The 69,584-nt window shown below is 50.0% G+C and overlaps 3 protein-coding genes across 15 annotated transcripts in view; all 3 read right to left on the reverse strand.

The window, feature by feature from the left end:
* Positions 1–1,693: 1,693 nt before the first annotated feature.
* Positions 1,694–26,416, reverse strand: PYROXD2 (pyridine nucleotide-disulphide oxidoreductase domain 2). 5 transcript variants are annotated; one of them, XM_019636549.1, is made up of 16 exons: positions 25,653–26,402; positions 21,417–21,436; positions 18,706–18,799; positions 18,547–18,620; positions 16,465–16,620; positions 14,386–14,539; positions 12,510–12,571; positions 12,316–12,413; positions 10,117–10,258; positions 9,582–9,716; positions 8,204–8,276; positions 7,798–7,954; positions 5,459–5,613; positions 4,620–4,726; positions 2,775–2,895; positions 1,694–1,988 (listed from the first exon to the last, which is right to left on the reverse strand). In XM_019636549.1, the coding sequence occupies exons 1-16, from the start codon at positions 25,774–25,776 to the stop codon at positions 1,918–1,920; spliced, it is 1,743 nt and encodes a 580-aa protein (XP_019492094.1). In that variant the 5' UTR covers positions 25,777–26,402; the 3' UTR covers positions 1,694–1,917. The 5 variants fall into 5 exon arrangements, with proteins under 5 accessions (XP_019492094.1, XP_019492095.1, XP_019492096.1 ...); XM_019636550.1 differs by having other exon boundaries at positions 1,735–2,376; positions 25,653–26,405; XM_019636551.1 differs by lacking the exon at positions 1,694–1,988 and having other exon boundaries at positions 2,801–3,152.
* A 1,272-nt stretch (positions 26,417–27,688) lies between these two features.
* HPS1 (HPS1 biogenesis of lysosomal organelles complex 3 subunit 1) lies at positions 27,689–54,265 on the reverse strand. Of its 8 annotated transcripts, none has more exons than XM_019636457.1 (20): positions 53,010–54,261; positions 51,333–51,449; positions 49,478–49,594; positions 44,374–44,511; positions 44,014–44,156; positions 43,542–43,650; positions 41,266–41,426; positions 40,695–40,797; positions 39,943–40,038; positions 39,745–39,820; positions 37,747–37,802; positions 36,464–36,631; positions 36,169–36,348; positions 35,026–35,087; positions 34,325–34,459; positions 34,187–34,252; positions 32,957–33,101; positions 30,723–30,836; positions 28,881–28,963; positions 27,689–28,443 (listed from the first exon to the last, which is right to left on the reverse strand). In XM_019636457.1, the coding sequence occupies exons 3-20, from the start codon at positions 49,592–49,594 to the stop codon at positions 28,281–28,283; spliced, it is 2,115 nt and encodes a 704-aa protein (XP_019492002.1). In that variant the 5' UTR covers positions 51,333–51,449; positions 53,010–54,261; the 3' UTR covers positions 27,689–28,280. The 8 variants fall into 8 exon arrangements, with proteins under 8 accessions (XP_019492002.1, XP_019492003.1, XP_019492001.1 ...); XM_019636458.1 differs by having other exon boundaries at positions 39,943–39,993; positions 52,875–54,261; XM_019636456.1 differs by having other exon boundaries at positions 52,875–54,261.
* A 4,932-nt stretch (positions 54,266–59,197) lies between these two features.
* Positions 59,198–69,584, reverse strand: part of HPSE2 (heparanase 2 (inactive)) — a 575,409-nt gene continuing 565,022 nt past the window's right edge. For both annotated transcript variants that reach the window (XM_019636465.1, XM_019636464.1), the window contains one exon: positions 59,198–62,032. In XM_019636465.1, the coding sequence (XP_019492010.1) occupies positions 61,867–62,032 (166 nt within the window). In that variant the 3' untranslated portion in view covers positions 59,198–61,866. The remainder of the gene's footprint in view (positions 62,033–69,584) is intronic.

Consider the following 69,584-nt stretch of genomic DNA (forward strand, 5'->3'; position numbering starts at 1 on the left):
TTTGAGGGCCGGAGTGGTGTGTTGGTTAAGAGCTGGCCTCGGACACCAGAGGGCCCCGGTTCGGATCCCACATATGAGGGCCAGTGACACTGCCCTCCACAGCTAAGATGCTGAACAACAGCTCAACCTGGAGCTGGGCTGCTGTGAGTTGCCAGCGACAGCATAGGCTGCAGCCTCTGCTGCAGTGGGTTGTCATGGGCTACCGTGTGTAGCCAGCAGCCAGTGTGAGCGGCCGTCCAGAGCCGGCGACTGATCTGCCTCACCCGGGGAAGAGCATATTGATGGTGCCAACTTGGGCCAGTGAAGCAACGTCCTCCAGAACTAGACTGAAGAACAAAAGGACAGCAACTTGTCTGTTCCCCTTCCCCCAATTCCCCAGTGCTGTTCCTATCCCCCAATTCCCCAATAAAAATCTTAAAAAAAAAAAAGATTATGTTTGAGTTTTATGTTCTTTCTTATTATTGTATTTTAAAAATTTCCTAAATTAAGCATCTGTGGCTTTTATTTAAAAGAAAAACCTGATCATTAATATTTTGAAAGACCAAGTCTGATGTGATCTGCCTCAGGCCTCTGGAGAGTTCACGAGTTCTTCTTGGTTTTTCAATTCTGCTCTCTTTATGTGAGAGTTAGGAAGGGGTGAGCTGTGAGCATGATGTGAACAAGGAACTGCCTTAACAGAGAGTGAAGACACATCTTTCTACAGATATTAGCCAGCACTTGCCCTCACTCACATGCTTCTTTTTCCGTTCCTCCCTCCCTCTCTCCTTCCCTCCCTCCCTCTCTTTCTCCCTCCTTTCCTCTTTTCTGCAGAATACAGAAATGACAATGACATCTCCACCAACAGAATTAGACCACCACTGTGCACTGAGTGGACTGAATACTTATCATGTGCCAGACACTGGACTAAAACATGACCTACTGTCTTATTTGACCTTTAAAACAACTTCTTTACTGATGAGAGATCTGAGTTTAGTGAGGTTAAGCAATAAGGTGTTTATATCTTAGTCTCCATAAATTTCCCCGGGGAAAGGAGAGAGGAGATGCCTCAGGGAACCTCCTGCCTCCTCTGCTGAGGGGGCCGTCTGGACCGTGTGGCCTGAGCTGCTGGGATTGAAGAAGCTGGCAAGGAAGGTTGTTGCATTAATTACCATGTGCCTGAATCTTTCTGACCAAGAGTGACAGCCTACTCACTGTAGAATAACATAGTTTTATGTGGAGAGATTTTAGTGATGCGACATATGCCTCATTCATGGGAAGTAAGAGGCCGAGTGCTGTAGAATCAGGAATGTGGGCTCTCAGGTGGCCACCGCTGTGTCCACCTTGCATTCACCCTGGACTGCTGCTTGCCTGACTGGTGGTGTCGAAGGCTTGAGATTCGAAGCATTGTTCAGGCCCGGGGTCCCTGTGGATGACTTGGTGGGTCCCTGGGGAAATGGGTCCTTTCCTACAGCTTGCCTGGAACGTGACAGTAGCAGATTGGGCCTCACAAGGGCGGTCCTCCCACCCGCTGGTGGTGGGGGCCCAGCAGTGAGATGGGGATGCTGGTTGGTCCAAAGGACTGTTTGGAGCTGACGTTGTGAGAACACTGAGCAACCCAGACAAGGATATCCCACCTATTATCACATAGACATGTCATTACATAATCACTGCATAGTAGCCATTCTACTAATATACAGAAAAAATAAATACAAACTATCTGTATAAAACATTACTTTTAATAAAATAAAACCAGGCCACTCATGAACTCATGGGTATGAGGTTAACCAGTTTCAAATGTAACTTATACGATTTTTTCTAAATTAGTAGCTTGAGCCTTGAGAGCTGGCCTGCCTCAAGCCACAACCTGGGACGTTGACCCAATGGGGACTTAAAAGCTCAAGGGTGGATTCTTCGTCTTGGGTCAGAGTTGGTTCAGGGTCACATGCTCTTGAGGTCCCCGAAGACCACGTGGGCGGCATTGCGTCCAGCTGCTCCCATGACACCTCCTCCTGGAAGGGAATCTCCTGTGATCCAAAGCTGCGACAACAGCCCCCAGGGAGCCGGCGACCAGGCAGAGCGGGATGCTTGAGGGAGGTGCTCGGGCTGCGGGCATCAGGACCACCTGGGACAACTATGGAGACAGACTCTGGGCTCCCCTCCAGGTTTCCTGCCTCACGCTCTGGGGAGGGAGCCAGGCACACAGCCCAAGCAGTGGCCCCTCTCAGTCTGAGAGCTGATGCGCTGGATGGTGAGACTCCCAGCACGCGAAGCTAAGACGCGGGGCCGAGGGCTTGAGGGGGAAGATGCGGAAGTTCAGGGCCTTTCTGGGAGGCCGAGGCCCACACGGCTCCGAGAAAGTGTCCAAATGAAACGGCACCCTTGGCGAGGTCGCTTAGGCTTGGGATAGATGCAGGGAAGAACTTTAAAATTGAGAAACTTGACTGGTTCTTACTGGTCTAAAATATGGAGGAGGAACTCAGGGACATGGCTCTCTCAGAACCCCAAATTGGAATCTGGAGAGCTGTCTCGGGGACATACCCTTAAACCTCATGAGGAGGTGGTAGGAGCTAACCTGTGGACTGTGGCCGGCCTGGCTGAGGCCACCGCTGTTTGTTGACCCAAGCGCTGAGACTTCTGACTATGGGATGTGGCATGTTCTCGTGGGAGTTCCATGCTCCCCTCCTGCTCTCCCTGCCTCCCTCATTGTTGATCCTGTTCCGCTGTCCGCAAGCCTCTGATGGCCAGCCAGCCCTCGCTGGCCACACAGGGTGGTAGTGGAACCGAGGGTCACTCACCAGGATGGGCCCCACTTCCGCAGAGATACAGGCCCCGGAGAGGGCAGCGGTAGCTGGAGTGCAGGGGCACGGGGCGGGAGAAGTAGAGTTGGTCTAGGCCCATGGCACAGTGGAAGATGTTCTATGAGAGGCAGGGCCACAGCCGTCAATGTAGGAGTGTTATGGTCTTAACCGCCTTTGTGGGCGTCTTCCCCTCCCCTGTTCTCTGAGGAAGGTTCTTCTCCTTCCAGGATGTTTTCTTGATTCTTGTGATGCAGAAAGCGGAGGGGAAGAGAGAGGCGATAGGCACATGGCCTGCAGTTTTCCAGGCCATGTGAAAGGGGGTGAAGTTTTCCAGAGGTATTTTTTTTTTCAGGGAGAAAGAAGGGTGTCAGGAAACTGAATGGGAAAGAAGACGAAGATTTGAAAGGTTTTGCTGTGGACTAGGAATCCCCCTCGCTCTATTTGAACAATAGAGGCATTTGACATATTTTGACGGCTGGCACATGTTTCTTTGGCCAAGGCATCCATCTGAGCCTGGACCACGGGGGTCCAAGTCCCAGCAGAACCACAGTAAATGTCAGACGAAGGGCACTGGGACCCGAGCTCGGTTCTGCTCCACTGGCCTGGGTCAGACCAGCCAGGCAGGGAGGCAGTGTGGATACGGGAAGGTCAGGCTTGTGGGGCAGGTTTGGGCAAGAAGACAGCATCTGCTGGACGTCACCACGGGGATGTTCTTCCATCTAACCCTCTCAGCATGTCCCAAGCTGAGCTTGTTCTCATCCCTCAAGTCTGCTGTCTCTCATCTTCCCTGCCTCAGTGGCGGCACCGCCCTCTCCTCGGCCGCCAGGCTGCACCCTTCCTGTGACTTCCTCCCCGGCCTCTACAGGCACACCCCACCAAGACGTCTCACTTCTGCCTGCCCCAAGCCTTCCTTCCACATCCCTCATCCTGTTTCCTCTATATCTGGGCTAGCACCGTCCAATAAAAACATAACGTGAGTCACATATAATTTTTATTTTCTAGCAGCCCCATTAAAATTTAAAGAGAGGCTGTTGAAATGCATGTCAATATATTTCCTTTAACCCAGCAGATCCAAAACAGTATCATTTCAACATATTAATATAAAAATTACTAATGAGAAGTTTTACTTTTTTTTTTTTTTACTTTGTTTGTTTTTGTACTAAGTCTTTGCAATCTGGTGACACATCTCATTTTGGCCTAGACACATTGACGCGATTGATAGCTACCTAAGGCTAGTAGTGGCTGCTGTGTTGGAATTGGCCTCCTAGCTGGTCTCCTTGCCTCCAGTCTCAATGAGGTTTCTTTTTCTTTCTTTCTTTTTTTTTTTTCAAGTTGCAGAAAAGGACAGTTTATTAGAAGAAAAAAAATACATTTCAAAGAAGCAGAAGTGGGCCTGAACAGCAGACCCGAACAGTAGAGAATGGCTCAAGGGCCATTATTAGAAGAGAAAGTATACTCCAAAGAGTTCGGAGCAGGATGAGCAAAAGGAAGAAGCTCAAAAGGCCTCAGCGAGTTTTTGACACATCAGATAGAAGTCTGAGGTCATGCTCCCTTGCAAGGGGAGCTCCCTCTGTAGAAAGTCAGATGGCACAGCCTGACATGGACATCCAGGCAGAAGGGCCACCATCCTGGTGACCTTCTCAGCAGGCACTGTCTCTCCTCTCTGTGTCTCCCAACTCCTCCCCACTCCCTAGATCTGATCACTCCTCCGTCCCCTCTCTGGCCATGGTCTCTGCCACTGTCCCCCTTTCCGATAAAGGCTGAGTGTGGAGGGCTTGCCAGGAAGTGAGGGTGTAGATAGAGCGAGAAGAGTGTGATAAGGGACCCCAGGCTTCTACTCACCCCTCCAGGAAGCCCAAAGATTCTCTCCAAATCAGGTGGGGTGAGGATGTCTCTGCCCACCACGGAGCCCTTGAAGCCAGGGGCGTAGGCCTCGATGCAATCAAACACTGGGCACCAGACAGCAAGGAAGCCGGATGGTGTTAGGGGGAGGAAGTGGAGGGGTTATCATTGCACAACTTGGCAAATTTACTAAAATTCATTAAACCATACACCTAAAATGGGTTTACTTTTGCATATGCAAGTTATATCTTAATAAGCAAAAAACGAAAACAGTCCACAGACAACCAAATAATTCAGTACAAGGCCTATGGATTTCAGGCTGGTTCAGCCCCCCACTCTTTTCCATCTCCTTACCCCAACCCTAAACACAAAGTTATTTGTCTCCCCTTGACTATGCAAAGCTTTCTTCCCCTCATTGCTGTGCTCAAGCTGTTTCTTGTGCTTGGAATGCCCTTTGCTGCCTGGCCAACTCCTATTCACCCTTTAAAACCCAGCTCAAATGTCCCTTCCTTGGAAAGCTCTCCTTGTCTGTCTGGCTCACAGCTCCCTCCTTTGGTTCACATAGTACCTTGTACTGTAACACTGGTTTCTTTGTTACTCGACCCACTAGACTGTGAGCAACTTGAGGGCAGGAACTAGGTCTCTTTCACTTTCTTAGCCCAGTGCCTGAACCCAGGAGGCATTCACTACCTTGATTTCAGTTCCCTCAGGTACTTCTCTCCCCTTGGGACAGAACTTGAAGGTGTTAATCCTGAATGGGGCAGCCAGGAAGAGAGAGGCCCATTCAGCCCGCATGGCCAGCTGTCACTCTGGGGACAGGACAGTCTCGCCCTCCTTACCTTTATCTGCATAGGCATTTCTCTCCTGCTCATCCCAGACCTTGCCTCCAGCCAGTGTGTAGGGAGTGTACTGAGTGAAGAGGGAGATGACATGGCAGCCAGGAGGAGCCAGGGTGGGGTCCAGCGAGGAAGGGATGCAGAGCTCAATCATAGGCCTGTGAGAAGGGGGATGGGAGGGGAGAGGGTCAGATCTGAAGAACACCAGCTGTCCCAAGGGGAGGAGCTAGGGGTACTGTGAGATGACTGGGAACAAAATGAAGGCCTGAGAGGAGCTGCTGGCAAGGCAGGGCTGATCATCTCTGTGAGGACACGGTGGTTGTTCACCTGCACGGGCTCTGTGACCACTAGGACAATCCAGACCGCTGAGGGGCTCCCCCAGCCCCAGGCGCCAGGGTCTCCGGTCCCACACAGCCCACCTCTGAGTGTGTGGCCTGTCCCTGCCTTCCTCCATCACACAGCCTGTACTCTAACTAGGCTCTCAAATGTCTCCAGGGTCCAGACAGACAACATGAGTAAGTGCAGGGGCCAGGCTAAGACAGACAGCAGGTGCTCAGACAGCCAGATTTCAACCAAGCTTCTCCCTGCCTGATTACCTGTCCTGAGCAGGCCAAGGAAAACAGAGCTGCTGGGGCTGCCTGACACCCAACAGAACTAGCACCCGCTTCCTGCCCCTCCTTGCTTACAACACCTGTTCTACTTGGAGCACATTCTTCTTCTGATCCCCAAATATGACCATCCTTCAAGGCCACATGAAATGCCCCTTCTCCCTGCATCCCTTGCTTGCAATGTTTCTGCTGAACTTGGATGTTCACTAGGCACCTTCAACGTTACTTGTCCAAACCTGAATGCCTGCTCTCCCCTAAAACCTGCTCTTTCCAGCATATACCATCTTCCCCTTTTCAATAAAGGGAAATACCATCATCCGGTGGCTCCTTTTTCTCACTCATACCCCACTTCCTGTCCAACAACAAATCCTGTCAGCTTTACCTTCAAATACCCAGTATCTGGCCACTTCTCATCACTTCCGCTGCCCCAACCCTGGTCCAAGCACCGTCCTGTCTCCCTTGGATTCTGCAATAGTAACAAATTGCAACAGATTGCCCTTTTTCTCCATGCAGTGGCCAGAGTGGTCCTTCTAAAATATAAATCAGGCTCTGCACAAAGTTCCCTGGCCAGGAGTGGTGGACAATGCCCAGCAGGCTGTAGCCGCTGCAGCTAGAACCCCATCCCTACCCTTCACTCCCCGGTTCTGTTTCTCCAGCCACTCTGGCCTCATCCCTGTGCCTCCAACACAGCAGCACACGCCTGCCCCAGGGCCTTTGCACCTGACTTTCCCTCTGTCTGAATGTTCTTCCTCAGATATCCACAAGATCTGTATTCTCACTTCCTTTAGGTCTCTGCTCAAACATCATGTTATTAGAGAAGCCTTTCCTGACCTCCTTATAAAGACTAGCAAACCCTCCCCTTCCCCGGCCTATTTTTCTCCATATCATCAGTGCATGTTTGTTGACTATCTTGTCTTCTACTGTAGGTCAGAGACCTGAGGACAGAGGCCATGTTGACCCTGCTTGCTGCTTTGTGCCCAGATCCCTGAACTAAGCCTGACAGAGTAGGGGCCCCCAAATGTTTATGAATAGATAAGTGGCCTTTGCTCTCTACCCTTCTCTCAGGACACACTTCTTCTTTACCTCATGCTATAAATATTTATGTGCCCATCGTATGATAAGCATTTTGTTTGTTTCATACCCCTGCCCAATCCCCAGTTCTCCCAACTTGTACCTATACAGAGCCTGGCATAGAGTCGGTTTTCAACAAGTTTGGGTGGACAATTGACAGTATGGAAAGATGCTTGCTCCTGCAGTGTCCCTGCCTGTTCTCAGAAGGATGGGGATATAGCTGCGGAGGGAGGTGGGAAATGCTTTTAGAAGTTTTGCATGAAGGCAGCTTATCAGAGATAAGAGAGAATGTAGACTCGGGTGCGTGTGTGCCTTCTGACAGGTTGCTGAATCAGAGAATCTCCGTTTCTCTGCCAGAAAGCCTTTTCTCCAGTTCTTCCCAGACGCCAGCACTGTTCTCTTTGCAGCCCTTTGCCCTTTCTGCTAACCCGTGACACCTGGCGGAACGTGTCCGACGCTTCACCCCTTGCCTGCACCGCCCACAGATTTCTTGCCTGGGATGCATTTCCTGGCCTAAGTGTGGATTTAGGCAGATTTTACCTCACTGTGAATGTTGAGCCAGGTGGAAGAGGCGATCCCCGCTGTGTCTGGACAGTCACCCCTGTCTCCCCAGGACCATGTATAAGAATATCCCAGCAGACACCAAGCCCAGGGTCCACCCACCTGTGGGAAGGCCAGCCATCCATGGCATCTTCAAAGGCCTGATGGAGGAGGGTGGTGTCTTCACAGTTCAGGTGGATGGAGCACTGGTGATGCGGCAGCGGCTGGCCGCTGGCAGCATTGGGGGCCGCCAGGAAGTCAGGCAGCCTGTTGACAGCCACTGAAGGACCAACGGGGAGCGTCAGGGTCCAAAGGCCCCAGGGTTGTCCTTCTCTACCCATCACCCTGCTCACCCAAGTGGTGGACTGGGAAGACAAAGGTATGAAAAAGTGTTTCACCTTCCTATTGGGGGCCAGGCTGGAGGTCAGGGGATAGAAATGATGACGTAGGTCAGTTTTCCCCAGACCTGGAGATTTTTCACTCAGAGGATGTCAGAAGAGACGGCTCTGCAAGGCGGTGTGCCTCTTACCATTGATCTTGGTGACGGGTGACTGGGTGTCCAGCTGAGAGATTCTCTCCATGAACTCTTCAGGAAGCCACTCCTGGAAGGAGATGTTTCCATGAAAGGCCTGGGGATGGCCGAGGGCCCCAAGGGGCTGCTTTCCTTCTTTTCTCAGGCTGGTCCCTTGACCTCTACTTCGGGAAGCCCTCTCCATCCTTCAGAGCTCAGCCGAACCGCCTCCTCTGTGAAGCCCTCCTGGACCCCCCTCCTGCTCAGTGCTAAGCTCATCTTCCTCTGCACTCTGCCAGCAGTTCTGGCCGTAAGTGGCCCACATCAGCTCCTGCTTTGGATATGGCCAGTGGTCTGCAGTCCTCTTTTGTCCTCTGATCTGTAAGCTTTTGGAAGTCTTGATGATCTCAGAATAGCCTTAATAAGATGCTTTTGAACTTATCTTTGTTGAGTTTTATTAGGAGAACCACCCAGAAAAAGTGGTGCTTGTCTCCAACAATAGTTCCAAGAATGGTTGGGAGCTCCATGCTCATACATATAGTATATCTTTTGGGGACAGGGAAGGTGTGGTCAATGGCAAAAGTTGCCCCAAATCCTTGCCCCTCCCTGTATGCCCTGCCACTGTAACTCTGGGCTTGGCCGTGAGACAAGGCCAATGTTACTAAATAGGATGTAAACAGAAGCTTGAAAAACATTTGCATGATTGAGTTTGCTTGCTTTTGCCCTCTGCCAGATGCTGAGACTATGCTGGAATAATGAAAGACACATTAGGGTAGAGCTGAGTCACCCCGGTCATTCCAGCAGAAACAGTCCTGGACTAGCCACAGCCTGCTGACCCCGGCATGTGAGCGAGCCCAGCCAAGATCAGTAGGGCCCACTAGTTGACTCACAGCTGATGGCTGATGCTTGAGCGAGCCCAGATTGGCTGAACTCAGCCAGACCAGCTGAACTCTCCATCTCTGTGTGCTAAATCAGTATTTCTTGTTAAATGCCCGTAAGTCATGTGGCTGTTTATTATGCGGCATTCATACAGAAATAGATAATTGACACACACAGTGGAATTAGAGTTAGTTAGAAGGGAGAAACTAAGATAGTAGGAAAGTTGTATAAATAATTGGATTGAAAGTCAGACCTGGGTTCCAGCTCTGGCTCTGCCAATTGCCAGCTGCATGGCCTACGGCACCTCATCTCTCTGGACCTTTCTCCTCACCTGTGAGGCTTCTTCCCTGTTTGCTACCTGCCTGTTAGGTAAGAAAGAGAAGGACTGGCTTCCCCCAAGGCAGAGAGGCTTGGCACTTGCATCTCCCACCCTTAGGCAGTCCTGGCTCCCTCGATCACCACCATTTTCTAGCCCCTGTCTTGGCAGACATCTTAACGTCCACCCCGCAGGCCTTACCTGTGGCGTGAGCTTCAGGAAGGTGATCTGTGGTGATGCGTTGGACAGCACTACTTTGCTCCTCACCTCTGAGCCATCCTGCAGCACAACTCCGAGAACACGTCCTCCACTGCTCACCTGCACCTTAGCCACTGCCTAGAGCCCAGAGGAACAAGGCCCAGAAACCCCCAGGAATGGAAATGCAGGTTGGCTCTTGGGGGATCTCCACTGTGTGTGCTGTTCCTAGGCGCTCACAGTTTCCTCATCCCGAATCCGCCCTGCCGAGCTCTACAGCTCCTTGGGGGAAGCCTTAACTCCCTTTTTCCCGCAATGGGAAGCCTTAGCCTAAATGTGGGTTAGTGGTGGTGAATTCAAAGGGGACCTGAGTTCACAGAAGAACTGGAACCTGACCGATAGCTGTGCAGCCACTAGCAGGCTGCATAACCTGAGCCCTGCCTTGTCCATTAGAAAAACGAGGGACCTTCCTGATCTGAGGTTGTGTTCTATCCTGGGATCCTAGCCAATCATTGGGGTAGAGGGTAGAAGGGTGGTTCACCTTTTCGGTGAAGATACTCGCTCCATGCGCGGTGGCTGAGCTTGCGATGGCATCAGAGAGGGCACCCATGCCACCCTCGACGTAGCCCCAGGCCCCCTGTACTCCCTCCAGGCCCCCCATCACGTGATGTAGCAGCACATACCTGAGGACAGACCATTAGAATCAGTGGCTGGAGGTGGAATTAACCTCCCCAGAGTTCTAGGTACAAACCATCCATCCCATTTGTGCCTTCAGCCTCCTCCTCCGCCCTCCAGCCCTGTCCCACTGGGCTTTAAATGAGCTGTAGGCCTTTGTAAGAGTCCTTTGCCTCCCCAGCCTACATTCCCTCCCCATGCAAACATATCTTCCTGCAGCGCTTTGGTTCCAACAAGGTAGCTGTTATGCCCAAACCCGCAGCTCCACCTCTCTCCTGAGCTCCAGCCCGTATGTTCAGCTACCCACAGATATCTCCATTTGAATGTTTTTTTGGCAGACATCTTAAATCCATTCCTTTTCCCCATCCCAGTGAACGGCACTTTCAGTTTCCAACAGAAACCTGAGTGTCAATCTTGCCTCCTGCTAGTCCCCCATCACCTACATCCAATCAAGCACTGTCAACTGTGCCTCGTAGAGAGCTTCCCAACGCCCCTGCTCCCTGCCGCCTCTTCCCTGGTCTGGGCCACTCTTTTTTTTCTTCCTTAAACTGCTGCATCACTGTCTTCCAAATTGGAACACCTTCTCCTACTCTTCCTTGCCTGCAGAGCTTTCTCCACGCAGAGCCTGGCGCCCAGTCCCCAAACCCAGCTATGCACCCATTGCTTCCATCCTTTCAAGCCTTCACTGGCTCACTGTTGCTCTTAGGGCAATGGCCAGTCCCCCAAAACGACCTCCAGGGGTCCCGCCTGCTCATCAGCCTCCGCCCTCATCATACTCCCCGAACACCCCATATTCCTACCAAACCGAACCTCTTTCAGTTCTTTGAATGGACCACAGGGTTTCTCAGCCCCCTGCATTTGCACGTGTTGTTCCGGAGCCTAGAACCATCTTCCTCCCTCACCTCTTGCTTGGCTAATTCCTCCCGCCCTGAGGGTCTCAGATTAAACACGGAGGGCTTCTCTGACCCCAGACCACGTGGTTCCCCTGCTTGATTTCCCTGATCGTCACGCTCGTGGCACGCCACTGTCATTACTTGCTCTGTGTCTACTCCCTCTCCATAGGATCTTAGATCCGTTCACTACTGTAGCGCCAGCACCCAGCACAGGCAAGGGCTTTATCCATATTTATTGAAAGAATTAATGAAGAAAGAAATTACTTAAAGGCACATTTTACAACCACGGGCAGCAGCTAAGCCTCCCAGAGACCCACAGAGACAAGGAGAGGAGGCCCAGCTGGAAGAAACAAATTGGCCATTTGATCATGGAGCTTGGCCAAGGTGTGGCAACCGCTGCCAACCCCCCTTTCCCATGGCCGTGGGGAGTTTGGGGCTGGCTTAATGTGTGTTGAAAACCACACTTCCAAGGGGTGTTCTCATCCCTGGATAGAAAAGCCACATTGACAGCTTCTAGCTGCATCTTCTGGTGCGTTGGACATGGCCCAACACTTGGCAGTGTCCCCTCTCCCAACACACACACACACACACACACACCCCTCCATTCCTGCTCCCACACTACAGACTTCACTGTGTCTGACTGCCCCCTCTTGGATCAGGCTGCCAGTACACCCCCCCAGTCACAAAGGGAAAGGCAGCTTCCTGCTTCCCACCCTGACCAAAGTGTGTGTGTGAAAGCGGTTTCTGGAGCTGAGGAAAAGTATCAGTGGGAGAGCGAGGGGCAACGGGGCTTCCTGGGAGGGGAAGTGAGGAAGAGAGAGGAGAAAGAATGGGATGAAGATATTCATGCTGAGATAACGCAGTGGGAGGTGGGAGGGAGGCTCTGTTTAGGAAGCACTAGAGAGGAGTGGCTAAGAGGGAAGATTTGGGTGGGTGGACAACTTGGGCTGCAAATAACCTCTGCCACTTACTAGCTGTGTGACTTTGGGCAAGATACTTCCCTTCTCTGAACCACGGCTCTCAGATGTTGCCTTGAAAGACAAATGAATAGTCTATGAAGTGCTTGACTTCATGCCTGCCTCTCTGGGTGAGCTCAGTGAATGACAGTTGTTATTGCTTTTGTCGAGCAGTTCACTGCACTCCTGCTGCCCCACCTCGCCTTCCCTACTCACCCACTCCCCGGAGTGTGGGGGCTTAGCATGGCTCCAATCACAGCATCTGTTGCTAGAGTGGCTTTTAGAGGCTCAGACTCAAACCACTGGTTCAGCACCTGGGACAGCAAAATGGCAGGGAGAAGGGCTTCCTGGCCTTGGGAGGAGGGAACCCCTCACTGCGAGGCCCAGTCTGAGGCTGGGGAGCCCCTCACCTTGGTAATTGGAGCTGTGAGGACCTGGTGATACTGGGGCAGCTGGGCTCCTAGGATGCGGCCTGAAAGAGAAGATCCATAAAACAGAAACTGAGACAGGCAAGAAGGAAACGCTCGAACCTGTAATATTGCTGTACCTGTTTTTTTAATCTGTAAAACAGGAGTAATATTTCATACCCCCAAGAGCTACTGTGAGGATTAAATGAGGTATGTAAAGTGTTTGCAAGTTCATAGGCACTTAATACATTTTAGTTCTTAGCAATTATTTTTGGAAAAATTTTAATTTGTACCCTATTCCCTTACCTTGAACTCTGAGGGCTGTGCCCTGGGAGGTAGCTGGCGTGGCTAGTCCACGCCTCTGTTACTGATTTGGACGGGTAACGGGGCAGTAAAGCCCAAGAGCAGGGATCATGATCTCTAGCCATGGTAGCCCCAGGGCCTAGCTTAGCATCTGGCACACAGCAGTTGTTCCATAAATGTTCATTGCATGAATGTTTGTTGCATGTTTATTGCACGAAGCTCTTTGGGCTGGGAATCTGAGAAGCAATGTCTATTTTTGGAGTGTGTGATAGATTCTACTGGCTCTGATCCTTCACCCCTCCCCGTACCCACACACTTTGCCATATAACTCTACAGTGCCCCCCACCCTAGCTGCGTTGACCTTTCCTGCTTCTTGATTCTGAGCTCATGCACGTGATTTGCTTGGCCAATGGAATGTTTGCAAATATGATGCAAACAGGGGCTTGAAACTGGCCTGTACATCGGGGCTTGCCCTCTGTGCTTCTGCCATTGATGTAAGAAGGCCATGCCTGGACTAGCCTGCAGCTTCCAAGAGGAAGATGAGAGGCACCTGGAGCATAGCTGACCTCGCTGATCTGCCCCAGAGACAGACATATGTGTGAGACCAGACCAAATCAGCTGAGCCCATGTGGGATCAGCTGAACCATGCAGATTGATGAGAAATAAATTTTTATATGCCACTGGAGTTTTATAGTTGTTTGTTATGCAGCAATTTTGTGACTATAGCTAACTGGTTCAGTATTTTTTTTTTAATATAGAAGCTAAACTGGCCTTTATACCCTCAAAGAGTGGTAGAAAAGAATAGCATGCTTGGCAAAACTTCCCTTCTCATATCCATGGCAGACATCACTAATCGATCACCAAATTTTTCCTTGCTGAGTCCAAATCTAGCATCCTTCTTATATGGGGGCACCTCTTCAAACTCTCTTGGCTCCTGTCTCTGACTCTAGCCATGGCTATGGTGATGAGCTCCATGCAAGCTTCGACCAGCTTCACACAGTGCAACCGACAGCACCTCACCTCACACCTGTAAGATGCACCGCTTCATTTCTGCCCTGGGGCTTCTCTGGCACTATGACAGGACACTCACAAAAACCATTGGGCACCCATGGATGCACAGCCCTATGTGAGAGTCAATACACCATGGGACAGTCTCTTACCAATGGGGGACAGAACCCAATGGATAAATGTTTCCCCTTTCTTCTCTTGGAAATGGTTCTAATGTGCATTTCATAAGGCTTCTCCATGGTCCTCACAGGCCTGGCACCTTGTTACCCGTGTGGTGGCCAGCACAGTAGCACACCCTGGTAACAAGTCTCCCTTTTTCCAGTTTCTCTCCTCCTGTCCCTAGGTCACCCTTCAGAACGAACTTGCACATAAGCCTTTGTGTCAGGCTCTAGTTTTAGGGCATGCCAAGCTACGGCCTTCTCACTAATGTGCTCCAGGCAGCTCCTATTAATGGATGGCAGTTGGAAGGCTGCCTTGGATGGTCAGGCTTGTGTCCAATCATCGAGAAAATGGGCTCAACTCCGTGAAGGTCATTCATTGTGCCCTGATGCCTGCACTCTGGACTTACCTGCCTGCAGCAGGGGTGTGAGGGTAGAGAGCGACTTGAGCCTCTGTAGCAGGGAGCCCTGCCAGAAGGCCTCCATGTCCACGGGGGCTGCGTCCAGCAGAGGGTCGATGGCTAATGCCAAGCGATTCATGAAGGCCTCGTATTTGGGAAAGGCCTGGAACAGAGTTCCACGTCAAGGCCCCAGTGCCTAGAACCCTAGAAGGACATTGTCCCCATGCTCTGCCCTCCATGCCGCCCCCATGTGGCCTGCTGCTCCTTAGCCGAGCCTCCGTGGTTCCTCAGGGTGCATGCCCAGCACGGCTCAGTGTGGCTGTGCCGAGCTACTCCCAGTTCTAGGTCTGTGTGTTGGTGTCAACACGAGGGGAAGTCAGAGAAAGCCTGCGCAGTAGGAGAGCCACCGGGTGGCAGCAGGGACAAGGGGTTAACACTGGCCAAGACCAATAGTCAGCCCCAGAAAACTGGCAAGTATCCCTAGGATGTGGTCCCTGTGATAAACCAGAAACCGCTTAAAAGTTTCTTTCTTATCTCCCGTCTGTCCATATATTACCGATATAAGTAAGATTTCTTTCCCTGTATTCCAGCATGCTGACTGTTCGTGCCTGGTCTGCAAATCTCCCATGTCCTCTCATCATAAGCAAGGGCAGCAGCCAGCATCCCTTCACCCCACAAGTTTCCACAACAGAATCCATTTGGACAGCCTGGTGAGGACACCCACTCCTCCGTCACAGAACGGCTGCAGGAGCAGAGATGGATGCCCGTGCTGCTAGAGGCCTTATCTTAATTTTCAGCCCAGAGGTTTTAATTTTTGGTTCATCTAGACTCACGGATATACCCATGGAATTTTAATAACTGTTACATAAAGAAAAGTCCTGTGCTGAAGGACATTTGAGAAGTCTTGATAAAAAAAGTTAAACAGCTTTCTCTGCAGCGGGCCTTTAACACGACAACGTGCAAAGACAAAGCCAGAATTCAGGCTCTTGACTTTCCACAATGGGCTGTCACCCCTGCCTCCTGCTAGTGGTCAGGAGCACTCAAGGTCACAGCCACTGTCTCATAGGCCGAAGGACCCGACCTTGTCCTGAATCCTTTCTAGTGCACCTGAGATGAGCAGGATTTGGAGAAGAGGATGTAAGCAGTGGCTCCCAACCCACTGCACAAAGGAAACACTTTTTAAAAAAAGCAAAGCTCCCCAGGTGATTCTGATTGTCAGCCAGGTTTAGAGATTGCTGGTTGAAGACATATATTGTGTGTCTGTGGTTCTCTTGGTCTTACCCAACAGGAGATCAACACAATGAAAAGCAACACATTGATTGTATTAACCTAGATTCTTCTTATAAAAATGTCTCCACCAAGATGTGAGTTAACGCTATGCCTTCAGCTTATATTTCGGCATAGTATACAAAAAAATAGCCATTCAAAGAATCTTTTTATATCTGCAAAACCAGTCATGCCAGGCCCATTACACTCAATAACTACCCAACAAATTCCTTATAATGCAACCCAGAGGAAAAAAAATGTGCACTTTCCATCATATGTGGGCACTTCCTTGCACCAGACCCATACGCCATTGTGGACAGTTTCTTTCCTTGGGCTGTCAGGGGATTCATGCCAAATCGAATGAACATTTATCACAATCTCTAGTCCTAAATCCCTGATCCAGTTCATTCTGTCCTTATGTGTCTCTGATCTGCCCTCTATCCTTCTTTTTGGCCGTCGTGTGCTTTCATAGTGATAACCACTTAGAGTTCCGTGTGAAAACAGGAGCAATAGAAAGCACAGTGTACGTACACACACCAGTGGATTCCCTTTTGATGTTTGGCAGGCAGAGGCCACCTGAACAGTGGCTTCATATTGAACACGCATGGGTTTGAGGGGTTCCGGTGCCCACTGGTCTCAATCACTGACTTCCATCCCCTTTTCTGCACAGTGCCCAGGATCAGAGGCTAGCGCAGGCTGGAGCCCTCTTAGGCCTTTGGCCATGTGCTCTTGGACAAGGCCAGCCAGGCCCATTTCCTTTCCAGAGCTGCCCCCAGAGGGAGGTGAGGGAGAAGGAGATCAGTTACTAGTCAGTTTCCCTACCTGGGCATCTTTCTGTGAGAACTGGGCGATCTGCTTCTGGTTTTCTACCATGTCTGTGCCCAAAAGAAGGGACCTGGGCACCTTACTCGTTGTGCCTTCTTCCAGCATGGGGGTGAAGGAGTAGGGGTTTCGGAGATGAAGCCTCAGCCCGTGTTTCTGCAGAACACAAGCACAAGCAACATGCGAAGGGATCTGTGGCCTCTGCCCTTGACCCCTCTCTGATTATGCTTTAGACCATTTAGGTACCTGCATACAGGTTCCCAAGGTCCTGATTCCGATTTTTTTAATGTAAGTATCTAAAACGCCCTCTTGCCCAGGCACTCTATGGCAGACCATACCATACCACATTATGCCATGCCATACCACACAATACTACACCACACCACATCACGCCATACCACACCATACTACACCACACCATGCCATGCCGTACCACACCATGTTACATCACAGCACACTATGCTACACCACGCTACCCTGTGCCAGGAACTATGCTGGGGTTTACAATGGTTACCTCACGACAACTCTATAAATATACCACCCTCATTGTGCAAATACAATACCCGACACTCAGTGAAGATAAATAACTTGTCCAAGGTGACATTGGGCGGTGGATCTGGGTTTCAAAACCACATCTCTGTGACTCCAAGCCCAGGCTCTCAGCACTAGTCTATCACTGCCTCCGCTCCAGAGATAAATAATTAAAATTTGGAAAAACACAATAAAGCAACGATTATGTGAAAATCCATTCTTACAAGGTAGATAAATTATTCACATCAAAAGATGTTATTTACTTTGCAGACTCATGTACTCCAGGGTCACCTTAAATGGAAGTTCCCTTGATGCATTTAAAATGTGATTTGATTTACAAATACTCGAGTAGCACATGAAACTTTTCAAGAGCACATCATATATATATATATATATATATATGGGGGGGAGAAGAATCATGTAGAAATTTTCTGTTCTATGATTCTTAGTTTTCAGAAGCTAGATTTTTCAAAAGAAGGGTCTACCCACACACCCAGCACCACAGTGGACGCTGTACATACTTGGTGTGTTGGCAAACTGCCTTTAGCTACAGTCTGGTGTGGACTGAAGAGACCCATTCTCAGGCCTGGTTGGTGATAGGTTCTTCCTCTCTCCCCTCTGTCTCTCTGTCCCCCTTTCTCTTAGGGGCTCAAAGAATAATTTCTTTAGTGGTTTTCTATAGTTGTCTAGTTCAGAGAACTCATTTACATGAACGCGTTCCAGCAGCCAAAGAGCTGTGAACAGAAGCTCAAGGTCTTATTAGTTTCACACTTTCAATTTAAAGTTGGTGCTGAAGTGCATGGCACCTTCTTGTACAGGTGGCACCGAGGACCTTTTTCTCTGAGTGGAGGGTGACAGAGGCAACAAGCGGGTAGTAGCTAAGCTGGCTCCAGGAATGTGGTGACTGAATTTCTAAAAGAGGCAGCGAAGGATGAAAGGAATATGAAAGGGTAAGGGCAGAGTCGGGCAAGCCTTGGGACCAAGGTTAAGTTGACTAAGAGAAGTCAGCAGGGACAGACCGGGAATTCTCAGGATCCCCTCAACACAGCCCAGAGCCAGAAAAGGTGAAAGTCCCTCCGACTTCCTGCTCAGGCTGCCAAGAATGGTAACAGGATTTAAAGTTTAACGGGGCTTGTGTCCTAAAGGCAGCTCTGCAAACTCAGAGGCTCAAGGGTTCAGGCCGGTTCCCTGTGAGGGCCAGACAGGACACCAGGCGGTGATGGGGCAGGGCTGGGGACTGTCCCATGCAGGTTATCAGACAGTGCTGCATGGGGGAACATGGGCCTGATGTTGACAAAGTTCATGCATCAAAAGTAGCCCGATTTTTATGTGAAATTTCTCGATTTTTAAGACACAAAGGTGTGCTAGACAAAACCTATCTGTGTGGCTATGTACCAAGGTGGTGACCGTGTGAGACAGACAAACTCTCAGGTAGAAGAGACACATCAGATGCAGGAAATCACCACGGGTATATAGTAGGGAGCCTTCACCCCAGGGTGGGAACATGGAACTGCCCCCCAACGCCATCAGGCTACAAGGTGGGGGCTCTACCTTCAGCTCCAGGTCAGTGTAAATCCGCGGCCTCAGCAGGCTGAGAAGGTAGGATGCTCGGGAGAACTTAAACCCTGAAACCGAATCAGTGAAGAGGGTCACCAGTGGTCACCAGTGGTCACCCCCCTGCTGTCCCCCACACCACCTCTTGGGGCTCACCTGGGATGATCTCCTCGGTGACAGCAGCACCCCCGATTACGTGGCGTCTCTCAAAGATGGCTGTGTTCACCCCCAGTCTCTGCAGGTAGGCAGCCTGGAGGGGCACACAGGGCCCTCCTTTAGTCCTGGGGGCTGACCTGCAGTCTGAGAGTCGTCACTACAGGGCCAGCATGTCACCCCTCGACTCATGCTGTTCCCCACTCTGGGAATGCCATTCTCCTCACTTCTCCCCGTAAATTCTCACTTTCTCAATTGTCTTCTGAGAAGCAACATGACTGTTCCCGCCCCTCCACTTCCCAGCTGAAGGTGACCTTCCCTCCAGCCAGGCCCAGGTGACTCTGAACTCAGGCGCATCTCCTCCAGGCGGGGTGAATCTCATCCCTCTTCACACAGTGAGCTTGCCTGAGAGTGCCGAGCCAGACCACCAGCTTCTACCCCTTTCTCTCCTTCTGCTGGGGCAGCCTCAGCACCTACTCCACCTGGCTTCCGTGACCTCACGTGTGAAAATGGGGCTGATGATAATAGCACCCACTTTGCCTGCTTCGTAGGTCTGCTGTGAGGATTCACTGAGCCAGTTCCTGGCACATAGAACGTGCTCAATAAATGAAGTTATGATTACAGAACAGTGTTATTTGGGAGAACAAATGATGCAGGGTTGTTTTTTTTTTTTTGTGTGTGTGTGTGTGTGTGTGTGTGTTTTAGCTGAGCCATCCTGCCACCTGTTGGCAGCTCAGCGGTTGCTCAGCTCGGGCAGGGACTCGAACCGCTGTTGCTCAGAGCTCAAACTCTTGAGCGAGCTCTTAACCAACTGAGCCACTTGGCCGGCCCATGATGCAGGAGTTTTATTAATTTTTCTCTAGCACTTAGTGGGAAATCAATCAACATTTCTTGAATTGAACTAGTCCTGAGTCTACAGACCTATATGCTGGTTCTCCTCCCCGCTCCAAGGTGACAACAGGGATGGTGTAGCTCAGAGTTCAGACTTTTAAAAATGTTCACTTGGGAACCAGTATGTGCCAGCCACTGGCGTGCATCATCTCATTGAATCCAGCACCATAGAGTAGGCACCAAGGTTCTCCCCATTTCACAGATGAGGAAACGGAGGCTCAATGAAGTGAATAGCTCTCCTCAGGCTATTGGACCCAGAATCTATACTCTTGACACATCTTAATGAGAAACGGAAAAGGGCAGCCTTGACATTGGGAAGCTGGCCTGGGCCTCAGAGGTTAGAATGAGCACCTCAGACCAGGGTAGTCTGAGAACATATAGACCGACACAGAGCAAGCCCCCTTCACTATTTTGGCAGAGCACACAAAAAAATACCGGGTCTCAGGGTCGCCCGCAAAATACCAAAGACTCCCTCTTGGGGCAAGTGACTGCTGGCACCAGGTACCACTCTCCTCACACTAGTCCCCCCTCCCTACAGACAAGATTTATCAGGATGCCTGGTCACAGTGTTGTCCCACTTTCTGACAGGGTCCAATCTAGAGCAACCCCCCACTTTTTTAGACTTTCCCTGAGCTCATCCCACCAAGAATGGGTTCCTCCTAACACCCCTCACTGAGCCGCCACATGGTTCCCCATGGTGTGAATTCTCCTTGCTGCAGGGAGTCACCACCCAACTCGATGAACGGCAGAGGGTACCCAGGTGGGCCTCGGGCTGGAAACCTCCAGCCGTGAGTCACCGTTTGTGTGAGGCTGTGTGTGTGCCAGACCCTTGATGCACATTACCTATTCCACTCACAACAGCTGAGGCTGGGCGTCTTCACTCAGATTTTACCGTGGCTCAGAGAGCCTGAGTTATTTGCATTACCCCCCAGAGCTGGGAGACAAACCCAGGTTTATGTGAATATCAAACTGAGGTTTTAAATTACTGATTGGTTGATTTATAGAATGTCCCCTGTAAAGTGTTCAAGTGAAATGAAAGGGTAAGTCAGGGAAATGACTCAGATTCAATGCATGTCTCACAGGCCCTGTATTGATGTCCTAAGTCCCCTGTATTGATACTCTTGAGCAACCACGGCTTCAGGAAGATGTTCTGTGCTGGTCTCGTGGCCTGAACACCCGCTAGCACACACCATGGCCTCCTAGTGGTACACGGGCCTCAGGTTTGAGAAACACGGCCTGAGGGTGACCCTGGCCGATCTCATCCTGGGATCCCCTCTGCTGGACTGTCTTCCTTGCTGTCTCCAGGGTACATGTGGGACCGTGTAGCTGCTGTGTACTCCAGGCTGGTACATGGCGTAGGCCCAGCTGGGAGCACAGGGCTCTGCACACAAAAACTGCCCATAATCTGGAATCATAGGGACCCAGCCTCAGCGACCTGATTCCCAGGCTCCAACACGTCTCCCAGGCTATGCCAGTTACACACTTCTGCACCTTTTCATCATCCTGCCTCTGAAAGTTCCCTGACTCTCCCAAGGCCATGGGAGAAATCCACCTGCATTAAGGAGAAGAGAGGAGAGGAGAGGAGAGGAGAGGAGAGGAGAGGAGAGGAGAGGAGAGGAGAGGAGAGGAGAGGAGAGGGGAGGAGAGGAGAGGAGAGGAGAGGGAGCCCCTGGCAGCCTCCCTAACTACTGCATGTGTCCATGTGGCCCAGCCACTGGTCAGCACGAGAGACAGGAGACGAGCCTGCCTTTCTTCTCGCCTGTGGCTGCTGAGAGCCACATCCCCGGGGGCCAGAGAAGCAAGGCAGAGGGGGAGGTACTCACAGCCACCAGCCCGTTGTGACCTGCAACGAGACAAGGGAGAAGGGAGGAAAGCAACACTGGTCAATGGGCAGACGGACACATTCCTCGAGGAGTGCGGCTACCCATCCCTGACCCCAAACCTGCGACGATGTTGGAGAGGTGGCCTTGGAGGACCCCGCCAAACCTGTACCTGGATGTTGGAACAGCATCTAGCTCGATGCCATAAAACACCTGGTCTGTGGGGAAGCAGAAAACCTTGGTTCTTGCCCTGGCTTGAAAAACATCCTGTTATTTGTCTTGGTCAGCAGCTCCATGCTGGAGTGAGGGTCAAGGAGAAATCCACGGTATTCAGACAAAAGCTGTCCCATGAAGCCTCGTATCACGGGGCTTCTGTCGCGTGGGGATGACAGGTGACTGTCGGTGGGAGTGTCCCAGTTTACTTGGCAGAGAAGAGAAGGGAAGCATGGCTGATACGCTGATGTACCAGGAAATGTACCAGGAAATGTACCAGGAGAGCGGGTGCGCTGATGCCAGACATCCCTGTCTGCCATGGAATCACTGGCCGCCGGGGGAGTGCTGGTCACGTGGACAGCTGCTGTCAAGCCTGGCTTATTTTGCCAAGTGTGGTTCACAGTAGTGCCCCAGAAGGCTGTAGGCACATGGGTTTGTCTTTATCAATCCCCAGTACTCCCAAAATAAAATAGCAGTTCAAAATGAAGTAACTAAGCACATACAGTTTCCATTTATCTTACATATGACGTTTCTTTCTGAAAATCGTAGGAGGGCTGCCTCTGGGCTAAGAGGCCTGAACTTGGCTTGGGGTCCCATGTTCCGCGCCAAGCCCACTGGTAGTGAGTGCCTCTCCAGCTTTGAGAAGCTTCAGGATCACCTGAGAACTGCTGTACGCGCCCAGATCCCCAGACCCCTCCCCAGAGTCTGCTCAGCAGGCTGGGGGCGGGGCCTGGAACGACTTCTCACAAGCTCCCAGGTCATTCTGATGCCAGCGGCCTCAGTCCCACACATGGGGCACACGGGCACTGGGGCTGAGCGAACTCCTCTTTCTTTACTCTCAGAGATGGTGCAGCTGCTGATGGAGAACCCGCACTGGGCAGAGAACAGGCCCAGCTCCTTTGCAGGGAGGGGGGGTCCGGCCTTGTCTGCACCACTTGGCACGTGTCTCTCCTTCGTGAGAGAAGGTTGCTCTGCATTTTCAGAGATGTCAGAAGATGACTGTGTTCTCTGAGCAGCAACCCGAACCCCGTGTTGACTCAAATAAAATGCTTAACCGATAATTTCACAAACATCCATAAATAGGGGAGCAGCAGTGACCCACATGATGAATTTCTTCACGGCTGAGATGGTTTTGTTTTAAATTTTGCACACAGAAACTCCCAGCGTTTTAGAGGTCATTGAGCCCACCTGTCATCCATGAACGTAATCTTGACAATGGAGGTTTTCAAGCCTCTGTGACCACGATCCACAGGAAAAAAATGCATTTTATGTTTCATGAGCTAAAAGTAACTCTTATCATGTGATAATCAGGTGATGCTTTATTTGATTAGATTTCATTTTATTAAAGTAATGCTGGTGGATATGCTTTTACATGCTTTTGAAAATTCTCTTAAGAAAGGTTTAAAAATATTGCTGAGCGGGACTCATGTATAGATTGCAACCTGCAGTTTGAAAAGCCCGCCTCTCAAATACATACAGTGTAAGGGCTGCCTGTCCTGAGCTCAGTCTGGCTTCTGCTGTTTCCCAGGCGTGGCCCCGGGGAAGCCAGTGTAACCGTCAGGAGCCTCCAGCTTCTTCATATGTAAAACAGAGAGGATACTGGGAACTGTGCAGTGTTGCAGAGAGTGTAACTGATAATATATGCGAAGCCCTGACCCTCAGCAGACCGTCAATAAATGGTAGCTATTTGTCCTTTAATTAGTGCTGCTTATAAAACTTGGAAAACTGATAAAGGCTTCCAGGCAACTGGGTTCCGGTTCAGTCATCACACATAAGCCCACAAATGCACAAACACACCTCCAGAGGACAAAGGTGGAGGATCTGATGTCCTAGGAGGCTCCTCCCTCCACCATTCCCCCACCCCCCGTCCTGGCTGAGCCCTCCTGTGGCTTCTGGTGACCTCCTCTTGCCCCTTGAAGGGGCCTGAAGCTGCAGGCTCAGCTAACCTTCAGGCCTGACCCCTGGGATCCTTAGGCAGCAGGCACATGGGGCTCTGGAGGGAGGCTGCCGTGAACGTGGTTTCTAGGCTGTGGGCTGCAGCCACCTGCATCGGATCCACTCAAAGTGCTGATTAGACGTGCTGACCTCCAGAGTCACCTTCAATCCTCAGACTCTAGATCACCAGGCCCGGGGGCCGGGAACTGCATTTGAAGTAGCTCCTGGGTCATTCTGAAGCCCATTGAGTCAGATGACTAAACCAGGGTCATCTTCAGGGTGGATCCCAGGTAATGGTATGACTTTAGAGATGCAGAGATAAGACCTAGAGTCAGCCTCCTTGCCAGGAAACAGCAGGCGTGAGCTGTCATCAAGGGCAGCTGTGGGGGTCCTCTGAGACGGAGAGGCCTGGGAGCTTCCATTCACTGAGCTGCCAGTGGGGGCTGGAGCTGGGCTCCCTCGCGTGTGAACGGTCATCAAAACGCAGCCATTGTTAAAATGTAAGTTATATAAACTTACAAAATAAATTACATTAAAAACAAAGGTAGTGAGTACTCAAAACTTGTTGCTGCCTAATTGTTTTGCCACATTTTACTATTATCTATTTTACTGCGGTTATTTACTTCTATACATAGGTATAGTGGCCGATGCCCTGTTGTGTCTCTCTCCCAAATTCCCAGTGACATCATGTTGGTAACTTGAAAAAGGCCATGGTGGGGGTACTTACACCATGGAAATCAGCAAGCATTACCTATCAGGGCTTGAGTTAGTATTCTGTTATTAGACTTAAGAAAGTGATGGGAGAAAACGCTAATAATGCAGATTAAACTCAACACTGTTTGTGCCTGTAGCTGTTACATTGTGAATAGCACAAAACATGGAGGAAATGTTCTTCTAGTATTCAAACAAGATTATCTGATTGGGGAAAGTCAGCCCCATCATTGAAGACGGAGTTAAATTTGGACATAAATCCTCAGTTTCACATTTGTTCTACTCTTTAAAGTAAATGAAAATATCAAGCAACATTCCTTTTGAAACTGTCCTCATTTGCCAATTGGAACCATAGGTTGGCTACTGAGTTTGGCAAAAATCACAGAAAATTCGGTGAGAATCACTGGCTACCTGGACTTTAGAGTTTTGTTATTTTATCTGTAAAAGTGTGCTACGCTTCTTTTATTTCAGCATTTCTAATAAACTGATGCGTGTGTATGTACATACACATTTTCCCCGGGAGGGGTGACTGTTAAACCTTTACCGCACACGACTACTCTCAGTGCATCCAAAAATGAAGAAATGCCAACACACGATGCAGCTTTGAGGATGTACAATGAGCATGTTCTTCCTTCAGTCCTATCATCATCTGTATAAACCCAGTTGGAAGTAATGTCAAAAGCTGAAATTGGGGTCCTTTGTGAGTGTGAATGGGAGGCCCCGAGAAAAGGCAGCCTGGTCTGGGCCACACTCACACAGCCACCTGGCAGAATTGGGTGCTCTGCAGCCAGGGGGTCAGCAACGCATAGCAGGACCACTGCAGCAGATCCCCACATGCACCAGGTGTGCAAGGCAGTGGGGGCTGTCACCCTTCGCAGACATGCGCTAGGTTCTCCAGGATGCGTTTCTATTTTTTCCTAACTTCTCTTTATGAAATGCCTTGTTTCCTTAGGGTTTGGGTGACCTTAGTGGTGAAGAGGTGGCCAGAACTCAGGGCACTTGAAGGGGCTGAATTTCACAGATCTGTTGTCCTAAGGTTCTTCCAACCCTGACAATCTAAGAATGTGGTGGATTTCATAGGAGATACAGGGAATTCCGTGAGTTCACCTAATTTTCCCTGGTCTTTCCAGTTGGAAAGACCCAAGCCGAGAGAGGGCAAAAATCTACCCTAGACCACACAGCAAGGCGACAGCAGAGCCAGCCCCAGAACCTCGGTGCCTGTTCACAGACTGGTGGGCTTTCCACCACAGCCCCTGCTCTTGCCCCAACTCCCGGTAATCTTGTGCCAAGAGGGAGGGGAGGGGCTTTGGAAAGGGTCCCTCCAGGCGTCTGAGCAGGGCTGCCCTCCCCAGACCTCAGCCTTGGCTCAGCCCGATTTACCTGCTCCTATCACCACTGCATCATACTCAGGCTTCAGGCGTCCCTTGGCTTCCCAGTGAGCTCGTCTCCAAGCAGGGCAGGGAGCACTCACGGCCCTGCCGAGACCTCGGCCATTTGCAGCCATTTCTGCCCAGGACTAGGCCAGGGATTTGCTTGCAATCAGCTTTTTGTCTCCTCCAGCAGGGGGAGGAGCAGGGGGAAAACAGGAAGAGAGGAGGAGCTGCAGTCCAGCTGCCATGCTTGGCCCTGGGCCAGGACTAAACAGAGGCCACTGAGCTGCACACGCCCCCCATGGAGTCCACACGGGCAGAGTTGAGGGAGGTTGCCTGTTAACTGGGCTGAAGTTGTGTGGCCTCCAGGCCTTTGGATAATAATCTCCATGCTGGTAATTCTCTAGCCCTGTATCAGCTGTGCAGCCTCTCACACGTTCCAATTTTACAGACAGGGTAGCGGGGCCCTGAGGCTCAGACGAGGGTGTGAGCAGTAGATGCTCTGGGGGAACGGAGTTCCAAAGGCCCCTCTTCTCCCTGTGCTGTCCTGCTTCTCATTAAGGAATTAAACATCCGGGGTGTGCTGGAGTGGGAATCCTAAGTAAAAGAGACAGACCCAGGTCTGCCTCTGCTCCCATGCTGTCTTGCCAGCCTACATGGAGGTGAACTGCTCTACACCCACAGTAGGCTTAGGGAGCCTGCTGGCCGAACACCCCCTTAGTGTCACCGTGACCAGGGCCTCAGCAAAGCTGCAGGGAGGGCCCCAAGTCACTGGGCCCTAGGGAACTGTGCGTTCTCTCTCTAATGCTTCCACACCATGAGCATGCTAGGCTGCTGCAGGAGCTGATGGGCTTGGGGGCCAGTTCACTCGTAACTCTTGGGGTTCACCTTTTTCTCGTGAAGGCCTGGACATTTCTCTTCTATCCTTTGGCACCTTTCCCATTTTCCAAGACTGCTCAGGGATTAAAGATCACATCTGTAAACACCTTCAGCTAAAGCGCTTTCTCGCTAGCTTGTGGTCTGTCTTGAATCAGGAGCCCCTTTGTTCTCTGCCCATTAGTTAACAGGCTAGGCCGTTTCCCCTGGTAGGAAAAATGCACCCCAAGGGCTGGGAGTGTCTGTACTGCTCCAACATCTGTCAGTGTTCTAGAAACCTGCGGTTAGAAACGCATCCCCGAAGTGGGAGAATATATGGAAAAGGTGTTTCTGAGGACCCTTCTACTCTCAACTCAGACCCTCCTCCACACCACACCACACAAGGTTCACACTGCCCATGCATCTCTGCTCAAATCCCACTCAGGATGTTCACCCTGGTGTTACTTAACATTGAAAAACTTGGGGGATTGGTTAAAATGGACACGTCAGATCATGCAGCTGCTACAAATTAGGGGAAACTATTTGATGACAAAAGTGGGGACCCTAAATGGTTGGGGGCTTCCAGACTTAGTATTTCCCCTTTGTACTCTCTTGTATATTCCACATTCAATATTTTAAATTTCTACCCATTATTAAGAGGAATGTAGTCCTGGTCACCTCAGGTGACTGTCCCTCACTGCCTCCTTCTGAGGACTTTAGCCCGAGGTGTGGTTCTAGTTCCTTCAGTACCTCTGTCCCCCCAGGCTGTCCCCTTAACGGGAAAGAACAGTCTTCTTGGCATGAATTTTCGCTCCTGACTGAAGACAGAAGGCCCAGCTGCTGTCGACATGTCAAGAATGAGCCCACACTGTGCTGCCTTCTGTCACGGTGCTTCTCCCGAGACCCGGTGCTCCGATGGTCTCTCGTCCTCGTGTCCATTGTGGGGTGGGGGCTTCTAGGGTAGAGAAGGGGCTGCACTTCTCGGGCAGTGGTTCTCAATCCAGGGCACACCAGGATCACCTGGCAGGGTTTAAAAAACCTCAAAGCCTGGGAATCTCAGAACTGAGTACACGAATCTCTGGGGGTGGGGGCGGGGCGGGAGCTGAGAACTGTGCGGGGCACCAAGAGGCCCAGACTCACCAAGGCTTCTTGGCACCAAGAGTCTGGGGACCCAGGCATGTTTGGCTTGAATAATACTGATAACCATAACCAATGTTTATTGAGCACGTGCTGCGTGTCTGGCAGCCCTCACCAACACCTGAGAGGGAGGGGCCATCACTCTACATGTGGGGAGACAGGCGTAGAGTTTAGGAAACTGGCCCAGCGTCGCAGATAGGAAGTGGCAGTGTAGCACCTTTCATTTGGGGAGGAGACGCCTTCCTGAGGGAGCTCTTCCTCCACTCCAACAGCAGAGAGAGGGTGTCTGAAGACACCTGCGGACACTGGGGACTTCCTGTCTCCTGGGGATAACCGGAGAGCAGCTCTGAAAGAGGGGCTGCCCAGCTCTAACTCACAGCCACTGTTCTTTTAAGGAGACCAAAAGCACATCCGGGCCTCCTCCTCCTCCAGAGGGAAGAATTTGGGGGTTTGGTCATTGCCTGGAGTGGAGGCTGCTCTAGGTGAAGTTTCTTTAAGAAATCCTGGGGCTGTCCTGGTGACTGTCCCATCCTCAGGTGGCCACTATGGAGGAGAGGAGGCTCTTGCTGTGGGGATGTCTGCAAGTGGGGGTGGGGGCTGGAGAGCTGGGGTGCAAGCAGGCTGCACCAGGGCAGTGCGCCCTGGCCTACAGCAGGGGGACACGGGACGCCTCCCACAGGCGCCGGGCCAGCTCGCCGACCTGTTGCACCAGCATGTCTATGGGGATGACGGACAGGTGGAGGGCCAGCAGCTCATGGCACTTGACAGCCTCAGCTGGGTGGCCCTTGCTGTAGTAGCGCAGGAGTTTCCTGGAGGAGGAAAAGGGAAAGGACAGGATTCAGGAGCAAGGCCACGGCATGCCCTGCAAAGCCAGGGGCCTCTCCCAGGACCATGCAGGCTCAGCCCCAGGCCACCGTGCTCCATCTTTTTGGGTTAACCTTGTGTGGGGTCTGTTGGCCACAGTGTCCTAAGAATGCCACAGAGTCAGCAGGGGAGCTGCGGGGCCCCCATGCAGACATTTGCAGATGCTGCCAAGAGGGTGCCAACAGCCAACCAAATGTGCTCCCCACTCGCTTCCTCTCTCTCCGGATGCTAGGCTAGGCTATGAGAAGCTTCTAACAAGGGTTTCCAGCTTCTTGGCGGGAGCATTCCTGGAGGAGGAGCTGCTCCCCTACAGGGGAGCTGGCACTCATGACCCAATACTGGTGCACTCACTGCCCCCAACAGCCTTCCGAATCGGCATCACCTGTAGTAGTCTCCTCCTAGGATGCCCACGGGAGCCGAGTCATCAGAAAGGACAGGCACCTCGATTATCTGGAGTTTGTACCCCTGAGGAAGGAGGAAAAGGGTCTTGGTTGGAGAGGTGGTGGGTGTGGTGGGCAGGGCATGGGCTTGGGTCAGACACCGGAGTTCAGGGCTGGCTCAGCCCCGCCTGGTGTGTGCTTGCTGGTGGGAAAACATGTGGATCTCTACTTTGTTTCCTCATCTGTGAAGTGGGAATAACAATAATCCCCAACAAACATTAGAAATAATATTGGGTTGTTGGAAAAGTCATGACACATTTTTGCAACGAAAAATATAGAAAAATACGTCATGACTTTTCCAACAACTCAATATATATAAAGTTCTGAGCATCGTGCCTGGCACATGGTAGCCCTCATTCCCATCAACGAGAGGACCTGGGTCAGTGACCAGCACGCGCTCAGGAGGGCAGCCAGGAGGGCGAGCCGGGGAGGTGGCACTAAGAGCAAAGTGTTATGACGAGGCCCAAGTCTCCCTTTGAAAACGATGGAACTTCCCAGCAAAGGATAAAGAGAAGAGAGTCAAGACCCACTGGGCACCCAGTGTGCGCCAGGCACGCTCACACGGGCAGTGGGGCACGCCCTGCAGGTGAGGAGGTGGACTTGGCAGTGGTTAAGTGGCCACCCACAATGGCACAGCAGCCAGACTTCACACCGGGTCTTCCCACCACACAGCTCTATCTCAGCCTATGACCCTGGGGAGCCAGCCATGCACACGAAACCATGTCTTGCCCTAGAAGCTAAGGTCAAGGTCATATACACACTGGGCACTTCTGAGGGCACAGAGCAAAGATGGGAGCTTGAAGGTCAAAAGAGCTGAGTCTGGGACCTGGCTCTGTCACCTATGACTTCGGTGGCCCTGGCCATGGTGTTTGATCTCCAGGGCATCTGTGTCTCCACCTGTGAAATGGCGTCAATGATACCTGCCCCAAACCATTGCATGGAGCTTGTGGATGTGAGGTTGTGAGAACAGCGGTGAGAGAACCCCAATAGCTACACTTCACTGTGGAAAGGGAGAGCCGTCACCACAGGGTCACCTTTCTCCAGGAGCAAAGAGAGGGTAGGACACGAGGAGGGAGAGGTACGGAGAACGGGGACCAAAGGCACGTGAGGGGTAGAAGTAATGACCCTTAGAGAGCTAGAATAATGACTAACGGTGATAAGTGAGGAGAAAACAGAGAAAAACAGGAAAAGAAAGCAAAGGAAAGAGGAAAGACACAGGGAGACAGAGCGAGACAGTGAGGCAGAGCGAAGGAAAGGGGCCAGGGGAAGACAGACAATTCCCCATGCCCTGGGCGCACGCTGTCCTAACAGTGAGGTCTAGAAAACAGGCCAGGAGGCAAGAGACCTGAGCCACACTGTCAGCGTCACCCTGGGCAGGTTGGCTCATTGCTTAGAGCCACACCGTGTCCCCCGCTACCGTGGGAATGACAATGTGCCATGCTTTGTAAGTGCAGCGGATGATGACCAGGCACCGCTGAGGAAGCACTTGACCTGAGCAGGCCTTCTCACATGGGCATGCGTCTGTCTGTTCACACATCACCTGGACGCTGCCTTGAATGACAGCATGAGTTTTTCAGACAGCTGGGTGGAGGGCTCACAGAGTCTGTGTGAAAACAGGACCTCTGAGCTCTGGATCCCAGCCAGCTGTGCCTATCTGTCAGCTCCACCAGGGACGAGAAGAGATGAAGAGACAGATGGAATACGGTCCAGAAGAACGGCATCCAAGCCTCACAGGAAGGGAAAGCATTTCAGGACTGTGCCGCCCGTGGCCTGGCCACACCCACCATCTCGTTCTGGAACCACAGGAAGTAGGAGCAGTAGAAGTCCCCGTCCTGGAACAGCAGCGTGGTGTAGCCCTTCTGCAGATATCTGCGAGCCAGTCGGATCAGAGACCAGACCTGGGGAAAGGAGGAGCGCATGCTCACGGCTGCCCTGCCGGCAACGGCCTGCGGGGCGACCCTCTCCCCACGGCAGGGGCAGAGCGCAGGCTCTCGTCTCCGGGGGAAGAAAAGTCCTCAGAAGAGGAGCTCCTCGGAGGCCCGGGGCCTGTCTGCTCTTTGCCCCCAGTGCCCCGGTACAGCCCTGGCTCAGAGCAGGAGCTGAATAATAAATCCACGTTGGACGGATGGGTGGACTACCCCTCCAGTTACCGTGACAATAAAATATACATAAAAACACTTTATATAACTGCACTATACCCTCCAGCCATAAACTAGTAAACTCACCACTCAGGGCAGAAAATGACCAAAGACACTGTTAATACAGGAGATGAAAGGGTAGCTGCCTGGAAAGCCCTCCTTGCTGTCTAGGGCCAGTCACTCCCCTGGTTCCCCTCCAGGCTGGGCACCTTTGGTATAGGTTCTATGCTGGGAAGGTGCTGGGGAGGTATTTAAACACGTTGAGCACCCTGATCCAGGCATGTCCTCTGCTTTAGGGGGCAAGTCCAAACTAGGGGTCCCCGAGGGGTCTGGTGGAAACAGTGCCCGAGGGACAGCATGCCTCACAGCCCCTCTGCCATGTTCTTGTCTAATTCAAGGACTTCCTCACAGCGCTTGTGACTGTGTGAGGAAGGCAGCAGGGACAGTTGGCTGCTCCACTTCCTGGGGCCAGGAAAAGGTGTGAGGTGGCTCTCACCAAAAAGCTGCGTAGAAGGCACACACGATTTACTCCAAACCTGACCACAACGTAATGTCTAATCAAATCTGCAAACAAATACATGGATTTGCTCTATCTTCAGGAAAGCAGTTTGACAATGTGTATCAATAACCTTAAAAACATTCCTCCCATTTGACTTAGTAATTACATTTCTGGGAATCCATATTGAGAAAATCATCAGAGATGAGGACAAAGATGGATGCACAAAGGTGTGTGCTGCGGAATTATTTATAATAGCGAAAGCCTGGAACAATGTAAATGTTCAACACTGGGGAAATGGCTAAGTAAATTATGTTACATTCGCATGATGGACTATGGTGGGGCTGTTAGAAATCATGTTTATAAAGAATTAATGACATGAGGAAATGCATCCGATACAAAGTGAAGTGAAAATGTGGTAAACACAACTGCGTAGACACAGAGCTCAACTGTAACAAGCTGCACAGAAAAGCAGTGAAAGAAACATACCGAGACAACCCAACTGTCTCTGCAAAGAGGGATGAGAAAGATGGCGCTGCTGCCGATGGTACCAGGAAATGAACCCGATCTCGATGCCATGCCACATACTGTGCTAAATATTTCACACACACCATCAGGCAATCTATAATAGTTCCATGACGTCAACAACATAACCATTCTCTCACAGATGAGGAAACTGAACTTCGACTAAGGAATGTCCCAGCCACAGAGCTGGTGACAGCCAGAGATAGGTTCCCAACACAGGACTTCCGTCACCCATCTTATGTTAGCCATGATATGCTTTCTTTGGATGCCAAAAAAAAAAAGTGTGTGTGTCTGTGTCTGTATCTAGTTTTTCAGAAAGCGGCAGAGGTCCTCCCGTCTCCCCACCAAAGATACTAGAAGAGTCAAAGAGAATAAAAGAGCCCTCAGAAAACGTTTCCTTAGTAGAAACCTCTCAGTTTTAAGTTCTGGTAGTCAAATTGATTAAACTGTTTCTAGTTTCTCTTTTAGCTAATTCAACAAATGCTTGTTGAGCATTTGTTTATGCTAGGCACTGTGTTAGGCAGGCCTTGGCTACTTCCTCCTCTGACCTTGCTGTCTAGGCTCTGTTGATCCAGGACATTAGCGAACACCCAGGAAGGTGCCGTCTGGCATCAGCTGAGGCCCACATGGCTTGGGGTGCTGACCGGAGCCCAAGGGTGAGAGAGACAAGCTGCTATTCTTAGGAGCCTACAGAGCTGGGTGCAGATGCTGACACAGGAGTAGGGTAGGGGTGAAGGTGGGGTGTGCTCCAGACCCTGGGGGAGCCCTGAGAGCAGGGGACGTCCTTCCAGGGCAGGGGTCAGGCCAACACGTCCCGTCTGAGGGGCAGGGAAGAATACCGGGGCCAGGCAGCAGTTACCTTGGTTTTGACAAAGGCAGCCAAGGGCCCCTTGCCTAGTTCTGATGAGGTCCTTTCACTGCTGCTGAGGGAAGGGGCCACCATCTGGCCGGTCGAGCGGTCCACATAGATGAAGTGCACCAGGCCTGGGAAGTCTTCTAGGTAGGTGAGGTCTGAGTTAAGGTGCTTGTAAGCCAGGGACTGGGAGGACGCTTCTCTGGCCCTGATCTAGGCTTCCAGCGAGGGTGGGCAGTGCAGCGGGAGGCCAGGCCCGCCCCGCTCACCCCACCCCACCCCACCCCGCCCCGAAGGTTTCCGCTTCAGCCAACCCCGGGGACCCCTTCTCCCAGATCTCTCTTTACCTCCTAACCCCCAACCCTGAGAAGTTCTGAGATGCAAATATGATAGATCCAGGGCACTAGAACATTTAACACAGGGCATTCTGGACCCAACAGGAACATGGTATGTTCTTAGGATTTTCATAGGAATGAGTTTAAATTATACACACAGTGAGGCTGGTGTGAGAGCAGAGCTACACAGCTAATGAGTGAGTCTAGCTGACCCCCCAACCCACACACCTCACCGTGATTTTATTCCATCTCTACACTTCACCTCGAGTGGTTGAGAGGGGACCAGACACCCATGGAAGGGCAGTGGCTGGTGGCTAACAAGGCTGTCTGTCATCTCCCTCACTGAAGACAGAAGTTTCAGTGGACTGGAGGCCAGAGCCTTAAGAGGTTTTAATATAGGAAAAGCTGCGCTTTATATAAAGTATCAGGGGCATTCAGTGTTCAATAAAACTCATGTTCCATAATAACAGGGGCAGAGAAGCCCTGGACACGGTTTTGTAAACAGAGATACGCCTATTTCCTGCAGGCCTTCTCAGAGCCTTCACATTCTGCTGTGAACTGTGACTTCTGAGGAGGAAGACATGGCTCTTAAACTGACCAGCCCCCAGGACCCCAACCCTCATGGAATATCCTTCCCTGCTTTGCCGGCTGGACACCGACAAAATGAATTCCAAGGCTTTTAAGAAGTGATGTTTGGGATGCCAGGGATGTCTGTAGTTTCAGCCTTGGAGCAGTCCTACAGGGAGGCTCCCAGAGCACTATCTCCTATTATTTTTCTTCAGAGAAAAGCAGAGGTGGGGGAATATATTTTATAGTCTCCCATCCTTTAGAGCAGGGCGGGGGACACAGGCAGACATAAGGGGCTTTTCTGGACGGGCCTGGGGCTCAGACATCAGGATATGACACCATGGTGACGTTCCTCCTGCTCTTCACCAACAGAAAGTCCTTCCAGTCCATCAGCGTCTCCCTGGCGGGGAAGCAGGCGGTGAGCTGTGCCCCACCCGCCACCTGGCTGCCGCGGGCCCACGCCCACACTTACTGCATGAGTGTCTGGACCTGGTCCTGCAGGTGCTGGGGCAGCTGTGGGCCCCCCCGGCCCGGAGCTGTGGTCAGGAAGCTAAGGCGGTAGATGGCGCAGAGCTGCCGCTTCACCTTCCCGCATGCCTGGAGCAGCCTGGGCACCGGGAGGTGAGGGCGTCACAGCGGAACGGCCCTGGGAGAGCGTGCGGTCCCCCGGCTCCTGTCCTGCACCGACAGACACACCTAGGACAGCACCTTATCCCCATGTGGTCCCCCTGCTTCTGCACTGACGACAGACCCAGCTGAAGAAGCACACCCTCACCCCCAGTGACCCAGGAGGCAGCTTCCCAGTTTCTCCCCGAGGTGGCACTCCAAATACTTGGGATGAAGGGCAGGGAATCTTGTCCAACTTCACAGCTTATTTTACCAGTAAATGAGGGGAAGTGATGCGCTCGAGGGGGCACTGAGGCAGTGCTGACTCAGCAGTGAAGCCGGGCTGGGGCCCGGGCCCTTTGTCCTGGTGGGTCCTCATGTCCTGCTCCTCAGCCGCCGTCCTCGCTACTTCCCAGCCTCCCGCCCGCGTCCTCGGGCTGCACCTTACTCTCCCAGGACCCCCTCTGCCCTCAGGAGCGCCTTCCTGAACACTTGCTCCCTCTTGGCCTGGAGGAATCTTGTCCTTCTGCCAAAACTTTCCCCTTGTCCTCAGAGCCCACTACTCACTCCCAGGACGATCCGGGTTCACTTCTGGAGAAGGCCTTGGTCTTGAACTCCAGCCAGGTGCTCTGCAGGAGGGCAGGAGACAGGTCAGCCCACAGTGAGGACCAGGAGAGGCCTTTCCGACATCAGGTTCTGAGGGCATCGTGCCTCTCAATGGCTTATTCAGGCCCAGCACACACCTGCCCTCGTACAGCCATAGCCGGGTCTCTGGCAGGTCCCCCCAGCTCTCTGCACCCCACTGTACACCATGTTCTACTCACTCTGCAGGCATTTATTTATAGAGCGGTTTCTGTGTGCCAAGTCCTGGGCTCACTGCCTGGCCGGTACAGACACATAAGCTAATGCTGTCAGAGCGAGAGGGAAGTGACCTGAGGGAGGGTGGGCATGGGGCAGGCGCTGGGTGCTGAGCGGGAGCCCTGGGCCATCACTTCAAAGGGGGACTTTGCATTTCAACACAGCGCCACCGCGATGCCCCGAAGTACTGTGAGATGCCCAGCCTTCCGACTGCTCTGAGCAGAGACTGGGGCTTCAGGCGCTTGCTCCGCCTCCTCCACTCCTCCTGCTAGTTTTGGGACCGACATGCATCGCAGCCACAGTGAACCACCTTTCCTCATAGACCCAAGCACTGCCGGCTGCTGAACCAAGCGATCTTCCCCCCCACCGTGAACTTCCTCCTGGCTTCCTGACAGACTGTGCCCTGCTTTCTGCTGCGTACGCACTGTCCCTTGTCTCTTGGCCTCGTCCCCCACCTGGGCTCTAAGCCCCCTGGGGTGGGAGCAGACTGCGTCCTGCACTTCTGTGTGACCTGCCACGCTGCCAGGGTGTCGGGGGGCAGGCCGCTGGCCTTCACCGAGACCTCGGTCAGGCTCGGGTCCCGCTGCCCACCAGCCGAGTAATCTTGGCCAAGTCACTATCTAAGCCCCCGTTTCCTCACCTAAAAAGTGGGAACTATCTGTGTTCTGCCCAACACACATCAAACCGTTCTGAAAATGTCAGTTCTTGTTGTCATCTCCCAACGGGGAAACAAGGGCCACAAAGCTGAGGTGGGGCTGGGGCCGGGCCCAGAGCCTTGGGCCCCTCGCTGGTGTGGGCCGAACAGGCCCTGCCTCCTCTCCCTGAGGGGGTACATTGGGGATCTGGTCTCACCTGCATCTCCTGTCCCCCGCGACTCTTGACAAACTTGTCCATCCTCTGGCGCAGGTCGCCCATGAGCGGGTGGGAGCGCAGGGAGCTCCCGGCCTCCTGACCCTCCTTCAGCTTCTTCTCCAGCAGGGAAAAGCCGTCCAGCAGCTGGTACAGGACGAGGGCCAGGGGCGTGCTGGGGCTCTAACGGGAGAAGCACAGGGCAAGGGCCGGGCAGCCCGGTGGGGAGAGGTCCAGGCCGCAGTGTCACCGGGGCAGGTTGCGGGCGGGAGAGGGCGGGCAGGGCGGGCATCCGTACCTTGGTCAGGAGCACCATGTTGATACCCGGCCACAGGGGCAGGCAGTACATGGTGTGGGGCACCATGGGGCAGTAGGTCTCCTTCACACTGGCGTCCAGGAAAATCCTTCGGGGGCTGGAAACTGCTGGGGAGCCAGGGATCAGCATTTGGAGGGTGTCTTCAGCTATCTGTGAAGGAAGAGGGGCTGTCGCAGGAGGACCGGGGGACCCTGTCGGGCCACCTCCCCACGTCGGAGCCACCCACGGGTGCCCACTCCCCATCCTCCGAGCCACAAGGAGCACACATTTTAGCTCCAAGTAATCCCAGCTCTTCGGTCCCTGTACTCTGCTGAAACTGCCTGAGCAGCTGCAGTTCTAATGTCTGTCTCTCTCTGTTTCTTCTGGGCCTGTCCTCAGAGTCGGGGCTGGGTGCCAAGCAGGGGCGGTGGGTGGCAAAGAAGGGACAAAAAGGGCAGGAACGACAGGCGGGGGCGGAATGAGAGGGAGCGGCTCCCTCCCGCATCTTCAGACGCAGATGAAGACATTTAAAGTTAAATAACATTCTGTCATTTCAACCACCCTCGAAACATCCCGGTGGCCATTCCAACAGGGGAAACTGAGGCAGAAAATGACTAAACGAGCAAGACTCCAGCCTTATGGAAGGCTCTGAGGAAGAAGCCTTTTGTGGGCAAAAGGAGAGAATTAAGGACACTATTAGAGATGCCACCAAAACTTCTCTATAAGGACATCACTGCAGTCTTATGATAACAGCAAAAAAAATGGACACAAAGTACTAGTTGTTCTGGGAATTTGCTAAATAAGTAATAACACACATGTGATGGACTCTTTATGGACATACGTAAAATCACAGGAAAGACTAGAAGGAAATACCCCCAAATCTAGTAGCTAACATCCAGGGGTGGGACTGAGAGCAATTTCTATTCCTTTTCCACCATTTTACTTTTGTTATTTCCCAATTTTTCTATAATGGATATATTTACTTTCTCATTAAAAAAACAAAAAACAAACAAAAAAACATTCAAAATTAAGTTGAACTCTCCATCTGAAGCCCAGTGAAGAGGCAGGGATTTCTCTGGAGCTGAGGTCACCCCTCGGCCCACCCCGACCGCGGCCCCTGCTGCTGGGCTGAGCTCTGTCTCCCGCCCTGGCCATCCCTGAGGCGGCCGGGGGAAGGGCAGTGCTGGCGGGGCGTCACTGGAGGAGAAACCCTCGGAGTCCCAGAACCCGCTGCCGCATCTCAGATCAGCTGGTGCCCTGGCACCCCCCCCCCCGGAGAAACTCACTTGGACCTGGGAGGCATCAATGGGTGGGGTGCCCCCGTCCAGCCAGACGGTGCTACCTGCAGGCCACAGGTAATAAAATAACAACATAAATAATTGGGAAACATAAACACTGGCTCAGTAGCATGTCAGAGGCGAGGGTGGAGCAGAGATGGCCCCGCCCCGTCAGTGGCTCCCAGCACCTGGCAGCGGCCAGGGAACTGAGTATGGGCTGGAGCGGCACTGCCCTTCTCGTCCCAGACCAAGCCAGCAAGTGCAGGCGGACTCTGTGGTCACGGGGCTGAAGCAGCCCGGGCTGGGAAGAGACGCTCCCCAACAATCAGAGCCAGTCGCTGGGAGCAAGCGCCTGAGGGAGCACCCAGCAATGTGGGGGGCACGTTTCCTCAGCCCCCTCAATCCTCTCCTTGTTTCTGCCCTCTCTACTCCTTCAGGCCCCTCCCTGGCTGTAACAGTGCCTCTTCACTAGAAGGCAGCGCACGGTCCACATTTCCCCAGCCATTTTACTGAGCACCTACTATGTGCTGGGAATTGGGCTACAATTCCTTTCCCAGTACAGTTCACAATAACCTACTGAACTCACTACCTACTGGAAATATGTTTGTAATAACAGTGTTCTCGCATACTCTATTGCAAATAACTACCATTTATAAGCACGTTTCTCTGGGGAAACCTGTTCCTATGTTTCAAACACCTGATTTACAAATGGATGAGTACACTTCAAGCCATTTGTAAGCTGTGAGTTCTGTGCACTGTGGAATGGCATTTTTTTATAGCTCTGAGGCATAAAAACCCACTGAGAGAAAGGGACGAGGAGCATCGTGATGAAGGAAGGAAGGAAAAAGAAAAGGGACCGGCAGCCATCACCCCACAGAGGTGCTTCTCGGCGTTTTGGACTCTTGGAGAAGCTCAGAGAACTGAGGACAGCTAGGGACCCTGGCCCTAGAGAAATGCACAATTCAAATGTACATATGAATTGACACATGATCTCAGGGGGTCCCAGGCTCCCTGCAGCGCATCCAAGGACCTAAAGAACTTCTAACCCAGTGGTTTTCAACTGTGGCTGCACATGAGGCCTTTTGAAAATCCTGATGCCCAGGCCACACTCCAGACCAGTGAAGTCAGAGTCTTTGGCACAGGCCCAGCTTCAGCGGTTTTTCAAGAGCCCAGGTGAGCCCACTATGCAGCTGCGGGTGAGAACCACTGCTCTAACCTAAACCTGTGCATACCAGTGGTTCCCGTCTTGAGCTCACTGGCCTGAGAAACTTCTAGAAGTATTCACACCTGGTCCCTAGCCCTTGGACTATATAGCTGGTCTGGCTGAAGCTGCCCAGGTCATTCTAACGTACGCCCAGGGTTGGGAGCCACTGGTTTAAGGAGGCCACACAGTAAATTCCTTTCAAAACTTATTCCCCAAGAAGTTTCTCCTCTTGAAATCCTAATCTTATTTCTTCTATCAGATGACGTGAACGTTCCCCTTCTCCAAGAACTTTGGAGATAAATGTGATGCCCATTCATAGTGACTACAGCAGTCTAGACTTTGCCTCATCTATTTCTCTGAGCAATGTTGCCTTTTCTGTTTTGTTGATAGCATTTTGAATATTTTTAGTTTCTTGTTGTTTATCCACATACTTTGAAGAAACAGGTAAAGTATAAACTATAGAGACTAAATATATTTTAAAACACTGTACTTGAAATCAAATGATTGTTGCTTAATTACTTGACTACTTATGAATTACAAAAAAGAAACACACGAGATGAATTTTTAAATGAAATCGGCTCTTCATAAAAAGTTTTAGCAATCATCTGAGTGGCCTTGATAGTCCCTGAATTCAAGCTGGAGCTGGCAGGGTAGGCAGAGGGGTTGCTGCCGAGTATCCTGTGCTCTAGGAACCTGGGTGTCTATACCACGGCCCTGACAAGGCAGGGGGTCCACTGAACCCTAAGACAGATTCCCCGCGGCTGCCATTTGGCCTCCGCGCCACCCTCCCCTCCAGGTCTCACCTGAACCCGAGCTCTGCTCCCCTGGCGAAGGAGCTGGTGTGAAGTACTCCTCAGGGAGGGAGAAGCTGTCTGTCTCCTGAGGAAAGAAGGGGACAGCTGGGGATGAGGGCTCAACCCCGGTCTCCGCTCGCTCTCCTGGGAGGGGCAGACCCTTCTGTCCCCCCTCCCCTCCCCGCAGGGTGGGTGCACAGCACGTACAGTCCCTGCAGAACTCCTGGCGGGGCCTGAGGAACGGGAGTTCCAGGTCTGCTGCAGAGGGATATTCTGGCTGTTCCAGGGCCTCCGCAGGGAAGGCTGCAACAGGCACGGAGGACACTGGTTAGAGCATGTCTGACAGGCTCCCCCCACCTGGCCTCTACCTGCCAGCACTTCACAGCACAGCCCTCAGGCACGGCCCCACTCCACCTCGCAGCCCTGGTGTGTGTCCTCACTTTTCAGGGATGTTTCAATTCTAGGTGGTCTCGTCTTTCTTCAGAACCACTGAAATTGCATCATGCTGGCATCCAAGCCACCGCCACTGATGATGATGGTGACAGTGGTGGATAGCACTTACTGACTGTTCCCTACACCCAGGTACTGTTGGGCTCTAGGTAAACTGTCTCCTTGATCTGTCATAACAACCTTAGGAGGTAGATGCTATCACTGCCCCATGGCACAGATAAGGGAATCGAGGCTCAGACAGGACAAGGACCTGCCCAGCTCACACAGCTAAGTGGTGAAGCTGGGATGATCTGACTCCAAAAATCTGCTCTTGTAACCCACCAAACCACATGCATTCTAGAATTCTCCTTATATCTGAAAGCAGCAGAAAAAGAGTCATGCCCAATCATGTGCCCAGAGCTGTGACTTGGGAACCACGTCCTCCCCAGCAGCCTGCCCAGCACCCTCCAGGCTGGCTTTCGGGGCCACCTCCCTGGTGGCCTCCCGCTGCCCAGAGAGCTGCCCGAGACCTGAGTGTTGTCATCGTCTGCCGTGATCTCGCTGGGGTAAAGGTCCTGAACCAGGAGAATGAGGGCAAGGAGGTCGGCCGGGCGCAGGGAGCTGGCGCTGTGGCTGCAGAGAGAACGGGTGGCTGGTCAGCACGTGCCGGGTGCCCCCAGTGCCCCCCAGGTGGCAGTGGGCGGGGACAGGTTGGTTAAGCGCGTCTGGAGTATGGTCCCTGCCCTCAAGGAGTTTACAAATGTGCCAGCTGACCTCATCGTCTTTAGAGAAGGGCAAGGAATAAATAAAATGAACTCATCAATTTTTAAAATAAAACATGGTTCTCCTAGAAAAAAAAAAAAGACCAATGGGAAACCACTAGGGACCAGGAACAGCCTATCAGGAAGTCCTAAATCCAGACTGTAAAACAGTGTTCCAGGGAAGAAATCATTCCGAGAAGGGCGTGAGCTGAGGGGGGGTTGAAAAATTGAGGAATCTGAGGCTTCCCGGAAGAGATGGGTCTTGGAAGGTTTTCTTGGCCAGGGAAGTGGTGCTTTTCAGAGCAGGTGAGTGTGAGGTGCCAGGAGGCCTCAGGCTCACCTGGAGTAGAAAGCCAGCAACTTGGAGTGTACGAGCAGGAAGGCGTGCAGGGCCTCCTCGCCGGCCCGTGCGGGGCTGGAGTTGACAGCCTGGATGACGTGCCGCTCCAGAGCCTCTATGCACAGCTCACAGAGCTGGGGGTGAATCAGCCGCTCTACAGCCTGGCCACAGGCAGGCAGGGAGAGGGAGCCATGTCATCCACCACCCTCTCCTGCTGCATGCCCTGGCTGGTGGGTACATTCACTGAGTCCACACCGAGCGCATACTAGGTGCCAGACACTTGGGAACAGGGAGACTCAGACCAGCAGTCTGGTCATTAGGCTCCAGTGGATGATTCAGACAATATGCAAGGAAACAGACAAAACATAAGTGCCAACTTTAATAAGAGCTGTGTAGGAACTATACAGTACTGGACTAGGGAACACTGCAGAGACCTACTTGGGTAAGGAGTACAAAGAAAATGTCCCTGAGGAGGTGATCTTTAACTGATGGCTACAGAACAAGAAACCCTGTCAGAGAAGGGAGGGTGGGGGAATGCTACAAGCAGAGGAAAGAACATATGCAAAGGCCCTGAGGTAGAGAGAGAGTTTGGAGCAGTGCTGTTGAACTGATATATAAGGCAAGCCCCATGCACAATTTAAATTTTCCTAGTAACTACGTGAAAAAGTAATAATTTATTTTACCCAATATATCTAAAATATTATCATTTCAACATACAATATAAAATCATTATTACTGGGATGTTTGACATTCTTTTTTTATTACTAAATCCTCAAAACCCAAATACTCAATAGCCATGTGTAGCTGATGACTACCATACTGGACAGAGTTGCGTGTAGAGGACTCCTGAAATGGAAAGAAGTCCCAGGTGGCCCATACACAGTAAGTGAGGAAGAGAGAGGCATGAGATGAGGTTGGGGCGAGACAGGCAGTGACAGATCATACAGGGCCTGGTAGGTGTGAGGAAAGAGTTTGGGTTTTATCTTAACTGCATTAGATTGCCTCCTACAAGAAGCCTTTCCTGCTGTCTCAGGAAGCGTTGACTATGCCACAGTGGGTTTTGATGAGAAACCTAATATGGCAGCACCCAGAATACTTTATTGCATCTTTTAGTATATATGTAAAGCTGATTTCCCTTCAAAGGCAGGGACTGTCTTTATTCACGTCTGTATTCCCAGGGCTTGGCGCACCTCTTAGCATAGAGTAGGTGCTCCACGTTTATTGGAAGAGTGAATGAGTGGAGCACGAAAGTGAGTTCCTTCAGATCTATTTTCCAGTTCACTAATTCTCTTTCTAGCTATGTCTCATCTACTATTTAACCCTTCCCTTGAGGTTTTCATTTTAACAATTATGTTTTCATTTCTAAAATACCTATATTATGGGTTCTTTTTCAGCTTTTATGTCTTTTAATATGTCATAGCTATTTTATATTCTGTACCTAACAATTCCAGTATAGCAATCGCCTTGGGATCTAAGTCTCTTGGTGACTGATTCCCCTGACTCTCACTCATGGTGGCTTGGTCTCTTGTGCATCTGAGCGTTAGTTGTGAGCTCATATTTGCTTGCTCTTACTCTGTCCTCTAAAGCAGTGGCTTTCAAAGTGTAGTTCCTGGACCAGCACAATCAGCATCACCTGAGACCTTGTTAGAAATGCCAATTCCAGAGCATCCCCTCTATTGCACCCACATGGATGAGAAAAGTGGGGTCCAGAAGCCTGCACCTAACAAGCCTCCAGACGATTCTCACACTGGAGAGTGAGAACCACTGATCTAGAGAATCTGCGTTTGTCTGCACAGGGGCCAGGCAGTGCTACTGACAACAGCACGTTAGCTCCTCAGGTTTGGCCTCGCGGGCAGTCACAGGCTCAGCCTCCCGGCCTCAGGCTTAGCTTCTGGCTGTAGTGTTGGTATCATCACCTGCACTCAGGCAATCCTGCCTTTAGTGCTTCCTTTTCATTGCTTTCCACTCCTGTTTCAGCGCAATATCAGTTTGGGACGAGGGGTCAGAGTGGAAGGGGCTATCTTCTGAGGTTTCTCTAATTTCCTGTGAGCCCAAAATCTGCATTAAAACCCTGTTTTATCCAGGATCTAGCTGTTTTATTGTAGGAAAGGCCATCAGAGTATCCAACCCACGATGAGGCCAGAAAGAGCAACCCTCGAAATGCATGAGTTTGAGGGTCTGCCTGCGACCTCACCCATTAGGGGGGTTAAAACACGGTCTTAACCCCGCTGGTCGGACACTTCCATGGCCTGAGGACTCCCGCACCCAGTAGTCACCTCCACAGCGAAACACTGCTCCTGTTCCCGCAGGCGGCTGTAGGTCCACAGCAGGCTCTGGAAATGCTCCCACACTTGGACGCGCTGCTCAAGGTCTGGGGGCCGCAGTCTGGGGGAAGAGTGGGAGAGGCCCGTGAAAACCAAAGGAGCACAGTCTTAGATCACTGTCAGGGCCGGGTGAGCACATGTGAGACCACAAAATAACTGGAAGAGCCCACAGAGCAGAGAAGGCCGAGCCCTGACCGGGGAGTGGAGAGCAATGGGCATGGAACCAGGAGCCCGGCGACTGAGCAAGCCGCTGCACTTCTCCGTTTCTCACAAGGATATACGACACAAAGCCAACGAGAGAGACCCAGGAAGGTGCCAGGGAGGAGCCAGGGGCAGTGTGAGGATGGGCAGCAGGGTAGAAACCGCCTGGCCTCAAGAAGGCTCTTAGCAATGGACCCAGAGGGGACCAGCCACGAGCACTCACTCCTTTCGGATGAGCTGGCCGTCCACGGTGACCAGGCCGAAGTGCACCTCGAACAGGTACTTGAGCACGCGCAGCTGCTGCCGCAGGTCCCCCTCGCCTTCCGTGCTGTCGCCACAGATGGCGATGAACAGGCATTCTCCGAACTGCAGGCACAGTGGGCTCCTGTCAGCCGGCCCCAAGGGACCCTCTCGCAGGCCCTGATGCCTGGGGACAGCAGGGGAGGCTCAGTCCCAGGGGGCTGGATAAGACACAGTTACTGCCTTCTGAAGGAGTGTAAAGTTCAAGATAAGGGGAGGGAGGCACGTGGACTGCCCATGGCGCTGAGGGAAGAGGAGCACGGGCCCAGGACCACACACTCACCAGGTGAAGGACATACAGGCATTTGCCATTTTCCGTTGAGAAGCAGGTGTATGTGTCTGACAGCTTCTCCAGCATCGTCATGGAGGAGATAATGAGCGGGGCTAGGAGGGTGCTGAGCTGGTCCTCCAGGGCGGGAAGCTGTAAAAGGGGAAGAAAAACAACACTGTTGAATGTGCCAGACCCTGGGGACAAAGGAACGGACAAGACCCAGGCCTTGCCACCAAGGGTCTCCATTGTTTGAGACCCACCTGGGAGGGTCTCTGTCCTGACAGAGAGGGGGGCAAAAAGACACCCCCAAACCCTGTGTGGTAGTTACCGTGTTTCCCCCAAAATTAGACTGGGTTTTATATTAATTTTTGCTCCAACTATCTACATTTAGTCATGTACAAAAATCTACATTTATTCAAACAGTCATGTCTGGCTGACAATCTTAACTGGGGCTTATGTTTGGGGTAGGGCTCATATTACGAACATCCTGAAAAATCATGCTAGGGCTTATTTTCCAGTTAGGTCTTATTTTCAGGAAACATGGTAGGAAGAGTGGGAGGGGCCAGCCAACTAGTTGTGCTGTTCAGGCTCTGAATCCAGAAAAAAATGTTAAGGGATTAGGCCACACTTCCACAGTGGAATGCTTAGGGCATTTAATGGAGAGCTGGCCAACTCTCAGAGAGTTCGCTACCTGGCCAAAGTCCATGCCCTTTGCTGCAGAAATTCTACTGTGGAGGGATGTATCCTAAGGAAAATGATCAGAGAGAGGGGCAAAGACACATGTACAAGGATGGTCACCACAGCATCATTTACAGTAGCAAGCAGTTGGAAAAAATGTAAATGTCCAGTACCAGGGAAACGGTTAAATCAATAACAGTACATCTAAATGATGAAAGAACAGGCAGCCACTTAAAATAGTGGAGTGTTTCGATGACATGGAAAATTCCTCTGATACAATGTTATGTTTAAAAAGAAAATGGTTGTGGGCCGGTTGAGTGGCGTGTTGGTTGAGAGCTGGCTTGGGATGCCAGAGGGCCCCGGTTTGGATCCCACATATGAGGGCCAGTGACATTGTCCTCTACAGCTGAGATGCTGAACAACAGCTCAAACTGGAGCAGCCCCTGCTGCAGTGGTTTGCCATGGGCTACCGTGTGTAGCCAGCAGCCAGCGTGAGTGGCCAGCAGCTGGCATGAGCTGCCAAGAGCTGCCGTGAGTGGCCGTCCAGAGGCTGGTGACCGATCTGCCTCACCCAGGAAGAGTGCAATGATGGTGCCAACTTGGGCCAGTGAAGCAACATCCTCCACAACTAGACTGAAGAACAAAAGGACAGCAACTTACCTGTTCCCCTTCCCCCAATTCCCCAATAAAAAATCTTTAAAAAAAAGAAAATGGTTGTGAATGTTCTGCATGTTAAAATGCACAGAAAAACAAACTATTGAAAAAATATTCAGAAAGTCAACATCATTAAAGTTACGACGTCTGGATAGAGGGGTTGTGACTGATTCCCACTCCCCTCTCCCGTCCGCTTTTATGCTTCTGTACTTTCCCTATTTCTATAACAAGCATACTTGCACTTTTTATAAGCTCTTCCCCGATCCATTCCCTCTACCCTCCAAAATAAGGAACAAAACATATAAAACCAAAAAGAAACTGGACAAATGCGTTGAAAGTCTGTGACTAAAACGGGATAAAGCCAATGGAATGGTAATAGCTCAAATTTGCGATACTGGAATGGAAAGAAAGGAGGAAAACAGCTGACCTTTCCCAGGCTGATTTTGGGAGCCTTGTGCTGGTGAAATCTGTAAGGAGCAGAATGAGATCTTGCCTTGCAAAGCAAAACAGGCAACCAGCCAGGGGCAACGTGTAGCTTTGCAAACATGAGCGGACACAGCAGTGTGCAGCACACTTTCTTCTGACATTCTCAGCGTTCAGGAACCAAGGTCTGTGTCCAGCTGCTGCAGAGGCTGTGAGTCAAGCTTGAACAGTGGTTCCCTTTGCAGCATTCAGATCTCAGCTCAGATGGCTTCTCTCCTGATTACACTCCGGCTACCCTGCCCCATTCATTCCCCATCCTATAGCAGGTTTAACTTCTTCAGACCGTTTGTCACTCTCTGAATTCATGGTGTTTATTTGGTTCCCTGTACATTGCCCCTCTTTAGCCTCTAATTCCATGAGAGTGGGGCATGTTGCTATGGTCACTGTTTTATCCCCAGAGACTGACACATAGTAGGTTCTCAATTAATATTTGTTGACTGAATGTCCCTCCAGATAGGCAAATGTTTGTTGAATTATTCACACACTATAGTTTTCTTGAACTGCCATGAGCAAATTATATTAATAGAAAACACACTTAGAAATCTAGTTTGTGTACAGCAATTCATTTTAAAAGGAGAAGCTTTTTTTGCAGGTGTAGCAAGAATTTTCTTGGGAGGGGGAAGATGAAAATATTTGGTGTAGGCAGAATGTAAAGGGACATTGTCATATATTAGTTGGTGGAATTATAAAGTGGTACGATATCTTTGAATGACTTTTGAATCAATGTTTCTATTTTTGGAACCTATCCTAAGCAAATAATCAGATGTAGAGTAAAATTCAAGCACAAATGTTCCCTACAGCAATAGTTACAGCAAGCTAGAAGCAATATACATGTCCACTAATAGAGAAACGGTTAAATAAATGATGAGGCATTTATTCATACACTGGAATGTTTCCATTAAGACTTAACGCTTTTGAAAATATTTAACAAAATGGAATAATGCTTTAGATATAATGGCAAGTGAAAAAAAAAAGAAATAAAACTGTAAATGTGGCATGATCCCAACTATATATAAAAGTTAAAGACCCAAAGAAAATATATTAAAGAGCTAATAGCTATGGGTAGGAAAATTATGGGTCATTTAAAAACTATTTCTCGGTGCTTCCAAATTTCCTACAATTAATTCACATAATTTATAGACTCAAGAAAAAAAATGTGTTGTGTATATAAAAAATAAAACTTCAAGGACTTTTTTCTTTACAGTAATCATTTAGAAACTGAAAAATCAGGAGTGTTTTAGTTTGTTCCTTTACCAGGTTTTTATTAAAGAGGAAGAGAAACATCATAAAAAAGCTAGCTGAAATAGTAGCTTAAGAACTGAAATACTTAAAAGTTCTTAATTTAAAAATTATACATGCTGACTGCTAAAAAATAAAAGAGCCTAACAGATAGATCTGCTGTTTAGTTTCAATAAAGCCACTTAAATGTCTACAATCTCAGAGACCTTGTTTGATTCCTAACGATTGGAACCAGAATACCAGTGATGTTGAGGTGAATTAACTGCAGAAGTGAGGCTAGTTCAGCTGATGGTTTGGCCCATTAGAGCAGGATGGGCTCTGATAGGCAGCAAGTCTCTGCTGCTGGGGGAATGCAAGCACACATCTATGTGTCTCCAATAGATATTTTTTTAACCCAAAATTAATCTGGAAAAAATTTTCAAAATAAATGACTCCTTCAAAATGTAGAGTGGAAATTATATAAATGAAAATGACAACTATCTCTGAGTTGTAATATTAAAATGTTAAACTGAATGTCCAAATGCAAACAAACAAAAACAAGTTAATGCATACTTTACACTATATGCAAAAAGTAAAAATGGATCATTAGATCTAATATAAAACATAAAACTTTTAGAAGAAAGTATAGGGAAAACTCTTTGTGATATTGGGTTGGACAAAGATTTCTTAGATATAGCACCAAAGGCATTATCCACAAAAGCAAAATCAAACAAAAAAAGATAAATTGGAGTTATCAAATTAAAAACTTCTGCTTTCTGAAAGACTGTTAAGTAGATGCAAAGACAAGACATAGACTGGAAGAAAATATCCACAAAACATATATCTACTAAAGGACTTGTATCCGAAATATATAAGAAACTCTCAAAACTCAAAAAAATAAGAAACAATCAACCCAATAAAAAATGGGCAAAAGATATGACCAGATGCTTCATTAAAGAAGATATAAGGATGGCAAATAGACACATAAAAAGATGTTCAAAATCATTAGTCATGAAGAAAATGAAAATTAAAACTCAATGAGAGTCTGTCATGAACAAATTATATTACCAGGAAAGTCACTTTCTATTAGATACTTATTAGAATGACTAAATTTAAAAAGATTGACTGCAGCAAGCATTAGCGAGGACACACAGGACCTGGAGCTCTCATACACTATTGGTGGAATATAAAACGATACAACGGCTTTGGAAAAGTTGGGCAGTTTCTTAAAACGCTTAATATACACCTGTATGACCCAGCCATGCTACCCTACAGATCTACCCATGAAAAATGAAAGCCAATGTCCACACAGAGGCCTGTATGTGAGTGTTCACAGCTGCTTTATGCGTAAGAGTAAAAACTGGAAGCAACCCGGATGCTGTTATGATCAACAGATAAACAGCAGAACAAATTGTGGTGTAGTGATCCAACAGACCACTGAAAGGGAACTACTGAAACACGCTATAACAGGGATGACTCTCAAAATAATTAGGCTGAGTGAAAGAAGCCAGACCAAACCAAAACCAAAACCCACCCCGAGTACGTACTGTATGCACTCATCATATTGTATAAAAGTCTGTAAAATACAAACTCATCTGCTGTGACAGAAAGCAGGCCCGTGGTTGCCTGAGTGAGGGTCAGGGGTGGAGGACCACAAGCTTTGGGGATGGCGGATATGTTCACTACACTGACTGCGATGGATCCTAGGTATATATGTACATAATCAAGTGTGTCAAGTTGACACTCTGAGCATGCTCAGGTTATAGTATGTCAATTGTACCTTAATATAGCTGTTATAAAAATTAATGTTAAGCTTATGTTAAATTTTTTAGGAAGAGAACTGATGACATTGTTTCTCTGTTGTGTGATTAATATTGTTTCTTCTCCTGCCCTCAGTGAGTTCGGGGGACTGGGGGCTACGGTGGTACGGAGTGCAGTCACTGCACTTGAGAGCATCAAGAGGCCGCACTCTGAGGATGTGGGGCCAGGTGTGAGGGTGCTGGGCCAGGAGGGGGCGGACAGGTTCTGCTCCTGGTAGTTCTGTGCTGTCCCCTCCCACCCACCCCTCCTGCTGGGCTCTCACCTCTTCTCCTTCATTCTCTGAATGACTGAACTTCAGCCGCAGACTCTCTTCAAACTCCTCATCTGTCCAGTAGAAGAGGACCTCGGCACCCTCTGTGGCCACCAAGGTGCACTTCATCTGCCAGGGAGAAGCAAGGTCACGGTCGCCCCCAGGTCCCCATGTCCTTAAGCTGGGCCTCAGTAATGAAGAGGATCATGGTCCCAGCAAACGCCTGCTGAGCCCTACTGTGTGCCAGGCACCACCACACGGGCCTTCCGGGGGTTATTTCGTTGCACCCTCAATGCTTTGATAAAGTAGAAACCTTCAATTCCTCCTGTCTTATAGGGCGGGATGTGGTGCAGCTTGAAGTGGCAGGGCTGGGGTCCAGACCCCAGCCAGTCTGGCGCCAAGGTTGGGGCTCTTTCCTCTGTTATCCAGTCTCCTCCCCACAGCATCAGACCCACCACGGGCCGACTGGACTGAACAGAAGGAAGGACCCAGCTCTGGATCTGTACACAGAGTCAAATGCACAGGGAGGTGGTCTGATGGCAGACAAGTCAGAGCCTGGTCTGGAATGGAGGGCGGCTAGTGAACCTCCCTCTGGGCGGTCAAAAACAGCTCCAACAGATGAGCTTGAAAGCCCACCAGGAGTGAACACAACACTACAGGAACTTCAATCACAAGTTCCCCCTGCTCTGCGTGCAAACAGAGTCTGGACCTTGTTCACGTTCATCTCACACCTGCTTAGCTGCTGCGTCCTCAGTCCATTCTCCAATATCTCTGGTCCTTCTGAACCGCCTGCCCCACCACCCATACAGGTGTCCTCTATGACGCATATGTTAATGCTTGATTATACAAAATGTGTTTATTTATTCACCAACTGGTAGTCTTAATCCAGAGCTTCCCCCCACTGTGCCTTGTTCCCCTGGGGTGCAGCAAGTCAGTGATCCTCTCAACCTCGGGGCAGCTGCCCAAGCCTGGTGAGGCCAGGGCTCTCAGCCCAGGTAGGGGCTTCACGCCTCCTCGTGTACCCCGGTGTGCCACACAGATGTGACCATGTTGCACGTGTGCTAAGATGTAACATGATTAGGAAGCTCTGTTCTGACTCTTTTGTGAGTAGAGGTCCAGTTTCCTCAAAAAGATCATAGCACCTTGAGGTCTCAGACTGAGTTACGCCTTTTAGGATCCCTGATGTGACTGGCCAGCTTAGTGGTTCTTACTGAATTCCCCTAAAGTCTCTAGTTAGTTTATCAATTCCAACTCAGGGCACCTAGCCTCAAGGTGTTTCCAGCACAGTGAAAATCAGAGCACGCAGCCTATTCCTGTGGAATTGCTAAACATGAGGCAGCGACTGAGAGGGCAAGGGAATGTGAAGAGGTTGCTGGATTCGGGCAAGTGGACCTGGAAGAGGCTTGCTTGGGACTGCCAGGTGAGTGTGACAGCGCTGGGAGCTCAAGGGGCCAGGCTGATGGGGAGTCTAAGGGATGGGGAATGGTGGGCTGTGGGATGGAGGCTGTGGTCAACAGCAGAGCGCCCCTGGTATGGGTGTGGGGAGTGATGTGCTGTCATAGGTGGGTGAGGTTAAGGTTATGGAGGCTGGTCATCCTGGTGTGGGGTCAAGAAGGGGCTGATTCAAGAGGTATAGCTTAGAGACATAGCAGGCCTTGATGACCACTGGATGCAAGGGAGGAGGGAGAGAATAGGCAAAAGTGACATGAGGCTGCAGGGCTGGGCAGGCATGGGGAGGAGAGGGCTCTGCAGAGCCCGGAAGCTCAGCTCATTGCCAGCCACTCTGTCCACCTCCCACAGCCTCCGAGTAGCCCCAGAGTGGGTGCTGCCTGATTCCGTCTGCCCCAGGTCAGGCAGGATCATCTACCTTGGTAAGGAGCACAGCGGAGCTTCCAGACGGCCCGAGGTTCAGAAAGGCCTACAAGTAGGCAGACGCGGTGACCAACTCATGGACAGCAGCATAACATCCCAGGTCCTGCAAATGCTTGAAACAGAGAGGTCATGAGGGCAAGCAGAGGTCTTTGTTCTGACTGTTGCCCGTTCTTGGGAGTGGACAAGGTGGTGAAGGACTGGGTGGTCAAAGGTCCCTCTCTGGCTCTGAGGCCATCTGCTCAGAACGTGCTGCCCTGGCCGCAGGTGCCTGCGTGCCCTGTATCCCTCTCTCTCCCTCCTACAATGGAGAACAGGAACCCGGCCAGCACAGTCCTCTGGATGTAGCAGGTGCCCACAAACATTAATTCCCACCTACTGTTTCCTTCCAAGAACTCTTATTTCACTGTGGGTCACTCGGAGCCCTGGTGTGGGCAGCAGGCCCACCCTGAGCAGCCCCAGGGAGTGTTATGACTGTCAGGAGACAGCAAAGCACAACCCAGGCGGGGAGGGAAGTAGTCCCAGAAGAGGGGGGTATCTGGGGATGATGCGATGATGGGGATGATCTGATGGCAGTAAGCCAACATGAAAGATACCGAGTGGGTTCTACTTTCGAGTGGGTTCTACTTTCGGCTTTGCCAAGACACTTAAACCTCTCTGAGCCTCAAACTCCTGCTGTGAAAGGGAGGAAAAAAAAATCCCTGCTCCCCCTCCCTACAGGTTTATAGTAACTATAAGCAAGCAGGGCTGCCCTTAGCAAACTCCTTTCTTACATAGAGGTGGGGGGACTTTATTCTTATTTCCCAGCGGCCCTTCCTCAAATAACAGGATGCACTAAACTGGTTCCAGATCATTCCCATTTTGATGATAAAAGACAAGAACGATATAAAGGTTTAGCGTAACTAGGAAACCAAACAGCACACGCAAATTAGAGGCAAGAAAGGGCTGTTAGGAGCCTATGCATCTTTTGTAACATAACGGAGACTCGCTACAACACCGGCGTGACTGGCCTCAATGCCGTCTTCCAAGAAAAAAATGGAAATGCGTTTTAGTGGACATTAGGTGCTACTTCTTATTCCAAAAGGCTGATGGAAAGAAAACCTCACTGGTGTCCTTTTGTCATTTCCTTGTTCTCCCCCCATCCTGCTCTCAGGAGGGAACACAGGGCTCACTGGAGCTCCAGAGGGCACCCGCCAGCCTGGGGGAACCCTCGGGCCTTTTCACCATCCTGCCCAGCAAACCGCCCCCGACGGCCGGCCGCCACTCCTGCCCCAGCCGCTCCCTCCGGGCCTCGGCCTCGCCCCCGCTGGGCTGAAGCACCCAGGAGGGAGAACCTGCAGACCGCGAGGGAGCAGCTCGCCTCCGCGGGACTCCCAAGGGCAGCATTCCTGTTTGCCCCGCCCGCTACAGTTTATGCAGCAGTTTCAGCCCCAAATCCTCCCGGACCTCACGGCTACCCTGGGAAGAAGGCCCGGCTTGTAGCCCCCGCCCCACTCCGGAGCTGCAGAAACTTTGGCTGTGAGAAGTGGAAGCGACGAACCTACGGCCACACAGCCGGGGTGGAGCCCGCTCCCCGACTTCCGAGAGGGCCGTGCGGGGGTCCCGGAGGAAGACCGGCCGCCCACGGAGTGGGCAGCCGACGGCGGCACCGGAACAGTGGAGGAGACCCACGTACCCGATCGCGGCCCAAACACGGCCCAGCCAGCCCCCGGCCCGCGGGCGCGCTTCCGGGTGGGCCCACGTGACCTCCCACGTGACCGCCCAGCCTGGGGAGGGGCTGGAAGTCGCGACTCTGCTTCGCAGGTTCGAGCCCCGCCCCTGTCTTGGTTAACTTTTGCTGGCGGTGCATTTCGCTACCGCTTGGCTGTCTAATCCCCTGAATTTTGACTCCTGCCGTCCCGTGGCCATCTTCCTGTCATCAATGAGGACGCCAAGGTCCAAAGGATTGGGGGGCCTCGCCCACAGCCTTCGGGGGCACCTGCTGCGTCCAGCACTGTGCTAGGCCCTTCCCCTTGCCTTAGTTAAAGCGATTCCCCAGTGAGGCACTGGGAATGTCCCCATTTAGCCTCATTTTAGAGAAGAGAAAACTGACGCCCAAAGAGAAGAAATAACTTGCTGAGGGGCCGAATAGAATGAGAACCCAGGTCTCCCGGCTCCTGGCTGGGCTCTTACCCACTGGCTTTTCTTGCTGAACTGCAAGTCTGGAGCAAGAGCTGTGCATTTCCCTGACCTCCTGGGGAGAAGACAGACTGCAAAAGGGTCCAGTTGCCACCAGAGTGCCAGCGCTGGAATTTCTTTTTAAGGGTTTTCAATCCATTTTGCGGGGGTGGGGGAGTACACATTAGGGGCTGTGTTTTGAACCGGTGTTTGCAAGATTTTCTTAAATAGTGTGTGTATTTGTAGTGGCTGAAAGTGTGGCTGGAGCTGATGAAGGTCATGGAAGGCACTAAATCCACACCCAAGTCACCCCTTAGTTCCCTGGTGCCTCCTGCGAGCTTTGAGTTTTGGGGACTGTCTGGGGTGCAGCAGATCAAGCACCCTCTGGGCAAAGGCAGGGGCCAAGAATTAATGCCTCTACCACTTGCAGACAAAGCGGGCATCACTCCCTCTTCCCTTCCCCCACTCACTGCCCCCGCTGGCCTCCCACCTTAGCCCAAACCGTCCAACTCCACATCTACAGCACACAGCCCTGCTGCAGGCACCTCTCTCTCCAGCCCACAGGTGAGATCTTCTGGCTGTATGCACCTTGATCCTGTTATTTTCACTCACCATATTTCTCTCTTGTGTCAAGCTCTTCATAACCGTGAATTTCAGTAGTTGAATAAATTCCATCAAATGGATATGCTATTTACTTACTGACTCCCTCTTCTAGTCCATTTCCTGACAGCAATGTATGAGGGCCCCAATTTCTCCCCATTTTTGTCAATACTTGTTATTGTCTATTTTAGCCATTCTAGGGGGGGGGCAAAGTGATATCTCATTGTGATTTTGAATTGTATTTGTCTAATGGCTAATGATGGTCAGCATCTTTTCATGTGCTTTGCAGCCTTTTGTATATCTTCTTTGGAGAAATGTCTTTTCAAGTCTTTCGTCCATTTTAAAATTGTTTTTTTTTTATTTTGAGTTGTAAGAATTGTTTGTATATCCTGAATACAAGTCCCTTATTAGATATATGATTTACAAAAATTTTCTCCCATGATGTGGTTTGTCGTGTCACTTAATTAATGGTATAACTAGTAGCAGAAAAGTTTTCAATTTTGATGTAATCCAATTTATCTATTTGTGATTATGTTCAGGTTTTTGTGTCAACATAAGTTTTTATTTCACTTGGGTAAATACCTAGGAGCGGGATGACTGGGCTGGATGGAAAAATGTATGTTTAAGTTTATAGTAAGCTGCTGAACTGTTTTCCAAAGTGCACGTACCACTTTACATTCCAGCAAGCAATACTGAGAGTTTTAGTTGCTCTGTAGCCTCCTTAGCATTAGATGTTGTCTCTTTCTAACTTTAGCCATTCTAGTAGGTATGTAGTGGTATCTCATTGTGGTTTCAGTTTCCATTTTCCTAATGACTAATAATGTTAAACTTCTTTTCATGTGCTTATATGCCATCTCTATCTCTTCTCTGGTAAAGTGTCAAATCATTTGCCCATTTTTAAATTGATTGTCTTGCTTTGTGTTATTTACATGATTTCTTTATATATTTGCATGCAAATCCTTTATCAGATATCGGTTTGCATTTTTTCCCAGTCTGTGGTTTTGTCTTTTCATTTTCTTTACAGTGACTTTCAAAAGAACAGAAATCTTTGTGCATCTTGTGTACTGTCTAAAAAAATCTTTGCCTGAGCCAGGGTCACAAAGATTTTCTCCTGTGTTTTCTTCCAGAAGTTTTATAGTTTTGCATTTATGTCTATGATCCACTTTGAGTTGTTTTTGTAGATGGTGTGACAGAAGGGTTCACTATTTTGCAGATAGATGTCCAATTTTTCTAGTTCTATTTGTGGAAAAAATATCCTTTCTCCACTGAATTACATTGACACATTTGTCTCAGATCAGTTGACCATGTAGGTGTGGATCTATTTCTGGACTCTCTATTCTGGTCAATAAATTTAGAAGAATTCAGGTCACATTAAGGATTTTATGGATTTTCTCAAAAAGCTTTTGGTTTCATCAACTTTCATTGGTTTTCTGGTTTTTATTTTACCAAGTTCTGTACTGATATTTACTATTTCTTTTCCTCTGTTTACTGTGGATTTAATTTGCCCGTGTGTGTGTGTGTGTGTGTGTGTGTGTATAGCTTCTTAAGATAGAAACTGACCCATTGATTTGAGACCTTTTGTCTTTTTTAACAAAGAAGTTTACTACTATAATTTTTCCCCAAAGTGCTGCTGTATCAGCTCAGCTTTTTATATGTTGTATTTTTTCAGTTAGTTCAAAATGCTTACTAATTTTTCTTTTGATTTTTTTGACCTATGCATTATTCAGAAGTATGTTATTAATTTCCAAATATTTGGAAGTTTTCCAGGTATCTATTGATTTCTATGTCAATTCCATTTGGTCAGAGAATATGCTTTGTGTGGCTTCAGTCCTTTTAAATTTATTGATGACCTAGGAGATGGTCTATCTTGGTGATGCCCATAGCAATTCTGGAGGCCAAGTGCTTAAGATGGCCGAGAACCCCCATCAGTCTGGATCCCTGAAGGACTACATGGAACAGAACGCCTGCCCATCTTATCCCAGTACCACTAATTGAATTTTGCATTGTCTATGAGCAAGAAGTAAACTTCAGTTGTGTTAAGCCATTGAGATTCTGGGGTTTGCCTGATATTGCAGCTAATAGTTTCTTTAACTGATAGACAATGACATCTAACTTGATTAATAAAATTCAATTTCCATTTAGGCTTCTTGAAGCAAAGCTTGTCGGGGAGAGGGCAGCATACCATGAAATCAAAGCTCCTTAGCATATGTTAGTTCATCAGGCAATCAGTCTTAAGGTCAAGGTGCAGCGTTGACAACACTGGCCTCCCTCTCCCCACAGAACACCCTGAGAACAGGAAGTTAGAGTATTCACATTTTATTACTTACAAAACATGACCTCAAAATATAAACTTCCTCATGGACCCAAACTCTGTAATCACCGGGCTCATATAAGCCTTAATATCATCTGGTTTCTGGAAGAAAATATTCACACCTGTTCAAATCCCCTGCACAGAGAAGAAACTTTCCCTGGGAGGTGTCCCTGCATTCATTTTGCCAACTTCCAGATAATAAAACTCCGCTTGCTTTTTGCTTCTCCCCAAAATATAATTTATTACATACCATTTACAACTTGAAAGAGAATCCTAGAATATGTTCATGAATAATAATTAGAAGAGTAATGTCCGTGACGTGGGCTATAAAGAAGGGCCCCCTTTTCTCTGCTGGGTGCGTGGGGCAGCGGGGTTCATGCGTGAGCCAGTCATCTGGAGCTTGGCTGGCTCCTCCCGAATGCCCCCAGGGCTCTCAGGGGCGACTCTGCTGTTCGGAAGGAAGTGGGTGCCAAAGCACTGGATTTGCTGTCTTTTGGTATTTTGGCTGTCTTATTTTAGAGTGATATTTGCAAATACTCCCCCTAGGGCAATGATTAATGGATTTATTATTTAGTCTGGAAAGGTGAAGAGAAACTTCCAAACCTTTGGGTGGTGGGGAGAGGCATAGTGCTCCCAGGCAGTGCACCTGTGGGTGCTGACTGGCTCTGCCACTTCCCTCTGGGACACATGATCAAGAATAATCACCTGTGATGGGTGGCGGTGGTGGGAGTGGCCCTTTACATCGTTCTCCAGAAAAACAGAGAGGGAGAGAAGCAGACCAGGAGGGCTGCTGGTGGGCCCAGATGAGCCTGGACTCACAATTCTACAGCCAAGGCTGGTCACAGCCCGATTCACTACTCATCAGAGTTGCTAGGTGGCTTCCCCAAACCCAAGCTCGACTGTCCTGGGTGAAGGCACTGCTAGGGTTCCACGCAGATACAGGGCATTAAGAAAGCCAGCTGTGAACAACACAGAGATGAGGAAAAGGTGGCCACCACCAGTCCAGTGAGCGGGAGCACGGTGCAATGACAGCGGGCTTTGGAGTCCCACAGATCTGGGTTCAAGTCACAGCTCTGCCACTCTGCTCATCTGGATGGCCTTGGATAAGTTACCTCTCTGGCCCTCCCCAAATATTCACCACCCGGGACTGGGATAGGGAGGCAGATACAGAAGCCTTTGTGTGCCTGTTAGGAGAACTCAGAGGCAGTGATTGTAATGCTCCAATTGTTGGGGCCTTGTAATCACCGTTTCTCTTTGAGAACCCCTTGCTATCTTATGTTCAATTCCAGTACACCCTAAGACAAGATTGCAAACATTTCTATAATCAAAACTTAACTCCCTCTCAGTGGGCTCCAGGCTGGGGATGGAGTGGCTGGCAGAGGTGAGGCTGTGGAACTGGCGAGTAAGTTAGTGGAAAAGAGCCATTGGCAGCATCCAGGCTGAGGCTGCAGATCAGGGACGTGGAGGAAGCCATGCTGCACAAATGTGTATGCTCCTTCCTCCCTTGCCCTCTCCAAGCCACAGCTCCATTATTTTGGGTTGTTCTCTTGATATTCCAAAATTTTAAAGCCTTTCCCTGTCCCAGTGGTTTTACCGTCAGAGGGGATCCACCTGGTTCACCTTTGCTTCTGCAGAGATTAAACACTGCCCTTCTGTTTTCAGAAATAAAGCCGCTCTCAGTAGATTTCCAAGGTGAATCATGCATCCATCCCAAACACAGGGACGATGAGTGCACGTGGTAGAGCACACCTGCAGATGCTGGGTCTGGCCTGGCCTGGGCCACATGGCAGCTTAGCAGCTCACAGTCCTGTGGGGTCCTCCCCGCTGCCCCAGCCCAGGAGGCTGCACAGGCTCCCTGGAGCTGAGGGCCAGTGGGGGCCTCTCAGGCACAATCCACCAGCTACTTCTGCCCTGTCAGAGGTGCAGGTCCTGTGCCCATCTGCCAGAGGACTGCCAGCTGCTGGGGAGGGCTAGCGGGCCTTTGGGAATTGCAGTTTTGGGAGTCCCAGGCCTCTGTCTCACTGTAGCTCAGTTCTGGTATTTCCAAGCTTTTCTCTAGCTGGAGATAATGCTAACATCCCACAGTTGCAGCTTTATCAGGGCACTAGAAGAATCGGGACATTCTCTCCAAATAACAATGAGAATTTTTTCTGAGCCTTTGCGATAAGAGAGGAGAAAATCATTCCTAGCGGCAGAAGCAGCAGAAAATCATCTCAACAAAAGGCACAGACTTCTCATTACACATCATCATGCTTTCAAATAATCACCTCTGAAGCCCATTCTTTGGTTTAAAACAAAGTGGTTCTTAAAGTTGTAGATTATCTCAGCCCTGTCTTGTTTTAAGAGTAAACATCTGATCTGGGGAGGCCAGTGGATGAGCTCTTCCGTCCTGGGGCCCAGGCTGGCAAGCTGCTCCCTTGATGTAGATGGTGATGCTGAATTTTGCCACAAGCTGTCTTTTGGGGGGAGTGTGATGGGGCGTCCATTATATAAGGAGCGATTCCCACTGATCTAGTCATTCCCCCCAACCCAAGATGAAAAATCCAGGACATACGCCCTGTACTAAAGTCTCTACGGCAGCGGTTCTCAACCTGTGGGTTGCGACCCCTTTGGGGGGCGAACGACCCTTTCACAGGGGTCGCCTAAGACCATCGGAAAACAAAAAGATATTTACATTATGATTCATAACAGTAGCAAAATTACAGTTNAAAGATATTTACATTATGATTCATAACAGTAGCAAAATTACAGTTATAGAGTAGCAACGAAAATAATTTTATGGTTGGGGGTCACCACAACATGAAGAACTGTATTAAGGGGTCGCGGCATTAGGAAGGTTGAGAACCGCTGCTCTACGGAATGGAATGTTATAATAAATTTCTCAGTTTCCTTTGAATAATGTAAATACTTCTTCCGTGAGACAGTTGCAAAGTTAGAATCTCAGGACTCCAAAGATAAAGTTCAGTGACTCCCTTCTCCTTTTTATTAACTGAAAAAATAAAACAAAACTGAAACCTCTTAGGAGCAGCATTTAATATACAGAGAAAGACAGAAGCAGCAGGAACTGCCTACGTTCTGCACGTGTGGAGGCTTAGTGAAGAATCAACACCTATTTACAGAAAGTGTGTTTGAATGGAGCTTTGGAGGTCCTGGCTGTACTGAATTAGCAGAACCTATGACGAGGTGATGGGGTGAGTCTGTGAACTGGGCAGCCACTGACTCGGTGCTTAAATGAAAGGGCTCTGGATTATTCTGAGCTCAGCAACCCATTGCCCTGCATGACCTTGGGGAAGCTATAGACCCTCTCCACACCTCATAGGTTACTAGCCCGGGCCGGGCCTGCAGGGACCTTTGGTTACTCTTGTTATTATCAGGGGCTCTGCAGCTGTGCCTGCACCAGGATATAGATGAAATTTTGATATTGGCACAGATTTTTAAAACTTTGGAGAAACAGCCTCTTAGGCTCTCACTTCTCTTTTCCGCTCTCTTCCTCACTTTGGCCCGTCCTCTGCCCCTTCTTTCTCCTCCTTTCTCTCTCTGCCCCTCTCAGAGCTGAAGCTTCAGTGGGAGATGCCTGCTCCCAGGGGAGAGGGGCCCTTCCGGGTAGCCTTGTGGCTGCATGTCAGGGTCTGTTCTTCTCTTCCCAGCTGCGTCCGGGCTGAGACACCCACTATCTGGGTCCAACCGGTCCTCCGTCTCCCCCTTTCTTGCTGCATCTCCTGTGTGCTGTTCTTCCTGTGCCTAATAATAAGCCTGTCCAAAGTGAGCCCACTCTCTTCCTGACACCTAAAACGAGCGATGGCTTCCCTCTCCCAAATTCCCAGTTCTCCAAGCTGAGAATCCTCTACCTCTTCTGTCTAATCTTCGTCTTGTCTCTCACTTTACCTTCACTTTGCAGACTTGGCTCTAATACTTAACCCCTTGGGCATCTTCGGCGGTCTCCCTGGCCTCTGACCTCAGCGACCCTGCGCCACCCCCACACCCATTCCTTTCCTTTCACAACAGAAATTGTATCACTGTCTTAGTTGGAACCCTGCGACACTGTCAAATATCTCCTCCTTTTAGAAAAGCATCCTTTTGTCATTTATCCCGACAAAGAAAATCACATCCACAGAAAAGAAAGTTCAGTTACAGATTGTTTGTAAAGACCCACACACCCCTTGACTCATATAGAAGGGCTTTACCATGAACTTCAACTCACTCCACTCGCCCCTGCCCAACAGGGAGCTTCCCAATTACTATTTCACCGTTTGCCCATCAGACCTATCTCCAGATTTCACCTTCCCCAGGATGGCTAACTAAAAGCTTTGTTCACTGATCAAATCAGCTGGTCTGGGACAGAATGGACCTGGTCGTCTTTAAGAGCCAGACTGGATTTTCTGCCTCGTAAACGCATTGAGAGGCACGCAGCTACTGGGGAAGAGGCAGAAAGGTTAGAGTTAGTTGTGTCTTGCAGTGAGGACCTTTGATATTTACACTTCTTTTTTTTTTTAATGATTTTGGTTAGGGAAACCATTGAGGGCTTATTCTTAATAAATATTCTCTCAAATGTGAAGGTCTAATTATTTGCTGCGTGTGTGTGTGTGTGTGTGTGTGTGTGTGTGTATGTGTCCTGGTGGTTTGGTGTGCTTTCTCTTTGTACTAAAACTCTCTCCCTCAGAGCCACATGACAGATGATAATTACTTTCTGTGGTGCCGAATGCATTGCTCTCCACTCAATGAACACTGTTACCTGACTCCCACTCCAACCCCGGGGGAAATCCGGATTCACAGAGGAATAGAACCTTCTTACAAAACCTGGAATATGATTGCGATTTTACTTCTGAAGCACCCGCTTCCCAGAGGAATAGCCTGTGATTGATGCCACTGTCAGGAACCCAGAGGCACACACTCATACATCAGCCGGGAAATTACATAAACAGCTCACCCAGCAGGCCAGTGCTGACTCACCCACTTGCTCCCCTCTGAGAAGAGGGCTGATAGGAAACCCAGAGCAACAGCAGGGAACAAAGGAAGGAGTTGGAAGAGGATCAGGCTCTTCAAAGTCTGCCGGGTTCTTTTCTTGCTCATCTTCTGCCGAGGGCAGCAGCCGTAGGCTAAGGTCTGTAGTTCTGCTGTGTGGCCAGGATCACGGGCTGTTGTTCATTTTGTCCAGGGAGTGTGCTGGGAGTTGTTTTCATGGTACATACAAGGATACACACAGCTCTGCACACATACCTGCATCCTTCTATAGGTACACAAGATGTCCACATGTTCCTTTGGGGTGGATGGGACCTATGTAGGCTAAGCTCATGCTATGACATTTGTCTTTCTGGAGAGCAAGTCTATGTTGATTCCAGCAGGATGGGGCAGCAGAGACTGGTTTGTTGCTAAGAAGGTGTCTGAAAAATAAGGGTACCACTGGGGCAGAGGAGTAGAAAGCAGTCCAGTAGGCCCGCTGACACCTCATGAGGGTGAGTGTGGTTTATCGGTAGCGGCAGGCCAAAGCGTTGACATTCTTGACCACATAAAAGCCCATGGTGACTGGAGGGATGACCAATGTCCGGCCGGCCCGCAGGGGTCGGGGCTTCAATTCTGGGAGGGTCCCATCGTCCACCATCACTAAGGGCTGGCCATTCAGCTGCACTGACCTATGGTGAGGAAAAACAGCATTGCATTACAAGGGAGCCGTTGCGACAAAGCTGGGGCAGCCCCAGGCTGCTGCCAGTCTGTCTAATACGTGCACAGCTATCACTGACACTTGCTATGCCCAGGCTCTCACCTAGGGGCTTGATTTTAATAATAAATTCAAGCATCTCAGCAACACTCTGAGGAGGAGACTATCATTATTCCTATTTTACCTGCAGTGGTTAAGTGACTTGCCCAAGGTCATACAGCTTGTAGGTCTGGGAGCCAGGATTTGAACACAGGTAGTCTAGTCCCACAGATGCATCATTTAGACAAGTGACAGGTCTCTGTGCTGCAGAAGCTGAGAAGTATCTCGTGCCTAATTTTTTAAACATCATAATAGCACTTCAGTTTGATTTTTCTACCTAAAGAGTTTTTACCTGTGGAATGATGCACAGGCTTAAAATGATTTCAGAAATCTCCTGTTTAACTTGAAATTTTCATTAATTTATTTGACAAATTAGAGAACAGACATATTACTTGTATCGGGTTGTTCTGAAGGACAGAGACATATCTTTAACAACTCTCCTTTTCCTAATCTGACAATGAGCTTTTCATATCTAATATTTAATGGGTGTTTCTATTTTAGCAACAGTAGGTGATGAAAGAGGCATTTGTGATCACAATTCATCTGTCTTGACGGCTTTTATTCTTCCTGTGTGCCAGCCATCTTCAACCCTGAGAAGGGGGCCATGTATGTGGTACACATCGAGAGCAAAGGGGAAACAGATCACCCATCTTTGGTCTGTGGTGCAGAATCCAGACAACGTCCCGATTTTTCCTGACTGGGGAGTGACTCGTACAGCCGTGTACCCAGGTCGAAGCTCAGTTTTACAGGTCAGAAGAAAAGGCCAGAACCAGGCCACCAGCTGGAAAGAAGGCTGTCAGTTACCCTCAGAAAATCAGCACTACATAGTGATGACTATTTCTGGGCCTTGCCCAACCTCCAGTGTGATAACATTGCAGCGATATCATCTGAGCTGTAAAGAAAATAAAATGTTAGAAATTGATACTGAGGTCTTTGTTTAGTGTTCCTTCTGTGCTGTGAATGATAGACAGGTTTAGAGAGAGATAATCAGACCCATGCCCAATAGAGCAGTGAATTCCCAGAGATAAGTGTGTTGTAAATTGCTCCCAGTGGAGAGCGAGGCAGAGAAGCAGCTCCAGGCCTGAGCCCACATGAATAAGTTTGGGCCCAGGCCAGGACTGATAGGCCAGGGAGGGCAGCCCCCTCCTCTTGTTGGTATGGCTGAGGAATGGATGAGTGAGAAGGGGACTCCTGTTTGGACAGCCAGGCCTGCCTCTGGGAGGTGTGGCGATGCGAGACAGGTGTTGACCTCACCAAATATGCAAGGAGCTTTTTCTCCAAATTTGAGTGACCCTCTCTGTTGAAGACGACTACTTGCTACAAACAACAGCCCAGACGCATCTTCACAGTGCAATTTCATTATTTTGTTTCAGATGGCGTAACTACCCAACAATCAGACCTATGCATCGTCAAATACAAGTTCAATAATACTAATTAATCTTTCCACACCATATTCATATAAATATCACGTTTCTACTTGAAAGCCTTCAATGGTCCCTCTTCCACACAGAATTAGGTGCAAGCCCTCCCCTTGAGGAATTAACGCCCATTTAGATTCAGCTGATCCCAGAGTACTGACATCTTTGGCTCTGGGAGGTGCAAAACCAAGCGTGACAGGCAAGTCTTTGATTGCCTATACTAATAACGAGTAGTTATTCTGGAACAGGCCCCATTCTGATTTCCCTGTCGGTTGGTTAAAAAGCTAACTCGGGTGTGTGGAACAGGGAGCATGGTCGATTCTGGACTGATCTCTAACTCAGGAGCCGGACCACTAGCTAGATGACTATGACAAATCTCTTAACCTCACTTCCTGTAATTTTTGCATCTATAAGAATGTTATCTAGGCTGTAGTGTGAATGCAATGATGTAAAAATATGAAAGTGCTTTGAAAGCATAACAAGCCATATACATGGGTGACGGTGTGATTCTTTCGTTATTCTTTTCATCGCTGTTATGGGTAAACATTTTGGTCCTTGTACTTGACTGCTCTATGGCCCTGACAAGTCCATGGCTCCCTGCTTAAAGCCCTCTCTTCCCTTGGCTCCCATGTTCATTCTCTCTCTCTCTCTCTCTCTCTCTCTCTCTGTTTTCCTCCTTCATTTCTGCATGTTGTTTCTTTTTCAAGGGGACCGTTCTCTTCTACCTGCCTCTCAGATGTTGGGGTTCCTGGTGCTTTGTCCTTGGACACCTTCTCTTCCCACACTACGTACTCCCCTGGGCACTATTAGCCACACCCAGGACTTTGATTCTTATCCACATGTTGAAGCTTCCCAAACCTGTACCTCCAGTCTAGATCCTTCCGATTTATGTATCTCCACTTAGCTGTCCCACAGGAACTTCAACGTCACTATGTCAAAGTCAAATCTTCTACTCACACCTTGTCCTTTTCTCCGCCTTTTGATCTTTGTGCTGGTACCACCATCCGTCCAATTACCTAAGACGGGAAGCTGGGAGTCATCTGAGGCCTCTTGCCCAGTTTCCATATCTCTAGGGTCACTAAGTCCAATCAATTCTACCTTTTAACATTGTTCACGTCTGTTCCTTTGACTGCCATTGTTTTAGTTTAGACCCTCACCCTCTCGCTTGCCACATTGTTGAGCGAGAGGTCTGCTGCCGTCACTGCTTCAAGCTCTCCAGCTCCCCATCCCTTCCACTTGAATGGGGACAATGAAGTCTAGCTCCATCCCTCTCCAGTCTCAGGTCCTGCCAGTACTGCAGTGCCAGGTACCTGTGGATAGCAGACCTCTGGGGGAGGGTGTGGGATGTGGTGGCAGTTACCGGAAGGCTTTCATCAATATATGCCTGAACAAAGATTGTTTTACAGTGAAAAACTAGTAAGTCTTGCAGATAGATGAGAATAGTTCTCAAATGAAAATGTAAGCAGATACCGTTGGGGTTAGAATACACAAGTTCATTAAAAGTGCAGTAAATATCTTTCAGATGTGAATGCCAGTAGACACTGTTGGGAGTAGTAAGACACAAGTTGATTTAAAACTGCAATAAAATTCCCATAAGATTTTTTTGGGAGGACAAGGGCATCATGAGCTTTTTTCAAAACAGAGATCTTAAAAGGACAATTGCTATAATGTGAAAGGGCTATGACATTTGTTGACACTGCAAAGGGACCCTCCTACTTTTGAGAGGCCAGCGCCCTTGCCCCAGCATGACTGAATTAAACGACTTGCAGTTCAGCTTCAGGGTGGCTGCCTTCGGAGCTCTCTTTGTTGGTCTAGCTCCTTTGGTCCTTGTAGAGCCTGCCCAGGTGTGGTTCCCTCCGGGAGCTTTCTCTGACCCCTGGGTTCAGAGCCTCACCTCTGGGCTCTCTTGTGCCCCACACTTAACCTATAACCACCTCACTGAATCATAGTGATTTACTCGCTCTGTCCCTCACTGGACTGTGAGCTTGGTGTGGATAGGGACCTTGTCTTTTATCCCTAAATCCCTGGTGCCTAACAAGATGCTTGGCACAGAGTAAGGACGAAATATTTTCTGAACAAGTGAATGGACTTTTGAGGCTCTTTTGCATTATTTCTGGTCTTCCTGGGTTGAGTTTCTCTAGTTCTAAAGAGGCTCCCTGGAGGCTCGCTGAGTGTCTTTACAGATTTCATTAATGTACCAATTACTCTTGCTCTCAGTGGCTCTGGAGATGTTAGATATGACCTGAATTATCACTGGTTCTTACAGCCACTCACTAGATTCCTTATCCTAACCTGACACGAGGCCATTGATCATTGCTCGTGTTTTTCATCCTTAAAAAATATCTCTATGACCATCTCTGAGCTAAGCCAATATGAGTTAATTTTGTGAGAACTTGAATCCTCCTATGTCCTTCTCTACAAAGTCCTTTCATTATAAAGATGGACTGTGTGCCTTACCACTTCCATTCTATTTTTCCTGCTTACGTTTTTCTTTTAATATTTATCCTGTTATCCAGTGAAGTCATGTCAAGCTAAATGTTACAGTAATCTTTCATTTTCTTGCATTGAACAATTTGTAAATTTGCAAACCTAATCATGTTAATGATTACAAAAATCATTGATTATTGAGCACTGTCTATGCAAAAGTCACTATGCTATGATTTACTTTGATTATTGCATTTGGTCCTTACATCGACCAAGGCAGATATTGGCATCCCTATATTACAGATGAAGGAATCAAAGTTTAGAGGGGTCTAAAATTCACCTAATTCACACAGCCAGCAATGGTAGAGCTGAGACTGCACCGCTGCCTTTCACCATAGTCCTATCTGGCTTTCCTTGTGATTGCTAAAGAGCCCTGGGAGGCACCTAGGGCAAGATTATTATTATTATTGTAACTTCACTATTGAGATGAGGTCAGAGAGGTTAAGTGGTCTGGGCAAGGTCACATAGCTAATAGGTGGCTAAGCTAGGTCTCAAATTCAGACCTCTTGACACTTCATTCTACTATTTCATGTTGTTCGCCAATTCCAGATGGCACTCACCAGGATCGTATTTCTTTCTTTGAAAACCTTTCTTATCATATTTTCATCATATTCTGGGACCTCCTTACTGCCCATGGCTTTTCAAACCAAATGCTAAATGATCCAGACTATGTTGAACTATTTCTCTTAATTCCCTAGCTGCCGAGGGCATTTTAATTATCCAAATATTAGGACAACTGGGTTTTATCACCATTTGTTTTCACAAAGTCTGAGTTACTTTGCAATTCCTAAAGTTGTTTTCTTTATTTTGCATGCTATTTGAAATGGGATTCAATGCCTCAATTTGGAGTCAAGCCCTCTGCTCCTCAGGTCTCTGTGGGAGCCGCTTGGACGGGTCACTCTTTTCCCCCCGCCACCTGTCTACAGTCTCTGGTCTTCATGTCTTATGGCTCTTACTGGCCATACTGAAGCAAGCTTTCCTCTGTTCTGAGGTCTCGGAAGAAGTCTAGTGAGCATGCCCTTTGACAGTCTTGAAGATAATTGGCTGGATTCTGGTCTGTGGCTCCGGGTGGACTTTTGTGGGGGCAGAGACAGGGGAAGTCTGTGTATTATTGGGAGCAGTCTCGGGACCTAGTGTTTGGTTCAGACTGGCATACTTGGGGCATTGCATGGGAGGTGAAAGGACTTAAGAGATAACCAGTTCTGTCTGAGCGACTTTGAAAACGTGACTTGCCTTCTCTGAGCTTGGGTTTCTCCACCTGTAAGATAGACTAGATGAACTCTAACATTCCTTCTGGCTTGACCATTTTTCAGGCAGGTGGCCCACAGCCTAACAGCTAGTCTGAGGCAGACTTTAATGTCAAGTTCAGAGTGATCCTGCACAAATAGAAATCTGATCATGACCTTGACCTACCTAAATGTTCAGTGGCTCCCTGCTAATCTTAGAACATTGTCCAAAGTTCTGATAAGAGCCCATAAGCATGACCTTTTACGTAGTTTTCCAGCTCCTTAGAGGCTCATTCTAGCTCCTACCCATTCCAGCTCCCTACCACCGACCACCTCCTTTTATTCCGTGCTGCAGTTTCTCCAATCACAATCTCTCTAATCTGAGGGTTTTTGTACATGTTGCCTCTGCCTAAAACCTTCTTCACATTCTTTCCCCTCTTCCAGCTTCTTTTTCCCACTTGCCCTTTGGGTCAGGCGCCCCTCCAAAATGCTCCCATATTGCCCAGTACATCTCGGGTCTCAGCACTCGTCACATGGTATTGGAATTGCTGACTGTGTGTCAGTGTCTCCCCCAGACAGGAAGACCGTCTGTCCTATTCACCCCGCACTCTCCTGTCCACCAACGCACACAGTAGATGCTCAATAAAAGAAGGACTGGATATAAATATGCGGGTGGCAGCGCTACAACTTAGGTGGGTGACACTGGACCGGAAGGCCAGAGACTGGATTCTGAGCATGACATGTGCAGGCCTAGACATGCCGCTCTGGTCTGTTTCCGGGTTGTAAAATGATGAGAAGGAGGGAGGGAAAGAGAAGTAGGGGTTGGGGGAGAGGGAGAGAATGAATAAACATCTTGAGAGAGTATGTGAGTATGTGTGTGTTGGGGGGCATATGGGGGGGCGGGGTTTAGGGGATACCAGCTCACTTTACTCCTCAATAACCCGTACACCTCCTAGTTCCGACTCCCCATGAGCCACTAGAGGTCACTCTTGTTCTACACAACGGCGCGACAGAGCCGGGCTAAGCGGTCGCTCCCAGGAAGCTGAAGCACGTGCGTCTGCCCCCTCCCCCCACACCTCCCTCTCCGCCGCGGGATGGCCGGGGCTTGTGCCCTGTGCTTGGCCTTACGAGGAACAAAACACAGATCCATCAAATTCCGACAAAAACTTCGTTGCGGTCCACTCAGCTGGGGCCCTACCTGGAATAAGGCTAATATTAAGGAAATGTGCGAAGCTGGGCTGTGATTTCTGCCTGTGGTGCGGGCTTCCCAGCCAGTGTGCAGAGAGGGGATCCGCGCAGGTGCAGGGCTGGTGGCGCCTGAGCGACTTGGCGCCCTGCTCTCCAGTCCCAGGTCCACGGCGCCTCCGCCCACCCCGCCGGCCACGCACCTGTGTGTGCTTCACAGGCCCCCCGAGGCCCGAGCTGCCCCCTCGAGGCCCCCTGCCTGGGTTAGGAAGGTGGTATGTGCAGCTGGCCTTCCTTTGTCCAGGTCAGAGGCAGGTTAGAGCCAAGAGAGAGCCTGGCCAGGTTTGAGGACACAAGGGCCTTGCTCCCCTCCCCTGCTCTGGGAGAGGCTGTGCATCTGGTGTAGCTTAGAGGAAGTTCATGTGAAACGGGCCATGAGTGATTACTACCCCGCTGAGAGGGCTGCTCAGGAGTGGCCACCACAGGCTAGTGTCCCTGGCCCCACATGCCCAGCTGGAGCAAAGGCTGTGGGATGCTCATGACCCTCTCCTGCCGCTCCTACTCCTCATGGGTCATGGGAGGTGTGCTTCCTCCCAAGTGGGTCCTGCAGCTTTCCTCCTGTTGCTTTTTGCTCTGCCTGGAATCTGGTTAGAATTTGTCAAAAAGCATACTCTTTCCTCCAGGCCCCATAGGATGTGGCCTCCTCCACCAGGGCCTTATCTGGGAGCCCCAGCCGGAAGAGAGGCACATTGTCTGCCGCCCCCTTTTAGCACGCATCCTTCGCAGCTTTATTTTACCATGTGCAGGAGTCATTTTTCCTGCTACATCGAGTTTTCATTTCTTAATTTTCAATACCACGTCATCCAGGGCCTTCTTGCCTATGATACGTAGTTCAAATCAATGCTTGTCAAGTTCCACTCGGTCAACCTCCCTAGTTCTCATGTGGCTGGTGGGACACTCCAATCCCTTCCTCTATTGTTATTATAGAGAGGAGACTATAAGAGAGAAGAAAATAGAGATAAAAGCTTCCTGTTTCCCTGGCCCCTTCAAAAGCCCACATCATATATAAAGTTCCTGGCTGCTGCGACATTTGGAGGCTGATAAGATGGTTTGC

Source organism: Hipposideros armiger, unplaced genomic scaffold, assembly GCF_001890085.2.
Source record: "Hipposideros armiger isolate ML-2016 unplaced genomic scaffold, ASM189008v1 scaffold_28, whole genome shotgun sequence".
Taxonomy (NCBI): Eukaryota; Metazoa; Chordata; class Mammalia; order Chiroptera; family Hipposideridae; genus Hipposideros; species Hipposideros armiger.

Excerpts from the sequence above, each read along its gene's own strand:
- PYROXD2 (XM_019636547.1), bottom strand. The coding sequence starts at position 25,776 with ATGGCTGCAAATGGCCGAGGTCTCGGCAGGGCCGTGAGTGCTCCCTGC. Across the intron at positions 14,540-16,464 it reads TCTCACAGAAAGATGCCCAG|GCCTTTCCCAAATACGAGGC; the intron begins GTAGGGAAACTG and ends ACTCTGTTCCAG. Across the intron at positions 9,717-10,116 it reads CGAGTATCTTCACCGAAAAG|GCAGTGGCTAAGGTGCAGGT; the intron begins GTGAACCACCCT and ends TCTGGGCTCTAG.
- HPS1 (XM_019636457.1), bottom strand. The coding sequence starts at position 49,594 with ATGAAGTGCACCTTGGTGGCCACAGAGGGTGCCGAGGTCCTCTTCTAC. Across the intron at positions 37,803-39,744 it reads GGAGCAGAGCTCGGGTTCAG|GTAGCACCGTCTGGCTGGAC; the intron begins GTGAGACCTGGA and ends TGTGGCCTGCAG. Across the intron at positions 35,088-36,168 it reads GCGGGGGACAGGAGATGCAG|AGCACCTGGCTGGAGTTCAA; the intron begins GTGAGACCAGAT and ends GCCCTCCTGCAG.